The sequence below is a fragment of the Leptinotarsa decemlineata genome, unplaced genomic scaffold (assembly GCF_025532065.1).
Source record: "Leptinotarsa decemlineata unplaced genomic scaffold, Ldec_3_MD MMD2_P_RNA_scaffold_6, whole genome shotgun sequence".
Taxonomy (NCBI): Eukaryota; Metazoa; Arthropoda; class Insecta; order Coleoptera; family Chrysomelidae; genus Leptinotarsa; species Leptinotarsa decemlineata.
This window is the reverse complement of record NW_027412533.1, coordinates 17,379,691-17,451,779: the sequence shown is the minus strand read 5'-3', so window position 1 is coordinate 17,451,779 and position 72,089 is coordinate 17,379,691. Positions and strand designations below refer to the sequence as shown.

Below are 72,089 nucleotides of genomic sequence, written 5' to 3'. Positions count from 1 at the left end.
TATTCCTGGTTATGTTATAAATCTTCCTCTACAACCCTTGCATAGTCTAAACAAGCTCAAATAAATGCGGCTCGGTTGGATGCTAAGTTCGTGAAAAATTTCGCGGCTCGGCTCAATCTCCAGCCGACCTTGACAGAACCGGTTATTCACTCACAACTATGGCAACAACATCAGTCTCATTCTCTCCATTTATGATGGACCTGTGTTTTGCGTCTCAATTTTCTTCTTGTCTAAAACGATTTTCTTTATCCATAAAATACTGATTAGCTGTATGTGGCCGATTGGATGAAAGCTCATCATACAATTCTGCACCATTCCTTGAATTTCTACGACATCCTACAAATATTAATGCAATATCAACTTCTACAATAAGAATACTGCAAAATATTTTGCATAATGACACACTTGATAGCAGCAAATAAAATATTAGCTGGAAATTTGTGTTATTATTTTCAACCCAATCGCAAATGAATTCGTAACGTTAGAATCGACAAGAAATAATTTTTTGGAAAGTGCTCTCAAAAAATTGTTGCGTTTTGAAAATTTATTGTTAGACAACAAAATGTAATTTTGCCAACTCGTCATATTCCCATCTATGATACTAGTTACAAAACCTTCCGAGGTCCTTAGATTACTTCACATTCGAACATGGGTAACTAAAAGCAATATTGAATGTAACTCTAGAACAATGACATTTCTGGCGTGAAAACTTTCGGTCTCACCCGGTAAAACAGCAAGTCAGTGGAATATTCGTAAACCGTCCTCTTTATTGACCATAACAAATATTCTTTGATACATCTAACATTCTGGAAGTTACGACTTGTCTAATAGATTCGTTCACAGACTATAACTATAAACAGATTTTGATCTGCAATAAATGTTCTCAAAAACAATATGGTAGATCGAAATAATAAAAACTGCAGGAATACATCCCTAGATTTGCCAGTTAGCTATCCATGAGAAAGGCTTTGCAATAGATCAGTGACTCAGTTCATCTTTCGTTCTTTCGATGACTAGATTTGCTCCTTGCCCTTACAGAAGAGCATTTGTATTTTGAAAATATACAATACAATAGAACAATGGATGTGATACTAAAAAAGATGTGGAATTATCTGTGAAAATCGACAAAATTTTTATGTTTGCTGAAGAAAAAAAGTGGAATTGAATAATAAAAACACAATAATGAATAAAAAACAGTTTACAGAATAAAAATTTCAATAACAGGAATAACTTAAGAATAGAACTCACTAAATGAAGTGTTTCATTTCTAAATTATTATTTTCAGAAGTAGAAATATTTCAGATAAAATTAGTATCAAGTCAATCTTTCGCCTAATGAAAAAAATATACTTCAGCACATACATACCCATCTCCACGATTTTAATAGTGAAATAGTTTACCTGAAACAAAAATGGAACAATTAGAAAGTAATTCGTAACCTCAAGTTTTTACTTTCTTGGTATTATGGGACCAATGAGTGGACCAATGAAAACGAAACTTGGACGATAGTGGGCATTCAGAAAAAAAACGGCGAATTTTATTTTGAACGAGACGAGATATCGGGGTTTGAAAACGATTTACAAAAGAAGCATCATTTCATATATTTTTTAATTAGAAAAACAATAGTGTGGCATCAACTTCTTTCAAGTAGAGAGGGGGATCACGTGATCCCTTATTGAGTTTTCTATTCAACTCTGATTTATCTTCAATAATTGAATTAGTCGTAACTAGCAGTTTTTTAATAATCTGCAAACAAACGGTAGATATAGTTTCAATAAATAATTCATTCAGAACTCACTCCAGTTCATCCCAACGAATGTTTATTACCCTCTTCCTGACGAAAATGAAGTTAGTTCACAAATTTATTTATTATACTATGGAGTTTTTTAGGGTGATTTCATTGCAAGTCTATCCATGAGTTTGAGAATGAACTACGATTCTGTAACGTATACTTTTGATTTCACGTATCACTAAAAAACATAAGGGTGTCATGTCAGATATTCTAAGGAACTACATCTGTCTATATATCTATCAGTTTCGATAATGAGCAAGAATACAATCGCGTCAATTTAGTTCGAAGTACGAGTATAATAACGAAATAATAATTTTGTACAGTTTCTCCACGAATATATGATTTATTATGAACCTAAACGCCTTCAACAAACCCACAAATTTCATGAGATACATATACAATAGCGTTGTGCCGACAGTTCATGTCGTAATTAGTATCATGATCGTAATATGCCTCAGTTGCCAATTTTGTGAAATTGCAGAACTTTTTCTATGTTGTGGATACTTGTGATGCACTTTTGGTGTAGAAATGAGCACCAAATGATCATCTTCAAGATCACTTGGTGATCGAAACACGTGTCGAGGTGTTAAAATAACGGTTTCGTCAAGAGTAAGATCCAACTGACATTCGTCTTGAAGATGATCACTTGGTGAACGAAACACGTGTCGAGTTGTTAAAATAACGGTTTGGTGTTGGGAAAAAACTCCAGTAATATTCATGCTCTGAATAAATTAAAAACTGCTATTTTTATCGAGTTCTTTTTGGGTAAAACTACATGAATTGTATGATCATTTTTTCGGCAAAAAAATTAAAAATAAACGGCAATGCTGTGAACCACTCTGCGAGAGTTATCCTGAGCGACGCGGTCAGATTTACTGATTTCTTCGAGTCTCAAAAATCTCATGGAAAGGATGTATTATTGTTTACGTTCTCATTAGTAGGCACTGAAATGTTTTCACAAGAAACAATACAAAAAGGATTGTTTCTTTAAATTATTTACTCATTGAATATATGTAATATTGACTGTCAGACTGTGTATCGACATTATCACTTTTCTCAGTGTTTTGTACAGAAATCAGTGTTCTCCTTCATTGTCATCCAACCATTTTCGAAACAGACTGTCATAATGGGAAAACGTAACATCATTGATTCATTTCTCTTATTTTTCCTGCCATAATTCGTTAGTCACAATTCTTTGCGGCAAGTTAACGTTCGTCACAAATATCTAATTCCCAATAAGAACATATTTTTAATTCGTGAGTTTTGTGCCAGGATGATGAAACTCTGCGAGTGAAATTTGTACATTTCCGCATTATACATATCTTGAATCGCCAGGGTATGAACAACCGAAAACTGCTTCGTTAGTATGAAGTAACCATGAAAGAACCTCAATACTACCCATCCTAATTCGGATTTATATCACGTTTTCCCTCTTTAATCGCAAACACATCCAGCTAGAAATCATTTGTTGCGAAGTTCTCTAGCATGACGTCAAAATGTTCGTATATATCAAGCTAAAAGGTAATAACGCCATCCAATTAGGATGTTTATACGAAATTTTTCCCACCCCAACGAACATGATATCATCACACCGCCTGAGGATTCTGAACGACAGGACCGGACCAGAAAAGCTGGAAAGATTTTTACAGGCTTTTAACATCAACAACTATCAATTTGTATGTTTCCATTAAAGTAACACTCCATTGTGAGATTTTCACTGGACAATTGACAGAAAAACTCATGTGTTTCGCTAGAACAATAACCCATGAAAACGATTGAAAAACCTATTGTATAGCCGGTATAGCGGAACACGTGTTGCGGCCGAATTGATCATATCTGATTAAGTTTGGCATAAAATACAATAATTGACATATTTGTAAATTTCATGTTTTCCCGGGAGTAATACTGGATTGTAATTGTTTTTCCAAAATCTACCTGTTTTACCAGAATCAATCTTTTTAAATTGAAGGGGTTATATTTTTAGGAGTGATTAATTTTTTTTGGGAAAGAAAGTTTTTGGCTTTCTACTACTCCATCTGATACAAAAAAAGGGATGAATCTTCCAAAGAAAGGAAGTATCAGATGGAGTAGTAGAAAGCCAAAAACTTTCTTTCCCAATCTTTTTAAGTTTTGTAATCACCTACTGTATGTAAAAGGCATTGATGTACCAGAGCTACTAACGAAGCTATCGTGTAGTAAAACGCGTTTCCAATGAAATATATAGTGTGCAAATTGTATAATTAGTATAATTAGTTTTCAAGTACCTATATTACGCTACATGTAAAGCAATTCATAAAAGTAAAACGATCCTTCAATATAGAAATACCGTTAAGATTTCGAATATAATTATTGATGTTTGTTCGATTGATGACCTATTTATTTTGTGGAAATTCATATTGAATATAGGATAGAGAATATAACTTTTGTCTTATTTCTACTCTGGTTTATCTTCAGTGCGAATAAACCTTTCGCCTCTTACTAAAGATTTTTATTTGTTACGAACGGTTTCGGTTTATTAAACCATTATCAAGTAAACTCACTTACTTGAGAATGATTTGATAAATCAAAATCGGTCGTAACAAATGAAAATTTTAGTAGAAATTAGACAAAACTTATTTTCCATGGTATATTTAGTTATTGTTGTTTTTTCTCAATAACTGTTAAATACGATATTCAAATTAAGGCATTGTTATTCGTTTCACATCAATTGTGTCTATTGAAATAATCACTGTACGAAACATCTCTGTTCTTTTCAGAATCTCCACTTCCACAAAAAAAAATTATTTTCGTTCTTGTCAACCACCCGTATACAAATGTTTAAGTTTCCTATCACCTTTGAGATATTATCATTTTTGTAAATTTTTATAATGGACCCCCATTTCTTCAGCGATAATATTTTTTTCAATCATCATGTTTCCATTTCAAAGCAAATATTGAATTAATAATTTCTGTTAGCCGCTTTTGTCAATATTAGATTTTCAGCTCTAATTTTTCATATATTTGTTTATGAAAGTATATACGTCACGTTACTTATATAATATGTCTGTTGTACCGAGAATGGGTTTTTGAGCTACAAATTACAGTTGAGGTACATGATGATGGATATTATACACCACTACATACGAGTATCAGAACTAATAAACCTGAAATGCAAAGTTATTTCAGTCCGGTCCTGTTCATCTGTCGTAGTGAATAAGCTCACCTCGCACTGTTTATCAGCTTATTTTCTTATTCCCCTGTATGTGTACAGGTGTTCGAAGGGGGACGAAAATGCAGGAAAATTTCGTACGTGTCAGTTTAACGATACTTTATGACCGGCCGTGGATGCTGTCGGTAAATTTCCTAAACAAGAATTAGTAGGAAACCGCACCTTCAAAATATTCGACCAAAGGATAACCGCAGGGTACAATTCGGAAGGCAAAATGGCGGATTCTATGGAATTAGCAATGAGTTTTTGCTGTTAGGGTAATTGTGGATATCGACAAATGTTTGGTTGGGGAATTGACGAGACGAGAAGTTCGCAAAAACAGGCCTGCGCGATATTGCATCTGTTCGAATTGATGTAACCCTAATTTGCATTTCGTGTACCTACACGAAATGTTACAATTGGCGAAGAAGCAAGCCACACAGAAACTAATCGTGTGTGCCTAACTAGATCTGTTTATCTAAAATTACAGAGGTATGTTAACTATTTTTGAAAAAAGCGTTTGAAAGCATAAAACTCAAAATAATTTAAATATATTTTCATACAACTAATAACAATGATGTATTCTGAATTCAAACTCAAATTTAATTTCGAAACGAAAGTGATCTTTGCGACGTCACATGTTCAAATACTCTGGGTAAATTGCAAAGCAAAAGTTTCTGTTTGTTTGAACTATTTGTCTAAATATTCTTTCGTGACGGAAGCGCTCAGAATCGCTATCAAATGGGATAATAAGTGAATTCGAATGATAAATTAGTTACCCGAACATGGTAGCTTTTGAGAGCATGCCTTTGGATTGAAACTCATTGTAAGGTCATGTCATGTCATTGTGAATATGTGCTAGGTATAAGGATAGGTCGTAGAGCATATTTCATATAATTTGGATAGGGACACCCTACTCTATCTAATTTTTTTTCAGTACCTATAAAATTTTATACCCTATAGAAATTATTTATATGGTAGAACAACGTTTCTCGAGTCAGAATGTGATTCAATAAAAATACATTTTTTCGAAAATAAGATAAACTAGTATGTTTTAAAGAATTTTCTGAAGGGCGATAATCCTACAGGATGTTGAAATTTGACAAAAAAATAATTTCTTCCCAAATATATCTGAAATGGTTTTGGCTCTTTAAATTCTGGTGCATGCAAAGTTCCATTAAGTACCAAAGTACCATCAAGATACATTTTTCCATGGTGAAGATTTTCTTAATTTTCATCAGTTTCGTCCTTGTTAATATGGTTTGCCATATTTTTTATCAAATTCATGATACGCCACTGTTATTTTTCCAAATAAATATTATTTTTGTGATTGTACCTCAAAAACCGTTCGCCAAAACAGAAAAAAGGGAGATCATCTATATGAGAAGATAGAGGGCAATGACAAAAGTAATATTTATTTGGGAAAGGACAGTGGCGTATTATGATTTTGATAAAAAATATGGCACAGGGACGCCACAGACAAACATTAAGAAAATCTTAACCATGGAAAAATGTATTTTCATGCGTACTTTGCATGTTCCAAAATAAAAAAAGCCAAAGCGGTTTCAGAAATAAAGCGGTTTCGGACCGATGTTGACATGAAGAATTTTTCTTAAAATCATCCAATGATTATCGCGCTTCCGGATCAGCATTCAAATATGAATCACCCTGTACATGTATTAGATGTATTGGCAGATAGGGGTTGAAAGAGGTTTTCTAGAATTTGTAATGAAACTTTCTGAAAAGTTTAATGTGAACGTTGAAGATGCTGTAAAGATTTTTAGTGAAAACCTTCCTTATCAAAATATAAAGTACAACATTTTACTTTATCAGTAAATTCGAAAAATATTTCATCTAAAACCTGAAGTATTCAGGTGCTCAAAATAGTTTCTTCGATTGGTATTAAACGTCAATTTAAGTGACATTTGTTGATCATAGAAGTTTAATAAACTACACGTCACGATTTGATCTCCACAAACTTAATTTGAGAAATATATATCACAACATGTTTCGCTAACACAGTAGCTTTATCAAATGATTTGATAAAGCTACTGTGTTAGCGAAACATGTTGTGATATAAATTTTTCAAATAAAGTTTGTGGATATTAAATCGTGAGGTGTAGTTTATGAAATTACCATGGATCTTCATCAAGTAACGGCCAAATCATCAGGAAAAAGATCGTAGAAGTGACATTTATCGATCATAAAAGTAACATTTTTAATGCGTAGTAATTGACAATGATATTTTAATGCATCAAAAATGACTTTTTTTTTTGAAATCTTGCTCTACATAAGCAACCGCCCAAAAAATACTTCAATGCATTCACTACAAAACAAAGTTACTGTAAGTATATTCCTGTCTAAAATATAACTGAAGGCAGATACTCATAAAAAGATAGTCAAAATTCATAATTTTTTCATGGAAACAACTCTAATATTCATAAATTGAACCAAAACAGTAAGCACACAACAAAAATTTAAGTTGACGATTTATAATAATATTAATGTGCGAACAATTTTTCAACGTTACTCCACTGGATTGATTATCCGTTTTGCTCTTCATAATCATATTATAATTTTATTATTTCTATTTATTTGTGAAGTATACTGATACAACCAACGATATTTTGTTTTCTGGGATCCGTGAAAAGTCTTTCACCAACATTTGTTATTGCTATGAAGTCGTCAATATAACCTTCGCCTATTGTTGATAATCTACAACCCCCATTCTTTTTAACGTGGTTGTTATATCTGCCCCAAAGATCATTAACAAAGTAGCGGAACTTCTGTTGAAACAATGGAAAGTGAATTCTTGTGGGTTTGGCGATTTTAAAAATTCTGCAGCTTCTTATGACATTTTCCAAATTCAGGTATACCAAACTGTTGTTTATATGCCTTACTATTAGTGTAAACATTAGAAAACCAGCCTGAAATATTTCGATATATCTATAGTATTGTTAATATGTAATGTAGTCTTCAACATAGATTATTTGGACCATACGTCGAAGATTTCAATTTCATGACTAATTCTGCAAAGTATGTTAGTAACTGTTACTTCTTTGCCTGGCAATTTTTTAAAAATTCCAATGGTATTTTTTCAAATCAATTATCCAATTTCAGAAAGTGTAAATAAATCTATGGAACAATTTGTCACCAAATATTTATTCCTCTTACGGTTACTTCTTATTATTCAAAAAAGTTCAGGGCGTTTAAATGAGAAATAGATGCTCTTTCAAATGAATTATCACTTAATACCTAATCCCAATTAAAATTCAAAGGTTGGATCGCATCCCATACAGGAGGTAAAAGTGACAAAATTACTTGAAAGATTTCCCCCACTCAATGAAATTCAAGAACATTTTTTTAAAATGTCAAATGACAGCTTTCGGACGGTGCAGTGTGGATCCACGTCAGCACTGAATGGCTATTTTTACATTATAACATTTTAATATTTGTGGGCCCGCACCTGGGTCCAGACGCGGGTCCACCCCGCACCGTCTGAAAGCAGCCTATGAGAAATCGGTTTTGCATTGAGGTATTGTAATTGTAATTTATTAATGCATATATGTTTCACATCAATATCATCGACATTGTAATATAAATTTCAAGAGACCCAAACTCTATATAGTATGAATCAAAATGGCATTTTTGCTTTACATCCCTGGAATTTATTGAATAGCCTAGGAGAAATCGATTTCGACTTCCTTCGGATTACAACGCTGTAGAATTTTATGTTTCAGGATGTTGTTGGTTCCATCATAAAATATTGTTTTACTAGTGACTCGTGGAGTTGTTAAGACTTGCATTATTCATAAGACTATAATTGGAAGTTCCTGGAGACTCTCGGAATGGCAATGAATGATTCAGATCCTTGAAAATATATGTACTGACTTGACTAAAGTGTACCTTACTTAATATTTGGATAAGTAATGTAATAAGTAACAAACAAATTTATGTTGAACGGTTTTATTGAAAAGAAAAAGAATAATAATAATGTAGATGATGAACTGAAATCTAAAAAAAATCGAAAGGTCCTAGGTAGTAGTCATCACACCACTCTTCTCAGCAATCTACGGAATTGATTAGATAAAAACATTATGAAAACATTGGGAGTAGTATATAAATATTTACTCAGGTTACGCTACGCCCAACGATATTATTATTTTTTTATCTGATCAATACCGTAGACTGCTGAGGAGAGTAGTATGTTAGGACCTTCCGAATTATTTTTCACCCTAATGCCACACGTTTTAACCTTTTACCTTAACTAAGGTGGTGTATCGCAAACGACGTATCATTTTTAACTACCCTAACGCCAAACAGTCCTCGACACGATTGGAAAAATATGCAATCCGCCATTTTGAACTGTGGCCATCTTGAATTTTCATCTTTTTCAAAGTGTTCTACTATTCTACAACTCAAGCCATATTGAGGTAGTTGTGAAAAAATATGTAATCCGCCATTGTAGCTGCGGCCATTTCGGATTTACAATGATAAGGAATTTATTAAACTGTATTGTCATCAAAACTGAATGTGTGTACTAAATACAGGATCAATCTATCCAGAGGAAGGAGGTCAAACTTCAATTTCTTAATTTGACCTAAACAAACAAACAGACAGGGCAAGCTGAATAGACCCATTTTTAAATATGCAAGGGTTTAATATATACATAGTGAAATGTATCAACGTTCGCTGCCTTCATATTTACTGTAGCGTGATCTAATATTGAATGGAAGTTGAAATACTGTAACGTCTGTATGTGTCCAGTGTGTCCAGCTTTTAACTAGCTATCCATGAATACAAAATCCAATTTCAATTGACATCAATTAACTGGTACAAGGAATGCTGAAGTCGTTTCTTCAAACAGGTTTCTTATTCATTTCCATCTTATTTTTCATTATAAACTTAACTTTCCCATCCACCTCATCTCCCTATTGCTTTCGTCTTTTGATAGAGCTTCAGTCTGTCATTTTATGTACCCATCTATTTTCTGGTTACTCACCAGGTCCATTGGTACTGTTTGTATACATGTTGAAAGAGAGGTAGACATATTTTGTGAAAGAATTACTCTTTTTTGTTTGAAATAGAAAAGGAAAGTAACATATAATGTATAAATGCGTATAAATGCTTCAATATTGGCTTCCAGAGCGTCAGTCGTTGCTGATTTATCCCTGTAGACATGATCCCCAACATGACCCCACAAGAAATAATCCAAAGGCGTTTAATCACACGATCTAGGAGGCCAATTGACGGGTCCCTAACGTGAGGTAAACCCTTCACCGAAGGCGGCTCTTAATTGCGCCATTGTTTCGCGTGCTGTGTGAAATGTGGCACCGTCTTGTTGAAACCACGTGTCAGGCAAGTCCAATTCTTCCATTTTGGGCAAGAAAAAGTCGTCAATCATCAGACGGTAGCGCTCGCCATTCACAGTAACATTCCGGATTCCTGTCATTGTCGTCTTTGAAAAAGTACGGCCCGATGATGCCACCGACCCATAATCCACACCAAACAGAGACTTTTTCGGGATGCATCGGTAGCTCTAAGATCTTCACTCCAGATGCGGCAATTTTGCTTGTTAACATAACGTAACGTGGGAGGTCGTGTGGCTTTAATTCTTGCATCAGCTGTATCTTTTAAGGTTTTACACCCAAATCCTTTCGCTAAATTTTCCACATAGTAGAGTAACAGAGGCCCAATTGCTGCGAACGGCGGCGAATCGACATTTCACGGTCATCACGAACACTAGCGGATACAGCCGCAATATTTTCTTCGGTCCTCACTCTACCTATGCGTGTTCGTGGTTTAATGTCCAATATTGTAAACTGGGTTCGAAATTTAGTCACAAGCTTCCGAATAGCTCCATCAGTAGGCCGACGAAACTGCCTATGAATTGAAAGAAGTGCACGATGCACTTTCATTACCGAGCATGAATTTTTATAATAAAATTCAATAATTTGCAATAGTTGTTCATTTTTAGGTCGATTCATGGTTAAATTATAGACCAAACTGAACAAGTTTGACAATGATACAAGACACGATTCACGCGTGATCTGTCAAAAACAGTGTTGCCAAAAAGATACCAGGAAAAAAATCACTCATTATAACGAAAGATATATACGCTATATGCGGATACAATGATTTGAATTAGCTAATCCCAACTTTCCGAACGAGTTTTTCATTCAATATGGTTCTTCGAGAGAAGAGTGCCAAAATGTAATGAAATGAATACAATATCTAATTTTCATACAGGTCAATGTGGAAGTCAAAGTGTAGCTTTTCTGATTATTATTTAATTATTGTTTATAATCATCATCGAATTTTTACAACTCTCAAATATAGTGTCTGAACACTGTGATGTACTTTCAGAATGGAGTTCTTAAAAATTGAATTCCATAGATTGAACGCTTTTTGTCCCTTAATTTTATACTATACTCCCAAGACTCCCACAAATATCAACAATGTGAGAGAATATTGTTACTCTACGAACTGAAATATCGAAAAGCATTATCATATAGCCCTAGCATGTTTCCTACAAAATCCCTTCCTAACTTCGAAATATTAAATTCCTCTGAAATAATAACAATACAAGAAACTCCAAACTTCGTCCCTTACGTTGTTCATCATAGCCGCAGACACAACATGTACAGCAAAACGTAACAATCTGAGAACAACTTGTGAACATTTGGTGTTCCTTATAATTCCCAGTTCTTAATTTTATCGAATATGTTATGCGAATTCATGCGAAACTTCAAATGTGTTGTTGAGCGTTAAAATGTATGATGTAGGTATAATCCTTAATATTCGCCCAAGCGTGAACTCCACTTGATATTGCAATTCAATGGAAATAACTGGGTGAAATTGTCACATTCTGTAGCGTTTTCGGTAACTTTATTGTAGAACTTTCAACAATGAGAATGATTCAATCGGTAAAAACTAGAACTACATCAATAACAACTACGAGTATAGAGAATAACCCAATGGGATCTCAGCGTATCGATATACATAATTTTTTCTGATGAATTTGAATCGTACCAAGATATATCCGATAAAGTATTGTTTTACAGCTAACTACCACCCCTGTTTATAAAAATACCGAGCTGATACCTTGTTGATAAAAGTTAATACAGTTTAATGTATTTCATCAGTTCGGACTTCCATTGTATAATATAATATAAATTAATTTGAAATCCCTGAAAAAATAAAAATATTAACTGAAAATAACAATGTTATTAAATAAAAACTGAAATTACAAGGTAATAACATACAAGCTTCAACCAAAAAAATAAAAATTGAAATATTAATAAAAGCTGAAAATTAAAAAATATTATTAACAAAAAATGAAAACTAAAAATTATAGGATTCCAAACCAAGTTACGGCACGAGGCTTCGGTTGTTAGTATCCACAATCGTCTTCGGGTGATAACTGGACTTCCTCCGAGAGCTGACTATTTATAGGTCATTCGAGTACTTCCACCTATCCCCTCTTTCCTCTTTCCGCTTCATTGGTTTCAGCGGGAGATAACCGTTTGGCGGGAGTTGGTCGTTTTTCGCTTGATTAGAGGTTTCCATATGTTACGTATCTCTACGCTAGCTTGACTAAATGCGTTGTTGGACAACATATATGCGGCTTCCTTGAATTTTCTTCTAAACCATTGTTCCTCTTTGTGGATGATTTCAGCTTGAGCCCACTTGATATTATGTTGATGAGTCCAAACATGATCTGCTATTCCGAATTTGCTGGTTTCTCCTCGCTGTGTGTGTTTCTTGTGCTCAACAATGCGAACTTCCAATGGCCTCTTAGTTTCACCGATGTATGATTCTCCGCACTCGCAGGGTATCCGGTAAATGCAATTCTTGGAATCGCAGTCCGCGTTTGGTGGCCTGGTTTTTGTGAGGCTGCTACGGATAGTGTTCCCAGCTCTGAAGCAGGTCCAGATGTTATACTTGGACCCAATCCTTCTTATCCTTTCCGATAATCCTCTGATGTAAGGAAGTACAAGTACTGGTTGTGGCGGCTTCTCTTTCTTGTGGAGCTCTTGCTGTCTTCTAGCTAAAGCCTGTTCTACCATCACTCTGGAGTAACCATTCCGTTGAAGGTCATTTTTGATTATGTCTAGTTCCTTTTTCGCGACCTTCCTCTGTATTACAGAGCTCGAAAGCACGGTCTGGTAGAGTCTTGATGATTCCTCTCTTAGTCCTACATCAGAGGATTATCGGACAGGATAAGAAGGATTTGGTTCAAGTATAACATCAGGACCTGCTTCAGATCTGGGAATACTATCCGTAGCATCCTCACAAAAATTAGGCCACCAAACGCGGACTGCGATTCCAAGAATTGCATTTACAGGATACCCTGCGAGTGCGGAAAATCATACATCGGTGAAACTAAGAGACAATTGAAAGTTCGCATTGCTGAGCACAAAAAACACACACAGCGAGGAGAAACTAGCAAATCCGAAATAGCAGAGCATGTTTGGACTCGTCAACATAATATCAAGTGGGCTCAAGCTGAAATCATCCACAAAGAGGAACACTGCTTTATGAGAAAATTCAAGGAAGCCGCGTATATGTTGTCCAACAACCATTTAGTCAAGCTAGCTTAGAGATACGTAACATATGCAAACCTCTAATCAAGCGAAAAACGACCAACTCCCGCCAAACGGCCATCTCCCGCTAAAACCGCGGAAACAGGAAAGAGGGGATAGTTGAAAGTACTCAAATGACCTATAAATAGTCAGATCTCGGAGGAAGTCCAGTTATCACCCGACGACGATTGTGGATACTAACAATCGAAACGTCGTGACGTAACTTGGTTTGGTATCCTTTAATTTTTATTTTTCATTTTTTGTTAATAATATTTTTTTAATTTTCGTCTTTTGATAATATTTCAATTTTTATTTTTTGGTTGAAGCTTGTATGTTATTTCCTTGTAATTTCAGTTTTTGTTTAATAAAATTGTTATTTTCGGATAATATTTTTATTTTTTCAGGGATTTCAAATCAATTTATATTATATTAGACAATGGAAGTCCGAACTGATGATATACACCACGAAACATTGTCAACCACCTTCAAACAAACAATTTAATGTATTTTAACTTGCCCAGTTTGAATTTGGCAATAATTATTTCAAAAACAAATATATGTAATTATCATGAGAAATGAGAAATACAACTTTCCATGTTTTTTACCTACTGTATTTTTAACTGACGTTACTGCAGTTTCGTCTTATTAGGACATTTTCAAACTAATACAATACTAATACAAGTTTACTGTAGTAACTGTACTAACGTTAGTTACAAAAACAAGTGGTAAAGAAACACAAAGTTTTATATCTCATTTTTTATGATGATCTGCTACCACGTAGTTACATCCATCAATTTATATGTGATTATTATCATAAGTATCCTTATAATATAGTTGAAGTTATGTAACTTAGAATGAGTTTCATATTTTGCAATACTTGCACAGTATTTTTTTTTTGCTTATTAATCTCGTCAAAATAGACAACTTTCAGATTTTTGGTAGTTTCTTGTGTTTTTTCGAAAACGGCGAGTTTTATAAAAAATATAGCCCAAACAAAAAATGTAGATCATAGAATTATCTGCAAAAATAGTTCTCATACTTTTTTTTAATTATCGCCATTACCAAAATATCGGTAAAAAGTTGAAGGATTCACATAAATGCCACGTATGTACATATTCAGAGAATATATACTTCAAAGCAAATAAGTCCTTCAGCCAAGACGTTCGAGAGTGAAACATTTATAGAGTATGAATTAGTCCCTTACCCGTTATCACTCTTCGATGCACTTGGAATGAGCAAGCACCAAAGTCAGCCATTTACGATTGCTTTCAATCAGTCAATGCTGAAGTTGATTCTACAAACACTACTCTCTTCACCGATGGAGGATATCTGTTATATCATGTTGTATGGGATCGAGTAGGAACGTTCAACGTTATTTTCGAAAAGTATGCGTTCAGTATCTACGCGCATAAACTTTGGTCATAGAGTGACGGTAGTATTTGATGGCTACAGTGACTCGTCAAAAATTATTGAAAATGCAAATAAACGACGTCAAACTACGTTAATATCTTCGCTTTCCGAAATTATTTTTGATAAATTTATGAAAGTTCCAGCAAAGACGCAATAATTTCCCGTTAACAATAATGAATAATCTCGTTTCATTTCTACTTCAAATGACAAGCTGGCCACTGAAAATATTCCAGTTGAACAAGCTAAAAATAAAGCTGATGTCCTCATAACAGAAACAACACTTGTGAGGAAAACACGGAACAAGACACAATTACAAGTAACTTGTCTTCCTTCATGATTTCTGTTCATCAACATTTGTATAGAATCAAGATCAGAAATGACTAGGTAATCAACCGAACCCAGAAGACTCAGGTTGAAAATTAACAGATGATATATTGGAACCGTTTCAAAGTATACTCCCACCTGTTCCGTTAAAACTAATTCTTGAAATTACAAAAAAGATTATAGTGCCAAATGTGGCTGTAGAATAGTAGGATTGTTGTGTTCACCAGTATGAACTAATTGCCAAGGCAATTCTTGGTCATTCGTCTTCAGTCTTGGTCGATTGAACATTCGTTCAATCGACTCCAATAATCGATGATTGTTGAAGTCGTTGAAGATTATAAATCAGATTGACACTCATTATTACAGTTTATTATATGTATTAATTAGTTTTGATATGAAGTTTCATCAAGTATCGGCCAGTTGTATTTAATTATTGATTCAGATTGAAATATTAACAGAAATCAGAACTACAGTTTGAATCTATCACCTATATCAATATTAAAATAATCATCATGCAGTAAATACAGTATATTCCCTTAAAACCTCATCATAACAGATAGTGAAGAAGATATATCGGAAAAATCAAGTCACAAAAATGTGCCAAGTGTACTACCTCACAGGTGGTATGGAAATGTGTGCATATCATGTAGAACGTAACTTCTTCGACTTAAAGAATGGCGATATCTTAGGAATGACTACTACTAAGAACCTTTTTTGTAATAGATTCTATCATCCACAATTTTTGTTTGTTCATAACAAACTTACCGTTTTCGAAAAAAAAAATATCAAAAATCCTAAAATTTTGAGTTTTGACCTCATATAACTTTTTAAGCACAAATGGGATCTATCAGGATTTTATTTCCACTGATGCAGACAAGGTCCCTACCAAAATTCAACTATGTTGGATATTTTGTTATTCAAAATATCTATTAGGACCGGGGTAAATTGGCATTCAACAATAAGCAATATTACAGAATTTTTGAACTGACACACAAATCGAAACACAACTATATTGAATATTATTCCATTCTGAATACAGATATGACTCATATGTTCCATTCAAGGAATGCGCCAAATAGCTTCCAAATGATTGTCTTGGTTACATTCATTTTTTCCTATTCTTGTAATTTCTCTTAGATTTCCAATTTCAATCCTTTTCAGGTCTTCTTGTACCTTTTTTGATCAGCTAGATCTAGGTCTTCCTCTTCTTTTACTCCCCGTTGGTTCTCAATCCGTCATACTTCTCACTCATTATCTTCATTCATTCTTATGTGTCCCTGCCATCTGGCTCTTTGTTTATTGATTTCTAAGATTATCCTTTCCACATTTCCCCACAATTTCTGTTTGTTCTTCTGTATTTATTTATATTACCTCTAATTGGCCACATTATTGTTTGCAGTATTCATTTCATGCCACTCTTATGTCTTCTTCATCTTTCTTAGTCATTGACATTGTCTCTGCTGCGTATATTATTGACGATCTTATTATTGTTCCATAAATTTTCACTTTAGTTTTATTTGAGATTTCTTTACTTATTGGTAGTTTCCTATTTACCTGTAGATTTTTGTTGGTTTTCATTATTTTCTTGTCATCTCCATTTCCCTACTTCCAACATTTGCTATTGTGACCCCAAGATATTTATTTTTCTCCACCTCTTCGGAAGGGTGCTTACTAGTCCTAATTTTGTTTCTTGTCTGTCCTTTTCCAACAGCCACAAATTTTGTTTACTGTTTGTGTATCACAAGGCCCAATTTGCTTCCCTCTGTAATCATTTCTTCCAAAATGTTTCTCAATTGCAGGCAGAGCTTATGACACGTTGGAATCAATTTTGTTTATTCAGAATATTCAGACGGCTCACTCCATCTAAAATGACCGACCCGGCACTAACATGGAGCTAGTGCTCCAAAACCGGTCTATTGCTGGTCATCCCAACCAAATTGAATTAATTTCAGCTCCTTATATATAGAAAGTTACTTGCGACGAATCTTCCGAATGCACATGTGCCTGGTGATTTTACTTCAGCTTTCTGCGCGGCACTGACTGGGTAAGCTGCAGTTTTTTCCGTCGAATATTTGTCACACGTACCTACAAAATCGCAGTTCTAACATAAGAGGCAAAAGGTTTGGTATTTTTGCCAGAACATGGGCATATCATATACACCTCTCCAAAATATGTCTATTATTCTGACCCTGTGTTTGTGGAGTTTCATCTGGATTATGTCTGTCTGTGGCGCAGTACTTAATCCTACTGAATCAACTGTAGGCAGAACTTATGACAAGTTGGAATCAATTTTGTTTGTTCGGGATATTCAGACGGTTTACAACGTCGAAAATGACCCATCCGGCACTGACGAGGAACTAGTACTCCAAAATCAATTTGTCGGTGGTCATCCCTATCAAATGAAACTAAATTCAGCTTTTCATATATAGGAAGTTACTTGCGACGAATCTTCCGAATGGAAGACGTTGCACATCTGCCTGATTGTTTCACTTCAGTTTTCTGCGCAGCTTTAACTGGGTTAGCTGTTGTTTTTTCGTCAAGTATCTGCCACACGTACCTATGAAATCGTGGCTCTCACATGAGAAGCAAGGGTTTGGTACTTCTACCAAAACTTGAACATATATATTTGCCGTAATTGGGAAGCAATATTCTTCAAATAGAAAAATTTTATCGGGCTATTATCTTGAAAGTAATTCAAGCAACAGTTTTGGTATGTCAATGATTTTACCTTCAAGCGCAAGAACATCCACAGAAAAGTATTTGTGTATGGAAAATGAAAAAATGGAATATAACAATATGACTATAGTTTATAATAACAACAACAATCTCTTCAGAATTTGATGATGCTGTGAATCATCAATTTGAGACAAATACGGTACCACAATCATACATCAATCAAGTCATTGATGGATGAGTGTCTATACTTATACGAAATAGTTTCCTTCTCGCTAAACATTACTTAACAATTCACCTAACGGGTCATATCGCAACCGTCGAGAACTCCATCTGTAACATTAAATCTATTTTTTGTTCAGAAATACCCGAGAAATTTGCATACTCACCCCATGTCATGTTAATAACCATGTCAAAACGGTTCGAATCTGGGAGTATTATGTATGCGTGCACACAGAATCCTTCAGCAAAATTGCAGATTGTGATTAAGGTTGACACCGACGTCATGACAAGTAAATATGTACAGCTGGAAGACCCAAACAACGGACTAGATAGATGGGGAAGGCCTTCATGCACGTGTGGTTCGGCTTCTGAAGACTCGATGTAAATTGTTCGAATTAGATTTGGAAGTGTTTGATGATAATATGCAGATTAGGAATATACAGAGTATTTCTCTCTCGAAAGTAGTGAGTATAGATAGTATCAGACCAAATATTAACAAATCGACAAAAAAGATCACATACGTTAATATTTGAAAGAGTCGATGTATTAATTTGAGATTGGTAAAATTTGAAAACAAAGTTCAAGAATTTTCTTGGAAGCTCCAACATGATGGTGCCGAATTGCTTGATTTTTTGCTTCACTTTCTGAACGAGTGGAAATTGGGAGTGATCAGGTCATGATTTCGTGTTTACCGTAAACACAGCATGACTTTTAAGTGAAGACGATGTCGGTCTTGCGTTGCGTTGAAGGAGTGCTTTAAGCACCAGCTCTTGGACTTGTTTTTCACGAGCTTCTCAACGAATGCTAATACATTTTTTTGTCCGGAATGTTTCGAGTGGTGGAAATGATTGTGAAAAAGGTGGTGAACAGGTGGACTGCTATTTGCAAATTAGGTTTATTGATGTTCTAAAAGTTTTGATTTTTGATTTGAAATGTTTCAATGCATTCATAGAAATTAAATCACTTTTGACAAAACGTCAGACCACAGACAACAAATCCGAAAAATAGCTTTGATACCGACAGTTAACTCCGATCGTGAGAGTTTTCACTTTTTGTTCTAACAAAACAAGTTTCAACTCAATAAATCGTCTAAAGATAACGATTTTTTTTCTGCACTGTTTTGTTACTATATGTATTTGTTCGTAAAACATTACTGCACAAATATGATGCAATAAGAGAAATGCATATTTTGCAAGATTTATAATACCAAATTTCGGCCTAACAATGTTTTAAATATCAAAGGTTCACTAGATGATATTATACTCATTGAATCCATGACCAGATGGCGCTGTTTCACTGCTATATATCTACATAGTGCTACTCAGCTGTTACCCTACTTTCCAGACTACCATTATATGACTAGAAAATTCCTGAAGTTTTTCATTCATCATCCATTACCTATTCATAACTTTACGCTAGTCATTCCTTCACTTATCAGAGACCCTCAATGTCAAATGTATGTCACCAATTCAACTAATGCACTTTGTTGGTACTAGTTGAAACAATTACATTATCATTGTATCACTGCTAAATGATTTCATATTTCAGGAATATAATGATTCTAGAAACACATCTTTGAATACTTCAGTTCGAAGAAAAAAAAGAAAGCGTGTCCAATAAATAGTGCCACAGGCACTATATGTGGCGTCCCTTTGGGAATAATGTGCATAACAAATTTCACTGCAAATCAAGTTGTCACTTTCAACTGTCGAATAGTATTTCTATACAGATTTGCCACCCAAAAAAGATAAAATATTTTTAACCCGCATTAATAAACCTTCATCATACCCAATTCGAAAGCTTAAACATCTATAACAGAAATTCAGGACCTTTCAAAGAGTTGATTATCCTGCCAGAAAGTTTCATTACTCGGTAAAGTACATAAAGCTTTGAGGAAGCGTATTAATAGTTTTGAAAGAACTTCCTATTGAAGTTCCTTATTGGAATGTGCAATCTGTAACGGTAAGTAATCAAAGCCTCAAAAGATGGAGGAATAAAAAATGTGGAAATGTTTTGAAATAAAAAAACGGAAATACATTTTGTTATAATTAGTTATTAATGCTTTCATTTAAATGAAAATTGGAACAAAAATTAGACGCTCTTGATTCACTGAATTTCATTGAAATGTAAAAGCTAATAACCAGTGATTACTAAGAATCCTAATAGATTGTCAAATATATCATGATTTCGAATATATTGGAAGTACCAGCAATGTTTTCATGCTACAGTAGTTAACACATGACTTTTGGTTAATTTTTCTCCTTCGTGAATTTCTTGAAGGCTATTATTTTGTAAGAACTTTATTATTCAGATACGAACTGTGAATTACATTCTAGCAGATTGGAATTTTTTCTTATTTTATTGGAAATTTTTCTCATCGTTGCCAACCTTTTGATGATGGAAATAATTTCGACATAACTATTTTTAGTTACTTCAGTGATTAATTTGAATTTCACCTGATTTTCTTAATCCTAATAGATTGTCAAATATATTATGGATGTATTATGATTTTTAATATATTGAGAGTAGGTACTAGTAGTGTTTTGGTGCTACAGCAGTTGATGCATGACTTTTGATCAATTATTATTCATTCCTGGGTTTCTTGAAAGTTATTATTTTGTAATATTTATTCATTCAGATCAACTGTTAATTTACCATAAGTTAAAAAAATAAAACAATTATGCAGGCGATATACTATTAGCATACCGCTTTTCTTGTAAATATTCTGTTAGTCCAATCACTTAAAATTTGAAAACGGCCTTTTCCGGAGAGAAATATCATCTAATCTAAATGGTTATTATGAATCAGAATTTCAAATTTCCGCCCAAGCCAAACGTTGGCTCCATATGAAAAATCGCAAAAAGCCTTGAAATGTTAGCACTATTTTTAGTTTTTCACCTCAATGCGAAAACCTTTTTATGTTAAATTGAAATGGATAATATTTTCATCAAAATACATTTATCAACTTTGAGAATTGAATATTTGTCTCCCTGGAGAAAAGGCTACTTTTCAACACCACATACCACCTTTCTTCTCTTTTTTTCAACATACTCTCTTTTTCAAACAACGTAACTGCTGTTATCTTTCTTTTTTTCTTTTTTGACAACAGCTCAGTTTCCTTTCTTTCAGGTGGTTCATAATTTCAGTTGAAGTTTGGCAATATATTGATATTGAGGTGAATAATAGTGTACGTAAATTGTGCGCATATTTCTGAGGCTTGTAAATAAAATATTATTTCTGTCCTTCATCGTAATATTTTCCCAATGAATTATCCATGAGAAATTGGGAATTATTGATGTGAATGAATATTTTTTGTAATGGTACCTAACTCACTGACTGACAAAAAATATATTGATATTGTGGTGAATAATAGTGTACGTACATTGTGCGCATGTTTCTAAGACTTGTAAATAAAATATTATTCCTGTCCTTTACCGTAACATTTTCCCAATAATTTATCCATGAGAAATTGGAAATTATTGATGTCACTGAATGTTTTTTGTAATGATACCTAACTCACTGACTGACAAAAACTTATTACGAAAATTTATTATTCTAAATCACCATTTCATCAAAAACTTTTAGTTACAAGTAGATAGTTTAGAAATGTCCTTCAACCTAGCGAATATTTCAACAATTCTTCAAAAGTGACATTGACATACGAGGTAATATTAAAAAATATTTCACGTATATAAACCTGATGTTTGGGGAATAAAATTATGAAAACTATAAACAATTGTCAAACATTTTTTTTCATGAAAACTAATCTCTCTTGAAAATATACCCCTCTCAATTTATAAAATTGATATTGAAACACCAGTACAGAGTTAGATGTGCCCCTCATTTCTTGCTAAATATCAAGAAGTGGTCTTTTTCAGCGCGCTCTTTAGATATCAAATATGGGTATGAAATTGGTTCCTTCGAAAAATTTTGGAGGTATGGTTTAAAAACTGAATGAAGAGCCAACATTTTGAGGGCAAACTTTGAATTCGGATTGAGCACTTTTCATTCGACGAGAAATCTATTAGAGTCACTTTGGATGATTGGTCTGCTTATAGGTTTGAAAGACGGTCCAGTGACATTTAAAAATGAATGAATGAATTGTGTGATTTTTCTTATAATGTGATCCAGATTGGTACTGAAGAGGCTAAGGCAAGTGTCTATCGGCGAAACATCGATGTCTACCAATGAAGATGACAGTGTTCCCTGTAAGTTAAATTTTTACCCATCATTTAGTATATTGCGTACAGATCCTGTGAATAATATCTGATTTAATTCCATATCGAATGTTTGGAATACAAACTGAGTATAGAAAAGGGTTTTTTTGTATAATTCAGTGTTCATATGAAAGTATTTGTTCCGAAATGATTTTTCTTTCGTGTAATTCAATGTTTATATGACATATGTTTATATGAGGTTACTTCTTTGTATGATTTACACATCTATGTATATAGAGTTACTTCTTTTAAAATTGATTCCTTCCTTCCTTTCTTTGGGAGATTCCCACATTTTTCTGTATCAAGATGGAGTAGTAGTAGCCAAAAACTTTCTTTACCAAAAATGAGTCACTCCTGAAACTTTAACCCCTTCAATAAAAAAAAGTTATTTAAATTTTTGTTAAAAATTACTTGTTTCTATAAAGTTATAAAAATGAATGCTAAATGACCCAAATAATCTCTAATTGATAAAAGTGAAAGATTTTATTCAATGAATATTATAAAGATGTATTCAAGTCAGCCAAATTTTTCTATCGATAAAATAGTTTTTATAACTAGATACATTCTTAACATTTGGATAAAAAAGTAGAAATTAAAAAACACTATTCAGAACCATCTATTGAAAGCGGTAAATATCAACAAATTCTTTATATTAACAATTCATACAAAAAATTGAGTCCACTGATCCTCTACTATTCTGCATTGCTATCATCACTCCCGTAGAATAACCGTTAACTTCATTTACAGTTCGTATAAGTTCAAAACAGATATTTTCCAGCTGCGTCGCAACTTTTTGTTTCTGCAATTTTCTGTACTTCTAGGAGCTAACACGTAACATACGAACAAAACTTCAAATGAAAGTAGACGCGTACATCTGTTGAAAAACAACTTCTCCCGCTTTCAGCCCACAGTTTTATAAGCAACATGTGGTAAATGAACTCCAAAGAATTAGAAGAATTGAGAGCCTTCAGTGTGAAAGTTTCGGGAAAATTGTTGTTTATATCGACTTTTAAAATATGATGAAAACGGAGGTCAAGAAATGGGATGTTTGAACATTACAGTGGAAAACAGAATAGTTGTTACAGGGCGCTCTAGGACAAGTTAGGAGAACTTTTTCTTCTCGCTCCAAGTAAGATCAAGTTGGGTAAGTAATTGTTGTGTTTGTGCCTGAATCCACCTGAGGTGTTGACAAAAATCTCTATACACTGAGGTATAAGATTTAATCTCAACATAAGAGTCTAGCCAAACAAAATTTACATCTCAAGAAATGATAAAAATAATAATAATTAAAAATTTATTTTTCAAAACCCACTTAAACATTAATTAATATATGAAGGGCAAAACACAAGCACTACAGGAAAATCCTCAAGGCGCTCTCAGAGCGGTGTCTGTGTGAAAGTAGCGATTCACATTGAATTTGAACATTTGAAAAAACGTTCACAGGAAGTTTATTGCACATAAACTCAGTTCTCCAGATGAAAGAGTTTTTATATAGTGAAGTTTGAGGTGTACTGAGTTGAACCTCAAAACGATGAGCAGCCACAGTCCGTCGCGTATTTCTGATATGTACCGCTCTTGGTTGAATCAAATGTCATTTAAACATCTCCCGTGATAGTATCTAGAGAAGAATGACAAATCTCCAATCTTTCTTCAATGTTCCAGGCTATCAAGGTTGCAAGTAATGTTCTCGTCTCCAATCAGGCGGATGGCTCAATCAATCAATCAATCAAAATGTACTGAAGAAATCTCATTGAAGATGATGATGAAATCTCATTGACAAATTGTTACTATTCTAAGAAATATAAGATACACAACTTAATAGATATTGTCGAAGATAAAATACCATAGTCAAAGTTTTATTATTTGAAAAAAATATAAGTTATACAAATTAAAAGTAGTATTTGAAATTTGAACATTTGGTGATTTCAGAATTTTGGGGTGAAAAAGTAGTCAAAAAGTAATGATATATATGCTACATATTGAAATAAATAATAATAGTAATGAATATTCTCATGCAACACATAAATGTAAGTATAAGAATATAAAAACTATAAAGCATAAAAATATAAAAGTGAATGCATAGAAAATAAAAGTGAACATTGTCAACTATACAGTTCGGAGCTATATATATAATATATATAGAGATATTTTTTTTCTTTGGTTTCGTGGGTTCAGCAGTCAAATAATGTGAAAAAACTTTCGAAAAAACGGTTTTTATTTACAATATTTGCCAAGCTTTCGCTTTATTTTAAAGCTTTTTCTGAACCCACGAAACCAAAGAAAAACAACTACTCACAGTCGCTAGAGAAAAGCTAATTTTTTTGAGAGAAAGCTTTTGGCTTTCTACTTCTCCATCTGTATACAAAAAAATATGGAAATCTTCCAAAGAAAGGAAGAGAGTAATCTATTTCAAAAAGCCACCTCTAAATAACTACTTTTATATAAACATCGAAGACACGAAAGAAAAATTGCTTTGGAAACAACTTCTTTTATATGAACATTGAATTATACAAAAAACTTTTTCCTATTCGGTTTGTACTCCAATATTCGTTATGGAATTGAATCAGATATCATTCACAGGATTGCTACACGATATAGTATAGTATGAAGATGGAAAAGTAGAAATCCACAACCCTTATTTCCCAAAAACAGATTCCTGAAGATGAAATTGTACAGCAAAAAACGTGTCGCAGTTTTGTAAACTGTCAAATGGAAATCTCACATTGAAGTATTTTTTCGAATACGTTATAATGGATTTTCATTAAGTATCGGTCATTCTTTCATATCCATGAACGAGCTTTCTAGATCATTTGATTTTCATTTATTTCGATGGAAGTTTGACTAAAAAAGTGAATGTGAAATAAGTTATTTCGTCAGTCACAAAAGTCGGAAATTTTGCGCCCAAGAATTTACGAGGCCTTGCTTTTTTCAACGTGTGATTCCTAGCACGAGTAGGGAATGAATGGCACATGTGCAAACCAAATGATCTAAACATTTTATTACCTGCCTGCTTTTGTTTTCGAATAATAATCGTCGTTAAAATGATTTGTTGAACGGTTTATATGAAATATGAAATCAATCTGACAATAAAAACAGATATTTAATTCAACAACTGTTTACCTTGTTTTTTTAATGACCGTATTTGAGTTGTGATTGTTATAATATCTCTGTTATCGAAAGAATTGTCCTGAAATATCGGGAATAAAATGGAAATCTTATAATACCGACAAGAATACCCCTTCTTTTGATGATTTCGTTTCGATTAGTTTTATGCTGGAATATTTTTGAAGTTAATCAAACATCTGGAATCTCTCAAAATCTATTTTACGGAATTGGATTTCCGACGAAGGCCGAATGCTACGGACAATCTAATTATCCCGAAAGAATTATTGGAAATTACTGGAAGGAAATGGTAAAACACTGGGAGAAAAATTCCAGGAATAATTGTTCCTGATGCTATTTTATCTGGAATTCGAATTGATTTTTCGCTTAACCACTTCACATGAAGGAAAACGATAATGATACAAATAATGCAACTTTTCAGTATGAAAAATGATTTGAATTGAGCATAAAATCCCAGAAGACCTAGAAATGGCATTAGTTAACAATTTTACAGAAATTTTACCAAACTATCTATCTATAATAATAATAATAATAATACGATGTACCTACCTCTACAATATCCAAAACCTAGTTTGGACGGACGAAGCACTCAAAAAGCGAACCATAAGCACGAGTTCAAGACTAGTTGGCATCATTCATTACTAGTTTAACTAAGTACAGAATGAGCAATACTTGGTTGTAGGAAGAAGCAGAAATTAACACCTTATTGTGTGATTTTCACTAAACAGTTTACAAAACCGCTTTGGTATGACGATATCATGTATTTCCTCGAGTATCAACCAATTTCAGCACAAACTGAAAAGTATATAAAACATAATTCTTCATCTCTGATGAGTTCTAAATATCTAGTTTCATATTTCATTATCTTTTATAGGACAGTTATTTTAGAAAAGTTCAAAACATGGAATTTCAGCAGTCAATTCTCAACATTTATGGTTTTTTGCTCCCTTAAAAAATAATATTTACGGTGGTGCCAACTGGCGCAAACGTTTCCAGAACTTTCAGGATAGGAAAATTTTAATAAAATTATAAACAGAAAACCGACATATAGGAATATTAAAATTGAACAGAACACATTTTAAAACAAGATGGCACACATATAGTGAATTTGAATGCCTGAATTGAACGAAACTGCAAAGTGTTGAATGGAAGTGACAATATGGCAACAACATTGAAACTGGGAAAAAACTTTTTGATTTTCTACGTATCCATATTGGAAGTGAGGAACCTTCAAAAAAGGAAAAAACATTTTGCAACCGTGGATCATGCACATGAGTTTCTTATACAAACTGAACAACATATATCTGAAATATTCATGAATTTTAAGTTCAACAGAAATCACTTTCATCAGATGGTTCATACATCAAACATTCATAATAGTATTGGAACAGCTATATCATTAATAGGAGTAATATATAAAAGAGTATTGATATTTATATTTCACTCTTAAAAAAAACTTTTGTTCATAATGATTCGCAACAAATCCAGCAAAGACTTCATTGGCAGGAATAAAAAACATATGTTGTACAGCAAAAAACACCTTCTGATGTATAGAAGATGAAGACTATCATGTTTCACTAATTTATCTAGTGTCATTGAAAGTCATCAAAATTTTTTTTCTTAAAACTCCAACTCCTTATCGTTTAAAAAGGGAAAACCTTCACTACTTTTGTTTATATGAACTGAACTACAATTTTTGTAAGTTTTCACTATTACTTAGGCGAAAACTTTTGCAATGAATTTCAGTACGTCTTATCTTACGACTTGATCTAATGACAAACGCTTGAAAGAATTTTAGAAGGAAATTTAAACGAAATCGTAGCAACATTTCATTAAATAAATTAGCAAACGCTCCAATGAAACCATCCGATTCTGTTTTCAACGCAAACACACGCTCCGATTTACAGAGCACTTGATTACGTTCTCTTATGGAAGGAACCACCCCCTCATGCAACAATTCCAATATAATAATTTCAAGTTTGCTGACAACTCTTCATTTCCATGGGTGCTTCATCATGGTGAATGCACTCATTAAAATGTCATTGCAGGCTCGGTCGTCATTAAGAGGATAGGGAACAGTGGGAGATTAGGTAATTTGGTTTCTAATCAGTTCCTAATTGGTTTGTTATGGTTTCGAAGATGTGAGTTTCGTTGATTTGCGTGAAAACTGTACGTTTCATATTGGAAATGTTTTCATTGAATGATTTTACTATGACGGTTTTCATAGTGATAGTTTGGCAGTTTTAACCTCGACTATAGATTTTGTATATTATTATATAGTGATAATTCAACCATTTCACAAAAACTTTTTTCAACAGTACCCTTGAAATTGAACATAAAAGTAGCTTTAAAAATTTTGTGTATGCTTCAACATCAGGTGAGCCTTGTAGATCAAACAGAATTTGAGGATGAAGACAATGAAGTGTTACATGAAGTGTTACATAGATTCTCATGTCGTATTCTTCTGGGCATAATTTGAGTTTTCCATAAATTGTTTGATTTCTGTGATCAAATGCCTCAACATTCGCATAAACTATGATGACCTGTCTTTCCCGTTGTTGGACTGCCTGTAGTTGAAGTCTTCGTTGTACAGCGATATTTTGTTAAGATGTGATTCTCATGGACAGTGTTCAGTGAGAAGCCCTGTGTCTTCGGGTGATAACTTGAAGACGATTGTGATACTAACAATCGAAACGTCGTGACGTAACTTGGTGAAATCTTTTAATTTCTAGTTTCATTTTTTGTTAATAATATTTTTTAATTTTTTAATTTTCAGCTTGTATTAACTTTTCAATATTTTTGGTTGTTGCTTGTATGTTATTTCTTTGTAATTTCAGTTTTTTGTTTAATAAAATTGTCATTTCTCGGTTAATCTTTTTAATTTGTTTCAGGGATTTCAAATCAATTTATATTATATTAGTATTAGACAATGGAAGTTCGAACTGATGAAACACAAAAAATATATATTTTTAATGAGTCAGCATTTTTAGTTTCAGTGCCATTTGAGATTATCAAAAAATTTCTAGGTGCCATTGTGAAGCAAATGATATCTCGATCATAATTTTCGATGTAGATAAAAGTTCCACAAGAAATGTGGAAACAACTAAATTTGATTAACTCTTCAAAAAGATGTGTAGATAAATCAATCAGGTATCATTGAAAATAAACCAAATCCAGTGCGAAAACATTTTTCTAGCAATTTTTCAATAGACCAATTTTAACAGATCACTCAATCATTATCATAGATCACCTCTCTCTCTCTCTCTCTTGAGATTATCTTGGTTTTTGCTTCCGTACGGCGCATTCAGCCAAGCATAGATCATTAAACACACGAGGTTTTTTCTGAAAACAGATGATTGTGAATTATGGCGAATGCGCCAGTACTTCGCCAAATACTCTATATATAAAGATATTTGCCCAAATTGTTTCCATTTATTATTACAAAGAAACTAAAATGAATACTTTCACATAAATTCAATACAATAAAAGGGAAATGTAAACATGTTTGGAATTATCCAAAATAAATGATACAAAAAAAATCAGAGTTTGCATTTTTGGTATTAGGAAAAAATTTAGTCATTCATAAAACCCATAAGTTGAAAAAAATACGTTTCATTAACACCCCCCTGCCAAGATAATTAAAATTTTACAATCCGACCATCCATTCCCTAACCTCTTTTGCAGACATTCTTCATTGCCATAATGAAAAATCTCCATTTTCTGCTATGAAAATTTTTGTTTAATACTCAATTCATTAAATCAACTCGTGAATTTTCATCACTCCAGCGCATGGAAGCGATTGTTTTCGGGCGAAACTTCACCCGAGAGCCTACTTAGCGTAATACAAAAATAATTAGATTTCGGTAGTGAAGAGGCCGTAGTAGTCAGCATTTCACGAGAGAGGGTGCTATAGGCGGTGACAGTTCCGCGGGGGACTAAAAAGCTGTCCCATTTAAGAGGGAGCTTTTGGATGGTTATGTATATGAGCCGGAAGCATGTTTGGTGACATGAGGGCGTATGACGAGCCTGAGAGAAATTGAATTGTCTTGCTTTCATTTTGTATATGAAGGAGGTGTGACGATTATTGTTGGACGATTGCTGGTTTACGAGAACTCTGAACAGGAAGTAGCACCGTTTTATTAATTTCAGTCCATATACTTTAACATATCAGATACTGAATTTTTATTTTCTTATTTTCACAAATTTGGAATTCCACTGAGGAGTCTGCAGTAATTTGCCAACGTTCTGACGATATCAACTGAGTTCATTATTCATTGATTACACGGACATATATAAGAATCGCATCATAAAAGATAAGTACACTACTAACTAAACAGAACATCAACATAGCATAGCACTTTAGGTAGACATATATAAAAAAACAAATTCAACATCGACAAGAACAACGAATCGTGTGTATACAAGTTGAAATGTGGTTGATGTCCAAAAGTTTATATTGGAAGAACATCTAGAAATTTCAAAATCAGAATTTCCCAACACAAAAGAAATTAGGAGTAAAAGAAATGAATTCAACCTATACATACCATATGTTAGAAACCAATTACTACTTTGACATAAAAAGGACGTACTATACTAAAATTCCATAATAATAGGCACCAAATTCTCAGAAATATTATTGCATTAAAACGAAAACAATGTTCTCAGGTTGTGATTCTATATATTTTATCACCTGATAAAGTATTTAGTTCAATGTTTTCTGAGAATTTACTGCCTACTTTTATGGAATTTCAGTATAAATACAGAAAAAAGGACAAAAATCACACCTACTGGAATCATTGGAAATAAACAATCACATTTCTTATTGAACGACTAATAAGAAAGTATTCTGGAATCATCGGTAACAATATTTTTTACTTGATATGTACCTGATGGTGGCCAATTGTTCTTATAACAACTGCCTGTTCACCAATTAGTAATCTATATTAAGGTCGAAAATTTGTGTATATTGCATTGTTAAATAGTGTAGAATACCAGTCCGACTGAGGAAACAACTGTTGTAATGAAACGCGTTTTGGAAATAATGTCTATATTGTGAAAATTGGTGATTATTATCAATCTTACATTATATATTTTATATCAATACCCTTTCGAATGTTGGGAAGCTTATCTATTACATTATGAATACATATTTGTTGTACAAACTAATAGAGAAAATTGTACTATTTTCAAATATATACAGCGACTGATTGAAAGTTATGGCGAGTTACTAAAATAGAGTTTTTGCTATGGACAATTATGAATTTATCATAATCATACAGAGATGCAGCAATCGAACTGCAATATAATGATGAAACACATTTTCTTTTCCACACGAGGTACAAATGTTATGTTATTTAGAAAAATTGAATGACTGGTAATAATTTCATGAATACATTGCATTCAGTTTTGCTCTTGCTCATAGAGGGCACTACCTACATGTAAATTTCTCCTTTGAATAGTTACTACCACTTTTCACCGTTGATCCGGTTCTTTAACATAGAGATGATGATCTATCTCGAAAGTTACTGTTTCTTTCAATGTTTTCCTACCGTAATGTTTTGAACACGTTTTTGAAGTAGGAGTTATGTGCTTCGTATAAAGCTCCTGATCAAACCGATTACTTGAAGAATGCTTGTAGTTTATAGGGTAAAGATTAGAGAGCATCCTGCTGAAAATTATTTCATTCAGACAATCAAAATGTCAATTCGATACAGAAAAAATTAATATGAAAAGAAACAACTTTCTACAATAGTAATGAAGGAGATAATAATCGTGAAATGATAAGTTGATAATGGAATTCACCATAAGGATGTTAGTTGAGACAAAAAGGGCGTGAAATCTGAAAAAAATACTGTTAATGTAATCAAATATTGAGTTGATGACAAAAATTCAAAGAAATGTGTGGCTTATTTGATGTTTATTCGAAGTGTTTCATACGAAACATGATGATATAATATATCATATCATATATATCATATTATGTGAAATATAAAGATTGATATGCTGACTAGCGATTCATGTTCATTTCAATCGGTAACAAATCAAAATACATTCTTAACTTCGGCAATTATCTTTTAGAGAAGTATCATTTGTACTTAATATTTGAAATCTGAACTATTAATATATAAAATATTGATAACAATGAAACTTATTCTAAATTATGCGAAAAGCTATCTTTTTTCGTTCGCTACACATTTACTTAGCGCAGACGATTCATGAACCCAATTATCACTCCCCCCACCGTGAGGTGAGTGGTCAGTGGTAAATGCGCCCTCGGGATGTGTCATAGCTTCGTATAATGGGTGACCTGTCCAGCAAACTCTTTTCTAGAAAATAATAATTGCAATAACTTCAGGAGCGAACAAAACGATCACTTACTCCATCAGATAGGTGATCAGTGGGTCCGAGAGAGTGGGTGACCTGACCAATGAATCAATGATAGTCTTTTGCATTTGTTCGGTCAACCTCTGGTAACTTAGTTTTCACAATTTCGAAATGTTGCTTCCTCTTGAACCCTAGTGTATTATAAGAGAACATACGAGTTTTTTATTGATTAACATATGCTACAATGAAATCAGAATTTCAAGTTATCCTAACCAACCCCCCTACAAGGCACCTCACTTCCTAACGACAATGACAGAAGATTAATTGTAGCAAGCAAGTTTTTAATAATTCAAATTACGTTTGCAAAACAAAAAAACTATAAAAATTTTCAAAGTTGCGACCTCAATACGTATGACATATATATCTTGGTATTTTGATCACGAGCTGTGTTGCTGAGCCTTCAACGCCATCCGTTGAAACACTTTTTTACTACTTGAAATACATATTATATCCTATTTATTACAAATATATTAATAATTGCGAGAACAGATCTCGCCATACCATATTTTGATATTATAAATATCGCCAATTTATTGTTTTCAAATGAATTTGTATCTTTTTTTATTATATGGGTCTTAAAACAACTCTTTATAGAAAATACCTGTCGAACATTGAAAGACTTGAAAAAAAATCCGTGGATGAAACTTTGAAATAAAATAAAAAATAAATCAAATATGTACATCAAACAGTATAATCAATGATGGAAGGTGGAACTAGAATTTCTGGCGTAGAATACATCCAAAATGAGGTACTATGTGAAATAAGGTAAATAGGTACAGGTTAAATAAGGTAAATAAGGTACAGAAATTCTAGTATACCCTAATCAGCCGAACTGCAATACTTTTCTTGACGAGCGTTTCACCAACCGAGTTGGCTGAAGACGCCAACTTGATTGGTGAAAAGCGCGTCGAGAAGAGTATTACAGTTCTGGTGATTGGGAAAAGCACTTTTGGAGTGATCAATAATGCCAAATTTTTGCAAAAGTAATTTCCAAATATGGTTCCGAATCATTTTCAGGCGAACACTCAAAACTCGTGTACACAACACTTTTCGATCTGAAATTTATTCATTCTTCTTCGCAGAGAACGCAAAGAGACGTTCATTGCAATTCGAGCTAGTGATTAATATGTTCTTCTGTAACGCTAAATGGAATTTTACAGTCCCAACCAGCATGCCATCCATAAAATCAATAATTAATTCACTTAGAGGAAAGGAAGAAGTGCACAAATCGAATTCTCTTGTTTTGTTAGGAAACCGTTCAGACTTCAAACAATACTCGGAGTGTTCTGTATCAAAAGAGGCGCTCGTAATAAAATTTTAACTTCAAATTTCACCCGGCACGACCTTAACTAACTCTGGCAACCGGAATGGAGCGCACCCCAACATAATACCTATACATGACCAGATCTGGATGCAGGACACGTTTCTGCATACTTTCTCAGATCCCCGGTTTCTAACAGAAGGAAAAAAATAAGCGGGATTACCGTTTTTTATCCCGGCGATATTTCGATGGCATATGAAAAAAGGTTGAGGAGGATGTGATTGGTTTTACGAAAACAAACTTGATTTGGTGATATCGTACGACAATGATATCGCAGCTGAAGTATTCACAATAAAAAGTTACCAAATTCTCCTTAACCTTTATTAGGAAGAGAGAAGGTTCAGAATCCAATGTGTTTTTTTTCATGTTCTTACAAACCCGAATTCCAAATAGAACATTTCAGAAAATCTACTGATTTGGAAGAATCATTATTCAGGTATAATTATGACTGGCCTCACATTGGTTCCTGAAGTTTGGAAATATTCCATTCTTTTCCAATTTGGCAAGTTCGAAAAAAATTAAACAAGTTAGAAATCAGAATTGTTATGTTACATTTTAGTTGAGTATATTTGTAGAGTGTTGAATTTGAAAATATTCAATAATTTTTGTTGGTATTCCCAAAATGTTATGAAATAATAAATAGAATAATGGGAGAATACACACAGAAAAACATTTATATAACGAAATCATAGAAGAACTGAGGAATTTTTACAACATATCAGCGTTGGGCTCGGACTATTTCAATCAGAATATGCAATAATGTCCAAGATGAGGAGGGATAGCATCGCAAAATTGGAAATCGTGAAATACATAAAATCGGTTTTATTAAGAAACCTTGGGAATTCCTATTAGTTCCTGAGATATTCGTTGACATTAAGGCCATGGTGAAGAACAAATAATACGTGCATTTCATTGGTTCAGACTTCCATTGTCTAATATGATATAAATTGATTTGAAATTTCTGAAAGAATCTGTAAAAAATTGAAAAGGTTAGCTGAAAAATAACAATTATATTAAGCAAAAAAAAACTGAAATTACGATGAAATAATATACAAGCAACAACCAGAAAATAAAAAATTGAACTATTAACAAAAAATAAAAATTAAAAAATTCTAAACTAAGTTACTTCACGACGTTTCGATTGTTAGTATCCACAATTGTCTTCGGGTGATAACAAGTATAACATCAGAACCTGTTTCAGACCTGGGAACACTATCCGTAGCAGCCTCACGAAAACCAGGTCACCAAACGCTGACTGTGATTCCAAGAATTGCAGTTACCGGATACCCTGCGAGTGCGGAGAATCATACATCAGTGAAACTAAGAGGCCATTGAAAGTTCGTATTGCCGAACACAAGAAACACACACAGCGAGGAGAAACCAGCACTATCAGGAATATCAGAACATGTTTGGGCCCATCAACATAACATCAAGTGGTCTCAAGCTGAAATCATCCACAAAGAGGAACACTGGTTTAGGAGAAATGTTGTCCAACAACGCATTCAGTCAAGCTAGCGTAGAGATACGCAACATATGGAACCCTCTAATCAAACGGAAAACGACCAACTTCAGCCAAACGATCAGCTTTCGCTAAAACCGATGAACCGAAGAGAGGGAAGAGGGGATAGGTGAATGCACTCGAATGACCTATAAATAGCCAGATCTCTGAGGAATAAGTCCAGTTATCACCCGAAGACGATTGTGGCTACTAACAATCGGAACGTCATGAAGTAACTTGGTTTGTTATTTTTCAGCTAACGTCATTATTTTTTTTATTTTTCACAGATTCTTTCAGAAATTTCAAATCAATTTATATCATATTAGACAATGGAAGTCCGAACTAACGAAATGCACAATGAAACATTGTCAACCACCTTCAAACAAACAAATAATACACTTCACAAGCCACTTTTCATAATATCAATAAATAAATCAATACAAGACGCCAAGTTTGCGTATTTTCTTTGCGCAAACTACCACATATTATAGACGTTTTTAACATAAAACTGCCAGTGTGACACTGGTTCACAAAAGGCAAGACATTCATGGACATTTGAAATTATGTCCAGAGAATATAACAACAAAAACCAAAGAATAGTATGATTTCAGCTAATCACTTAAAAAGTGATTTTGTCATACTCTTCGAAATTAGTACTGGATTCAAATTATGTACGTTTTGGAGTTCATATTCCGTTGTTCGAACCATAGTTCATTTGAACAAAAGATATTTAAAAAAAATATGAACATTTGCTCAACTTGGTTTCATATACTTTCATAGACTATGCTAAAATTTAAATATGAAATATGGAGAAAAAAAATGAAAAAATCAATTCAAAAATTTCAATTATAACAAAACATGGGAATATCACGAAACCTAGAAAAATCGGGCACGACCCGGCGAAGCCCTTCAACCAATGGAATTTACATTGAAGAATTTAAAAAAAATTAGTTACTTGACAGGAATATTAGAGACATAGCACTGGCTCCAGACCACTGAATCAATATCAAAATGTAGTAAAGAAAAACTGCTTTGTGCCAGTCACGTTGAAAGCGGAATATGCTCACAAGAACAGTCAATTACTTGGAGCTTCTTTCTTGAAGATTCAATCACTCAGATGGATAGACTGCATGCTTAGAAGAAGATTGAGAAAAACAGTAATGGAACGGGTGGCACGCAGGTTCCACTAATGTGGAATCTTGTACTGGACGACTTAATCATCCTAATAGGGTAAATATGGTAACGAATTTTGATTTTGTTTCATCTTCGATCCGGATGTCACGCAGGTTGCTATAGTTGCACCCGTGATTGTGTTGGGGATTGCCTTGTAACCATAAGGTCTTTTGACGATGACACGTATCCGCAGATGGCTCCTGATGATTAATTTGTTTGTTTTGACCCTTTTTTCGCAAGGAAGTGTTGCCCATCCTTCACAGTTGGCTGTACCTAATTGACGAAAGCTAATAATTAGACACAAACACTTGTTTGCGATTTGTCCACCTTCCTCAAAGTGATAGTCCAATACTTTTTTCCAATACGATTTGATCATTCAACAGGTTGCACCCACAATGTTTATGCTTCTGAATTTCCAAGGATTCTAAATAATTGAGTTTGCAACCCTGCAACATTGAATTTGAGTTCAATGTTATCAGAAAACCTAGCTATACAGACATCACCATCCCAAGCGATTCTTTCCATCCAGACAGTCATAAATTAGCAGCCTACAATTCAATGTTGCACAGTGCACACTGCCTTTGTTTGCAGACAATCTAGCTAGGGAAATTGATATAATTACACAGATAGGTCAAAATAATGGTTTCAACGCAGATATACTATCCAGAAATTAGTTAGGAAACAAAGCCGGAAATTCACTTACAGATTAATATACCCTCAGATCAAACAACCAGAAATCAAGAAATGGGTAACGCTAACATATTTTGGAAAAAAAACAGAAATAATCGCAAGTTTCTTCAGAAAAAACAATGTGGAAGAAGCATTCAGACCACATGCCAGGTTATCTCATTTCCTTTTCAATGCCAAAGATAAGGTCGATAAGTTGGAAAAATCAGGAGTTCATAAGCTCAAGTGTCCGGAGTGTAATAGTGTTTATGTGGGACAATGTGGCCGAAATTTCCAAAAACGGTATGCTGAACATGAAAGGTCCTTCAGACTAGAGAAAAATGATTCGACGTTTTCAAACCATTTCTTAGCATGCAACCACAAGTTTCCGAATCTAAACCATACGGAAATTCTGCCCTATGCAAGGAAGGGTTGCAAACTCAATTATTTAGAATTCTTGGAAATTCACAAGCATACACATTGCGGGTGCAACCTGTTGAATGATCATGAATCGATTTAATTTACGCTCTGGTTTTTAAATTGGCACATTCGCGTTGTGAACTGTAAATTCAGGTACTCAATCTATTCAGGTGCCTCTACTTCTATTAGTACTTACAGGGATGGTATATAATGACGAATAAAATGAATAATTGTTAGTTTATTGTATAAGTTTGAAAATGTCCGTATAGGACGAAATTGCAGTAACGTTAGTTACAATTAAAAGTGGTAAAAACATAGATATTTTCATTTCTCTTTTCATTTTACGTTCATTGCGAGCACATTTGCAAGTCATTTTATATAACGTCCGAAACTTCTAGTGACTATTTACCTAAAACCTGATGAAAAATAATAATATTTAATTTTCAGCTTCAACAAAAAGGTTAGCTGCGTTTTCTAGCTTGTTATTGGCTATCAATAAAATAATTTTAACCTGAAATCGGCATAATATAAAATTTCGAGTAACTCAGAAATAACCAAATTTCACATAATCGAAATACCTGAGAAAATCACTCTACTTTATCTCCTGCAAGGAATTTAACGTATTTCTGTAGAGCAAGGGGTTTTATATAATAAAACATATTAAAGATTTTTTTAAACTATCCATTTCTTTTTTAACTACAACAGATATGATTGAATATGGTTATATCAAATCATTAATAATTAATTTATCATTAAGGTAAAGGACCCATTGGTTGACACTACAGTGTAGGATTTTCAGTTCTTCTCACATATTGCCAAGGAGCTATTTTTTTTCCCAAAATAACTTGAGACAATGGAACAAATAGGGTTTTTGCTAACTACAGCAGAAATTTCAAAGATATTGTTAATATTAGTATAAAAAAAAAAATTATTTCTTTGCAGTTTCACCAGAGGTTGACTTTCGAGAATCACAAAATTCCAAAGATTGACACTCTTTTACACCAATAGTCGACAAAACAATTATTTTGAAAACATGCTACAATAATTTCAATTCAAACGTACATTCCCATTAATATTCAATCATGGTCACTGACTCTGTACAGAATGAATCAGGACTCAGAAATACTTTTAAACAATATTCAACTTTCGGTATTTATTCACCTGTTTTTTTAACCAAGTGTTGACACTTTTGGAACCAGTGCTTGACAATATTTGACGAATTTGTCGGTAGCTTTTTTTTTGTTAGAATGACTTTTATGTACAATAAAAAACAAATAAATGATAACATAACATTAACACAAAATTATATTGGCTTTCACAGTTCGAACAAAAATAAACTGAACAATTCCATTCTTCATCTAAAATATGATATGGTTATGTCATCCATCGACATTTAACTTTTTGTTAAATTCATATCTGAGCCTATCACCAGAAATAGTTATTTTTGGAAAGTCTAACTTTTCTACAATTTGTTGAAAATTGATCACACTAACATCTGTGTCATTAAGTTTGAAAGTTTTCTCATCCTCATATTTTTTCATCCCTATAACTTCAGCCTCATTTTCAGATAAAATCTCTTGAATAACACAAACATAAATGTGCCTTCGCTTCATACCAGGAAATTCAACTAATATGTAATCATTTTCTTTGTAATTATATCTCAAATTATTTTTAGATTCCTGGTCAATGAGCGGCATCACTGGAAATGCTGCATTTTCTTTGTCGAGAATGGACAAGTTGAATAAAGTTATGTCGTCATCAGTGTTACCGGAATTTTCCCATTCCTCTGATGCTTCAGTATCAGATGATGAACTCTCTTTCTTCCTGTTTTTAATTTTCTTTGCTTTATTCTTTTTTTTCCATTGTAATCTATGTTGAAGTTCTTTTCTTTTTTGTCTTTCTTCAGCTCTCTGTTTTTTTATTTCTTCATCTTTCTTTTTATCTTCTTTCTTTTGGTAATATTCTTGCCATTGTTTTGATGTCACAACTGATGTCTCTGGTTGCTCTCTTTTTCTTTGGTTTAATTGGATCTGGCCACATTAATACTCTTTTGAATGGGGAAGGAATGGTCGGATTATTGATCTTAAGAGGGGAAGAATTATAAGCAGGTTTAATAATAATATCTCTAATTACTTTGAGTGGAGTTTTATGTGATGTCGATGAGATATGTATCAATTAATCAGTATGTGCGCCATTTTCTGAATTATTTTCCTTATTTTCCACATTATCTTTTGAAGTTTCTTAAATATTTCGGAATAATTGCACCACACTCCTTAACTGATGTCTTTAAAAACACAATAAATTTCACAAGAGTTTTACACATGGAACTCAAATGGCGACCATATTAACAAAATCAGTTCTTTTCTACTACACCTCCGATACACAATCCTAGATGGGACCACAAGAAATTCCCTTTTTAAAAAAGTGGGACAGTCATATTATTTACCTTATTCCATGGGATTTTCGAAGGAAGTGTCAATCTTTGGTGCAGTGTCAAAAATTTGGTGTTTTACCTTAATTGGGTAATCATTTTGGTAAGTGAGTGACACTTGAAAATTGAAATGTGCCTTCAATTAGAATTTACGAATCGAAATCTCACTGAATGGAAACATGCCATTCTATTTCAATTTTCTATGCAAACTTCAATAAGAATGAAAACATATCAACCTGCAATAAGTAAACATTCACGACAGACATTCGATTATCACAATTCAGAAAGTGTATTGGTTTCACATAATTTCCAGAGACATCGAGTCTGCTATGAATTTAATGACGATGACAAAGCAGCTAGCAAATGCTTCAATTGGTAGGGCTTCCTAATACGAATGCAAGAGCCTTTGGGTCAATTTTTCAGAGGAGGAGAGAAGCGACTTTCCACACATTTTCACAAGAGTGATATTCAGAAAATGTTCATGACTTCAAAGTGACAAAATTTGAAAACAAATTCCTTACATTTATCTGCAAATTTCAAAAATATATTTTCATAATCAATTTCCATTATACAAGTGTAATGTGTTATGTTTACATAATTGATTTTTTTAAAAACAAGCAATTTTCCCAATTAGCAGGAAAAGAAGACACCAACTTGGTTGGTGAAATGCACGTCGAGAAGAGTACTGCATTTCTAGTAATTAGAATTCTACGCCAGAGGTTCCATTTTACCTTCTTTTGAATTATTTCATTCGGATATAAGGGATTTACTTTTATTATTTGGGTGTCTCTGGTTCTGGGACTTTTTTTAATCAAATATCGTTAACGAAGTTTATGAAACACTTCATGCTATCTTTTCCCTATTGATTGACTGATATGCTCTATTATGTATTGAGCATAACAAGATGAACTCAATTCTAGAGTTATATCGCTCCTAATTAAGGTATCTCAACAAATCCAAAACAGATTATTCGTTAATCTTTTCCTTGAATTAACATCTCAATTATTTCACAGCAAATCAATTCAATCATGAAATAATTAATCTTCGATTAGTATGTACGTGATAAGTAAAACCAGTCAAATTGTTTCACGTCAATTGATCCCTTTGAAGTTTGAAAGGAAGAAAAATACAAAAGATACTTACAACTTACTTGGGGATACCATTATTATGTAGTGACACGAGGATAAAGAAGTGTTGGTGAGGGATCGATAAAAAATTGTTTACAATCAATCTACCCAGTTTAAGCAGTTTGTGACAGCTTATATCTTAAGCGAATAAAGATTTCGTTACTTTGCAGTTACGTTTCAGGAGATGCATTATTCTATTTTGTAAATGTTATCCTTGTGATACCAAATCGAGAGATTTGGTATCACAAGGTAGTGTTTATCGTGTAAGGTAGTATTTGGTAAAGACCATCTGACCAACCAAGCATGAATCTATGTGAAAATGCATCGGACGAGGCGGCGAAGATGGTTTAGAGAAAGCGCAAAATAACAAATTGATAGTAGAAGGGAAAATACTAAATGTAAGTAACAAGTGTGAAGTTATCCACATTCACAAAGTACACTGAGAAAAAAATATCGCATTATTATTTTTTCATTTACCGACTCTGCACACCTACCATTTTTCAATATGATACGCTAATTGACTGAATTAGTAAAAAAACAGAGCCGTCCTAGTTTATTAAACTGTCTGAAGGGGTGAAAATAGGGTGGAAATATTTAAAAAAATCGTAACATGAAAAATCGACTTTGTACACCTACAGAATTGAGATATGTTATTCCTGATAATCTATTCAACAGAAAAAACTTCACGTCATAGTTTTCCAGGCCGTCTGAGGGGGTGAACATGGGGTGTAAATATCAAAAAATTTCTCAACATGAAAAATCGAATTTGTACACCTACAAAATTGAGTTATGTTATTCCTGATGATCTATTCGACTGAAAAAACTTCACGTTATAGCTTTCCAGGCCGTCTGAGAGGGTGAAAATAGGGAGGAAATTTGAAAAAATCATGTATTCAAAAATTGAGTTTGTACACCTACAAGTTTGAAAGATGTTATTACTGACACCCAATTTGACGAGAAAAACTTCACGTTATAGTTTTTCAGGCAGTCTGAGGGGGTGAAAATGGGGTGGAAACTTGAAAAAATCATATTCAAAAATTGACTTTGTACACCTACAAGATTAAGAGATGTTATTCCTGATACCCGATTTGACGAGAAAAACTTCTCGTTATAGTTTTCCAGGCCGTCTGAGGGGGTGAAAATGGGGTGGAAATTTGAAAAAATCAGATATTCAAAAATTGAGTTTGTACACCTACAAAATTGAGATATGTTATTCCGAATGATGTATTTGACTGAAAAAACTTCACGTTATAGTTTTCCAGGCCGTCTGAGCGGGTGAAAATGTGGTGGAAAATTGAAAAAATCATATATTCAAAAATTGAGTTTGTACACCTATAATATTAAGAGATGTTATTCCTGATACCCGATTTGACGAGAAAAACTTCTCGTTATAGTTTTCCAGGCCGTCTGAGGGGGTGAAAATGGGTTGGAAATTTGAGAAAATCATATATTCAAAAATTGAGTTTGTACACCTACAAGATTAAGAGATGTTATTCCTGATACCCGATTTGACGAGAAAAACTTCTCGTTATAGTTTTCCAGGCCGTCTGAGGAGTTGAAAATGGGGTGGAAATTTGAAAAAAATCATGTATTTAAAAATTGAGTTTGTACGCACCCTGTATAGCCAATGTATCATATTGGATAAATTTGGTTTTTGAGTTATTTTTCAACCTTCTTCTGTTTACAGGTTCTTCGACTTGACTATCATGGTGATTTTTTTCTCAATAACTCAACTGATAATGAAGAAGTTACCGAAATGAAATCGATACTAATGGAAACTTGGATCCTCAAATCATTCCAAAATTTTTGCTAGCATCATATTATGGATCTGCCTGCAGGTGAAATAAAAAAAAATTGCCTTCAGCACTTCACATCTCTGGTGAAGATTGATTATTATAAAATATATTTTTGTATATCTCCAAGAGATAATTTTCTAACAGATGATGAATTGGTTAAGGCTTTCGTGGCCGAGATTTTCAGTGTTACTACCTTCATTCGGGTTTGAAGGTCGTCGTACTTTTACCGATGACTGAATCATTGGTGGATCAACAAGATGAATAAACCTCTGAAGAAGCCAAGCCACTCGTGCTCGCGAAACATTAGGATGCAGTTCCAAATTACGACGGCCTTCAAACCCGAGTGAAGATAGTAACTCTCCAAGAGATAATTTCATCAGACAAAGCGCTCAAACAAAGGCAAACCATAGAGACGTATTTGCGTATTTTGGGCTTTTGGCCCATAATCAGTATGGTGCAGCCAAGTGCAAGGATGGAAACACTTGGTTGCCAAAAAAAGTTCAAATGCATAGAGCCATCAGCAGAAGCCAGCCGCACGTTCGTGGTTCCCCTTAATAGATCTTAATAGATCTTGTGTTTTCAAGAATACTACCCAGCTAATAGTTACCTGCTTGACATCCGGTCCCAGGAAATTAAATAGACATGAAGTCGAGTGTCTTGATATAAATCGAGGAGATAGTTTTATCGGATTTAGCACTCAAAAAAGGCTTACCATAGACACGTGTTTCGGTGTTCAGGTGAGAACACCATGCCCTTGCCTCTCGTGTGAACCTACGAAGTGTGGCAGATACCCGATAGTATCGTATGAAATGCATGTTTACTAAACATTTCAGCCGCTCACAATTTAATTAGCAGATGTAAATAGATAGATCCATCCATTTGAATATCGGTTACCCCCCCTATAGGAATATATAGGTGAATAGTCGACGATTGAAATAGGGATGCCGTAACCGTCATATTTTAAATTGTGGTTTGCTTGGGTGTAACATTATTTGAGAGCACCAAACATTTTTTCATATTCAGTTTACTTGAATATCATTTGATTTTTAATCTCTATCGTTACAATTTGAATTCCTGGTAACCAACTTTGTGATGAGGGCAAACAATTTATAACAAATAAACATTTAAACGTCTGAATCATATTTTACAGGATGAAGAAAATTTCTGAAAAAAAAATTTTGAACAGCTATCTCTGAAACAAGCAAAAATATGAAAACAAAGAGATTTCCAACTTGAATTGTGTAATACATTCGTTCAGGAATATGTACCTATGCAAGTACAGTATTCGAAAATGCACTAGTTTGAGTATTCTTTAGGTTAATAACTTTCCGTTTTTTCATTATGTTCTCATTACTCTTCCACGTTCTTTCTCTGTCATCCGTTGTTCTTGCTGGGAATATAAGAAGTGGTTTGGGTCACGGAGGATTTGATGGAGGCCATGGAGGGATCGGTGGAGGTCATGAAGGAATCGGTGGTGGCCATGGAGGACTCGGAGGTGGTTATGAAGGAAGTGCATTAGGAGGGTGTAGTATTTTGGGAGGAGCTGGAGAATTGGGAGCGGGTGGAACATTGGGAGGAGGTGGTACCTCGGAAGGAGGTGGTGCCTTGGGAGGAGGTGGAGCCTTGAGGGGATGTGGAACCCAGATACAAACCATAACTCAACAGATTCCGGTACCTGTACCCCAGCCCTATCCTGTAACAGTTAATCGACCTGTAACAGTTAATCGACCAGTACCAGTGCGAGTGCCACAACCGTATCCTGTTGTCGTTAACAGACCGGTGCAGGTACCAGAATCACAAACTCATCCAGTAGAAGTACCCAGGCCTGTTCCAGTTCCTGTTACAAGACCTGTCCCGTATCCTGTACCACAGCCAGTGCAAGTACCAGTTCAAGTGCCCGTATAGGTAATAACTTTACATATAAAAATATGCGGATGACAAAATGAGATAATCTAACCTGAAGAAATGCTAGGCATTGAATTCAGATAAAATCGATAACAAGATCCATAAGTTGGCATTATTTGAGGAATAAGTATCCACTAGGCAGTGCTTTCTTCTCGAATTCACTTTTTAGTTCTTTCGTTCACTCATTTTGAAATTATAGTTGGTTTTTCATCACAAAATTTTGTATATTTCAAAAACGACGACAATTACAAAAAAATTTTGGACACTTCGGAAATGCCTTAATTGAACTGCAACCAAAGCTGACTCAATTAATTTCTTGCATCAAACGCGAATCTCCGTGAGCCGGCTCTTCACCAAACACCAATTTTCTTATTTATTACTGTTTTTTGGGTTCATAACCTTCCATAATCTCAGAAATGAATGAAGAATACAAATTTTCTTGTTGCTTCCATCGCAAATCTAATCCCGCCATGACTAAAGCCTTGACTATCTGTATTTCATCAGTTCAATAAAAAAACCTGATAGAAGTAAAATTTACACATTGTTAGACACAGTGCAAAATAGCCCATCACAAATACTTCCTTTAATCGTTAATCCAACTTTCAGATGCCTGGGAAAGGTACTTCTTTGGAAATCTCCCATATTTTTTGTATAATAATGGAGGAGTAGAAAGCCAAACAGCTTCTTTTTCAGAAATGCATCAATAGTAATATCACAATACCTCGAAATATCATCAATTAATTTCAATTTTTTTAACGAAAACTTCATTGTTCAGCAATATCATGAGAACAAACAGCATAATAAAACCACTCGTTTCACTATTACTGGTTGCTCGTTTGATATTGCTCAAAAATGGACATACATCTGACAAAGTTTCAAGTTCGAGTGGTATTCGTAAAGATGAATTTCTGAAAAATTCTCGGATGAAAGCATCGATATGATAAAAAAATATGAATTCTCAGAATTAACTAGTTTTCATTAAATGAATAACAAGAAACTTCAACAAAAATATTTGCTTGAAAGTATAACTAATATATGAGTGACAACACCTACCTGTATGTATCATTAATACATCGCGTATTCTTTTCGGTTTCATTAAAATTCAGTATAACATTTCCATTCGAAATAAAAATGATCTTGAGATTTAATTTCGGTCTCCTGGTTCTGTTCTTTGTATTGGTGAGTTTTATTTGATTTACATTCATTTCAGTTGTCATAATAGAGTTAGGGTCTAGTTACTATATACCAAATTAAACCTGTATATTTCTGTGCAAGCATTCAAGCATTAGCCACAATCACGTGTTAATATATGATTTCATTGGTTCAATTTGATTAAGACAGTGACAATGATTGCCATTGTGAGAATGATGCATAACTAGGCCCCGAGAGTCGAGTATGATTCAATAATAGTTACTCCTAAATGTTAATTTCATAGCTGTCAGTATTCGGAAGAAGTGTTTTATCGCTGTAAAACTGTTTTTGTGGCCTAGCCTTCAATTTTTTCATCATTTTTTCATCGTCACAGGGTAAAGTTGTTCCACAACTTTACCCTGTGACGATTCCACAACCCTATGCGGTTAGAGTACCCCAAACCGTTATAGTACCAGTACCACAACCTATAAACGTTGGCGGTGGAGGAACTGGGACCGGAGCCGGAATTGGAGGTGGAGTAGGAATTGGAGGAGGAGCTGGTTTTGGAGGCGACTTCGGTGGTATCGGAGGAGGTTTTGGAGGCAGCCAAGGGGGATCTATAATTTTGCAGGAAGACATGGAGGTAGCACCGGGGGTGCGGTTTGGGAGGCGGTCAAGGGGGCAGTTACGGAGTAAGTGGTAAAGGCACCACCAAATTGCCCTCCAAATTGCACACCAACGTGCAATTTGGAGGGCACCATTAGGGGATTTATTCGTATCAATTACGAATCAATGGGAATTATGAATTTGATTCCAGAATGAACTATTCAGAAAATAATGTCAAATAATGTCATTCATTTTCAAATATCTTTGATGTGCTTTTACCCAGTATTTCAACACCTTATCGACTTTTCTGAAAATTTTCACAATCTGAAAAATAAAAATTGTTACGGAATACTTCACGAAGGTTTGAAAGGAGGAAAACTTTTTATTTCACCCCAATAAGTTATTGTGTAAATCCAAAGTATTTTTCACAAGAAATTTCATTGTATATCAGTAACTTGTCTAATTTATCATTTTGCCTACCAAAAAAAGATTTAAAAAATTGAGAACAGATATGCATCATAACGTTTCGGAAGCTGACATCTGCCTCCGTCCTCAGAGTTGAAAAATTCATCTTGCAGGTTTTCCTGAAAGATTGTATTATTATTTTCGTTTTTATTATATATGTATTACTATTTTTTCCTGCTCACTATAGAAACCCAAAAACTAACAGGAAACTCGTTCGACAAAAATTCAGGGAATTTATTACCTCTATCGCTAAGCATTCACGATAACCGCTATATCCCACTGAATTTCACCGTAAGAATAGGAATCATATTTCGGATGCAATAAAACCCAAGTAAAGGGGAAAATTGATGCCCTTTTCAACCCTCCAGGGGATTGAATTGCTTCTATATTGATCAGCGGGAGCATTGTTAATGCAGTTAGTTGAATTTTATAGGTTTCCGGTTCCTTTGCGAAAAAAAAGCGAATTTATTGCGAGTTCGGTTATTCGTGTCTACTTCGAGGATGAGAATAACAGTAAAAAGTGAAGATGTACAAAATCTGTAAATTACAAGCTTTGAAATCACATTTGAAGCGCAGTTCGAAACATTAAACCGTTCAACACTATTTATTCAAAGCAATATTCGACAAAATTGATATACAATAAAATAATTAAAAAAAAACAAAATGAATCAATTAATCATTCTTCAATATAGGTTATGTAATTTTGAGATAGGTTAATTATTATGATGATTTGTAATTTACCGTTTATTATAACTGATACGAACTGGATCAAACCCCCCTGATTGAGGGATGTTAAACTCAAAGAAGTATTAATGTGTCGTTAACTAAATGGAAACAAGAATATTTCAAAATAGTTTATTTATAGTATCCCTAACAATATATCACAACGCTCATTCTAGAGAAAAAAAATGTTTATACATTATTAACTGCAAAATAAAGGACTTGAAATAATCAAATCAAAAAGCTTGAATGTTGCATAATATGGACATAACTATTTAACATGCAATAAAAGTGTGACAATCATGAAAAGTACTAAACAGTAAAGTTACTAAACACTCAATTCACATTAAAAAAATCGAATTGATTTGAAAACAGTTTTACAAAATAATAAATATCCATTTGTACTCATCAAAAGTAAAGGGAGATTCTATTTTGTCTGTTGCCAATTATTTTTGTCAAAATCATAATACAAAAAAAAATAAAAATTTGAGGCATAATACGATATCTCTCAAACCCACTGGGGTGCCAGTACCTCCTTCAAAATTTTTAAATGGAACGAGAGTAGTTTTCTATGTACCGATAGAAATTGAACATGAAAATTTGAAATCGAGTGTTCACACTGTCCGTTTTGTTTATTGAAGGCTTGGTTGATATTTCGATTGAACAATATACACCATATGAACTACATGTTTATTGGCAGGTTCCATTTGAATTTTGATCAATTACGATGCCTAAACATTTAATTTATTGAGCTTTAGATATCAGAGAGTTTGGTGAGATCACCAAAGTTCCATTCGAGTCTGAATTTTTGTTTTTTTTTCTGAATGAATTGGCAGAGAATTATATCTGAACTATATTTCTCTATGAACCTAAATCATTTTATACTTCTAATTTCAAGGTTTTCCATGATCTTGGTTTAACAAAATAGTGGTATCAATTGCGAAACTCACAATTCTGCCTTCAGCAAAACTAAACTAAACTAAAACTAGATTCACATTGTGAACCAGATACGGTTCATTACCGTTCCTTGTAATCCATGTGTAAGAATGATAGGTTCATACGTATGTTGGAAGTTGGTGGATTTCATCATCCGTTTATTTTGCCTCTCTAAATTCATTTATAATCGGAGATTGAGTATTATCTTCTTCAAATCTAGATATTCTGATTTTGAAAATGTTTTCAAAAATTTTCACGATGCTAGAAATGTGTGACATTGGTAATGATTTTCTTTCACTTCAATAACCGTTAAGAACAGAATCGAAAGACAATCAATATAATGATTATCTAATGTTGAAAGGTGAGAAATAGAACTTTCTATGTTTTTTTTACCACTTGTATTTGTACTAGCGTTACTACAGTTTCGTCCTATCAGAACATTTTTAAACGTTGTTTTTTTCTATTCATTTGGAGAGATGTGTGTATATATAAAATGTATTCGAAACTTGAAAATTAGATACTAACATGTAGTTATCCCGTATTAAAAAAGCAAACGAGGAATGAAAAGAAAAGAAAATGTATGCTTTAATACCGTATACATCGAGCCTTTAATAATGAAAAATGAGTGCCTTCGCATAACTCATTTTGCCGTAGTCTATATTTCTGGAAAAATCTAACATTTCATATCAAAGGATGCACCAATCAAACGAATCCCTGCGTTCTGCAATCAAAAATTGATCGCCTCGTTACGAGTCCATTTATGCGAGGAGCGCAGTTGGAGACTCGCGTAGATTTCAAATTGTATGTCACATTATTAGAGGACATCTCCCCTCATGGAATTTGATTGGTGCAAAGTGATTATCGGGTTGAATAAGACATTATTACTGAGACAGATACAGTGACAACAAGGGTCATATTTGATGGGGAGATAGAGGTCGAATTTCAACCCTTATAATAAAAATATTATTCGAAATAATCTAAATGAATTATTTCCACTCAGTGGCATGATTGAAATAATATATGCAACGGAAAATATTCTGCGAATTTACATTCCATCCATCCACTGAGGGAAATTTTGAGAAAGTAACATTTTCCATAGGTGCTTCTCAAAAAATATAACGCAGTCGTTAGTAAAATAATTTTGAAAGTTTAAAGATGACCACATTATCACGATTAAAGATGTTAATCGAAGTAGATGAGATTATTTCATTGTGAGTCTTTGGACAGGAAAATCACAGATCGTAGTATCTCAAGACATGAATTACTTGCAGTTTCTACCAGAAACATTTTCAGGAAAGATCTTTTAACACACGCACGAACGCAGCCGTACACACACAAGCACGCACGCACAACCTAATTTTAACAATAGTTTATGTTTTCAATATGTCAAGTCACTTGACAAAGCTATTGTGCTAGCGAAACATGTGATATATTTTTCAAATAAAGTTTGTGGAGATCAAATCGTGAGGTGTAGGTTTTGAAATTACTATGGATCTTCATCAAGTAACGGCCGAATTAATCAGAAAAAAAAAATAGTTTATGTGTTATCGTTTCTTCTTTTTTCATTTGTAGGTTGGTCAAGCTTTGCGTTGATATTATGTAGATATTTTTTCTGACTGCAGACTATTTTAGATGTTTCAAACTATCGTGTTGTCCAATATTTTTGACTCATTTTTATTGTAAATGACTTGCTACAAACATATATAAGTAAGTAACGTAGTCAATAAACTTACTCTTCTTACTTTACTTAGTTTACTTTATGTACTTCAAAGAAAGATTCGTTAGGTCGTTCTGAAAAAAAGTTCCTATAACATACTCCGGAGTCGCTTCGTTTTTGAGATTCAGGACGGTATTTATAAAATATCATAAATATCCTTACACCGATTTGGTTTAAATTTGCTACAGTTATAAGGCGCTTATTTAGCCCAAACTAGATTGAAATTATTAGTTCCAGTGGCGTCTCAGTGGGCACCACAGCCAACAACATTGAGAAAACAAAGAACGCCACTGACTATTTTGTAATTTTTATTTTTTAGATTGAGCCACCGAAAATACAACTTTTTCGTCGTTTGTTTTTTCTTCATATCAAGCAGCCATGATTAGGATAGATGTACACGTCACATACTGTTCCACTGAACAAAATATAATAGAATGTCACAAACGCTAATAGTACCAGAGAACTGACAAACATGTGTGACTCACAGATAAAGAGTAAATCAAAAGTCATCATTCAAGAATTCATTAATGGAGTAATAGGCTTTTGAACACAGAAATGTCTTTAATTCTTTTTTGAACTTTTTAAGTTCCAGTTTTTTGATATGTTGTATAAGTTGATTGAATATCTTTAGTATATAAAAAATGAGACGGATAATTCGCTTTTGACATGAAATCTTTTTCAGAATTCACACAATCCTCCCATGAAATAACATGAAATGCAAATGGGAGGGAATCAATACAGAGCCGATAAGAGCCATCTAATTCATCGTAGACTTCAGTTTTAAAATTGCATAAAATCTAGAGCTTAATTTCTTGCAAACATGCTGCAGTTGATCACTAGATGATCTAGGTGGGCCCCTAAAAATTTTGTATTGGTGCTAATTGATAAGTTGATACATTATTAATACTTATGTTATTGTAAATTTGTTAGCATTTGAAATTGATACATACGATTATATTCAAATTTAAGATGAGTTTATTTCTATTACACCAAATTCCAAATAAACATATAATGTCTGAATAGCATTTTGAAGTGCCTCTGATGTCTGCGCTGTAACCACTTGAGGAGTCGTCTGCAAACATCGTGACAGATCCTATTGTTGAAAAATCGAGCATATCATTTATATTCATATTCATGATGAACATAAGTGGCCCCAGTACAGACCCCTAAGACACCCCAGTGTCATTCTTCATATGTTCAGAACGAACGTTTTCAATTCTAACATATATTTGTGAACAGTTTTTGTAAAATAAAATCTATTTGTATACTATCGAAGGCACATGAAATCTCACACTCATTCTCGGTCGAAATTCTCACATGAAAACCATATTGGGCAAAAGAAAGACGTGCGCTCAAAATTGTTCGAAGCAACATTTAAGTTGCTGCGATCTGATTTTTTGTGTATGGGTATTATTCTTCCTATTTTAAGACATTGCGGAAAAGTTTCATAATTCAGATCAATGAGATGAGCTGAAACGAAAAAGATATATTCTTTAACAGCATTCAAAAATTTTACACTTATGCTGTTGTCACCAACACTTTCATTTTTTGAATCTGATATGACCTTACCAACCTCTTCTAAAGTTACATAGGTGAAGTAGTAGCTATGATCGACAGTAGTAGTTGAGGTAGGTATATTTTACTGACTTGTCATTACCGCATTTATCATTCAATTTCTTGTGTGTTACAGTGCTAAAGTGAGCAGCAAAATAGTCCGCAATTTCTTTAGGCTGATCAATTTTTCGTCTCCTACTTCAAATGATACCCTTTTGAAATGTTTATTTTTTCCCAGTTCTACATTAACAATTTGCCAGAGGGTTTTCTGTTTGTTTTCAATTTTCTTTATGATTTCATAGTTATAGTTTTTTGCTCCACTTATAATTTCTTTCAGTTTATTTTGTTTTTACTTCAATTTTGCCATTTGTCATAATCATTTACTTAAATCTATTTTGCTGCCTCTCTTTTGGCATTCAATTTGAATAAACTGCAAAATTGAAATTGATAAGAAAATGTTCCATCTCGGTATCAATATCATATCCGAATGTATAGGCTTCATCAAAGCCCATATTAAAATTGTGTGTGAATTCTAATCTGGTGAAACTGTTTTGAATTCCCAGCTTCTACTTACCTTGTCAGAAATATAAATTGACCCTGAATTTTTATCACATACAGCTGTCAGATGACCACCCATATTTGGTTGCATTATATGAGCCTTGGTTATTGAATTTATGCAGTTGGTGAATATGTCATCAATTTTTGATTTTGAAATCTTGCCATTTTTGTTGCAAGCGATTCTAGTTGTTGTAGTCTAGCGACTTGTAAGAATTACTGTTAAGCCAGAACAGGTAATTAATTCATCTGCTTTTCTACAGAGTTCGTTATATAATCGACATTTAGGTAACCATCATCTCTATATTTAATAATGTATTCGTCAGAGATTTAACATTCACGGTTAATAATTTTATTATTGATCTATACTTTAGGCTGTTACGATTTTATAGGGGGCTGGCTTTCTGAAAATTTTTCTTAAATTTGAGGAGGTGTATTCCAGCTATATATCTGGCCATATCGCCGGGATGTATACCTTGTCCACAAATGTCATTGAGAAAGAGATCTTGAGAGATCTATATCTGGTGCTATTGCCTTTAGTATACTTTCCAAATCAGATGCACTGGTACTTGGCTGAAATTCAAATGCGCCAACCATTTACGCTTGCTATAGGTACTCATGTCATGTCTCTCAGTAGACAAAGGGCAGGCAGGCATTTGTTATTAAATTTGATGACGTCGCGTTAAGATAAATTAGCATGCCTGTCTTGTAGGCATTCAGTTTTGTACACAAACTGTTTTACACTCATTCTGGCTGATGATATCTTGATTATTCGGCGTTTCTGATCGTTCCAAAACCTTTCGTGTGGCATTTCTGAATTTTAACTTATCACTGATATTTCCGTTTTATCAGTTAAACTTTTGTTGGTTTGATTTTCTGACGAAATGATGATTTGTTCTAGACTGATATGATTATTATTGATTGATTCGTTTGTTTACTATTATGATGAAAGGTGAAACTGGAACTTCTGGCATGAGAGTGAATCCAAACCAAGCTCTCTTTTCAATCAACAGAAATTCAATATTCTCTATTCATATCTAACAGGATACTCTTTCACTTTCCGATATACATCAATGATTTCGGGTAGAAACGTGCGGAAAATTATCTCGTGAAAATTCTCGTGAATTTTAAAGAGTGATGCATAAAAAAGAATACAATGGACAGTTTGGAATGAGACTTTTGTCACTGTTCATGGTTTTAATGCCACACTTTGCTCTTTCCAGACTTTTGCAAGCATCCAAATATCTAGTATATACCGATCTCAACAATTTCAGACAGTTTTCATTCATTCTATGGCCGTTCTTCAAAGCGTGTTGAGCGTCACCATGTTTTCTTGTCTTCGGAATCAGCTGTGCTGCATGTTCTTTGAAACGAGTTTTAATGGCTCGCTCATTCTGACCCGATATATTTTTTGTCACAGTCCTATTTCATGTATCAACGACCTTTTATTCTCCAATAACTTGTATTTAGAGTAACCTTACATTTGTTGAAATGAGAAAGAAGTTTTGAAGGTTACTTCCATGTTCAACTTTTTGAAAATACAATCTTATCCTTTAATGTATCTTAGTTCATACGGATGAACAATACAAATCAAATATATTTCTTTTCGAAAAGTCGAAGATTCGCGAAAATTCTTCTTAAATTTACGTTTCCTAATAAACATATTTCACAATGTAGTACCTTTCTTTACCCAGGGCAAACGCAACGACACCATGGACAAGTAAGTTTAGACCTGCATTTTGTGTTGTGTACAATGGTATGAGCTATCAAGAATATATGTGAAAGTACTAGTATTCTTCCGGTAGACAACAAATTCTAGACTCTGGTTACTTCTTATCTGTCACTGGTCTGGATTCCTGGCCATACTGGCCTGGAAGGCAATGACTGACTCTCTTGCAAAGGAGAGTGCTGCAAGCGGCTTCATTGGACCAGAACATGTCATTGGCATCGCTTTGGGCTAGATGGAAAGAAGAGATTGGCTCACTCCAAGGCGTTTATTCACCCTTCGAAGCTTGATTCCAAACAGTGTGTGTCGCCTACGTCTGGAAAATGATGAAACTGCAGAGCATATACTTTGTGCCTGCCCCGTTGGGGACCGAATCAGGTTGAGTTCGGCAGATCCGTACTCTCACCATCTGACCTGGAAGACCACTCACCATACAAACTTATCGGCTTCGTTAAGAAGCTGGGTTTATTTGGCCGAGTGTGAATAGGTGTGAGCCACAATACACCCTTATGGGTTGCGGTGGAGGGTCGTATAGACCCACTCACTTCAGACCTACCTACCTACTTCTTATCATTAAGACATCCAAGAACGGTAACTCCTTTTGTTTATATCAAATCGCAAATAGATCGGATACAAGTCCGTGGAAAGTAATCTGATTCATGTTTTGTTTCCAATTCAAATCTGCTCATGAACAGATTAGTTATGGAGGTGAAGAGCGGGTTTCGCATTGCCGTGCCTTCATGCTTTCTGTAGAAACAGTTGTTGAACTGGAAGCAATTATGTTTTATGTTTATTTTTGTTATTTGTATGTCGCCTTTTCGATCACTTCCCCACTGAGATTATTGATCCTCAGAAGATACCCCAAATATTCAAGAGTGTTTGGTATAGAGACACTTAGAAACAACAAAAATACATCAAATTATACTTGTTTTGGTACTATTATGATGATGTGCTTCATGAAGTTGTAATTTATAAAACTATATGTTCTAATGGAATCGTTATGAAATTGTAGTAATTAAATACTTAGATTTTTTTTTAATTTGCTCAGTTTTTGCGAATTCTATGTTGTAAATTATGGAAATATATATGTTGACCTTATCGAAAGCTTTAAAAAAATTGGTATAATAAACCCGCATCATATGCCACAAATTGACTGAATATCAATAAAAAAATCATAACTGAAGATTTCCACAACTAAAACGAAATATGAGAAATGCCTGAGACCAGTAACCAAAGATCTTCAGGGAGACGAATTTTTACACCCAAGCGACAAATTAAAATCCATCCTAAATTATTATTTATTGATTATACGGAAAAATAATTTTTGAGGGCCATAATTTGATCATCAAATCAAAAAGAAGTACCTGTGTATATCTTCGGATAATTTAAGTAACTTATAAAAGACAAATAAACCAGTATGGGATAACGGTTTTGTGACAGTTCAGAAAACGTTCGTGAATGTAATAATATCAGATACCATTTCCAGAATTAATTTTGCTTCAAGTATCCACAGAGGTGAAATAACCAGCTATCGAATTGCAGACATTCTCAGAATTTGAATAATTCCATTGTCTGCCAAAAGTCGAAATATTGAATATTTACAGTGGAATAAATCTAATTAAACCGAAAGATGGTGAGTTTTAGGTGAAGTAAATTACGAGAAAGTATTCGGGGTTGAAGCTTCGTAATACGATTCTCCAAACTTTATGAAATTCCGACGTGAACGAAACGAAGGGTGGATCACAGAGACATGGAATAGGGAAAAGCCATAAGAAGTATGCGCGAGAGTTGACAAAACGTCATTATTCTAAACAACAGAACTGACGAATATAACAGGCTCAAGTTGACGACGGTATTTGAAAACTCAAACGGAACAAATAAGGAATATTCGAAATGAACAAAAACAACTCACACGAATGGAAGTTAAGGAAAATCAACTGTGATGATTATGAAAGTTAGTTCAAATCTCTTGTATCTGTATGGAAAAAATCTGTTTAGATCTTTGATTGAATTAACCAACACTTGATGAAAATCCATAACGTATTGAAGTAAACTTTTAATGTAAGATTTTCACTAAACTAACTAGCTTTTGATGAAAGGTAAAACTAACGAAGAATAAATCCAAAATAAGCACCTTTCCCAAACACCAGAACTGCAATACTATTATCGAAGCTCGTTTCACTAACCAGGATGGCGTCTTCAGGAGGAGAAGAAGACTAATTTCCAACTCTAAAATTGGTCTCTTTCATATCAAACTGGGTATAATTTCACATTCCAACACACAACAATGATTTCGAATAGAAGTTTGCCTGAAATAATCTCGTGAAAGTTCTCGCAAATTTCATTGTTGTGAGACGGAAAGTGAAAGTGTACCTTGTCAGATATGAATAGAGACCAATTTATCTTCAGAAGATGCCAACTTGGTTGATGAAATGTGCGTCGAAAATAAAGCATTACTTGAATTCTCCTTAGAACTGTTTTTTCGTTAATCAGCTGTCTCCCCCTTACGAACGGCAACCCGTAGAAGTTAACACATGTGAGAGTTAGGGATAAACTAGTCAGTAAGAGAAAAAATACAAAAAAGCGTATACCGGAGAAATTATATTTTCATTGTGTACAAGAAGGGAGTTTCAGTACGTATTATTAAACGAAAATGTCTTATATGATGTTATTATGTTTAAAATAGTAATATATTGTAATTATGCAAATGGTGACTTTTTTACATGGAAGTGGTAACAAAAATAGAACTGAACTCTTTTTTTCTCAAAGATGCTACTTAACAGAACCGAGTTTTGGTACAAATCGATAAAGTCCATCTTGATAAACATGTTGATTGGGATACGGTGTCGACAGAATTGAATTCCGATGACGAACGCAAAGTTCACGAAATAGATGGGCTGATTAAGATTCTGACTGTTCGGTGAAGGACAGTGATTATAATCCGGTTATGGATGGAAAAAAGTGACCCTAGTAAGTGGAAGATGATGAGTATGCTAGAACTCTTGTGCCCCTGTTGACTGCTCAAAATGTCGCTTTAAGTGTAACGAAGATATCTGAAGAGAACAGAAGTATTGAAAATGTTACTTTTACCTTCGGAAGGATTCAATTTTACATAAAGTGGAAAGCTGTGTTCTAGAGAGACGAAGACTAACAGCTGACAGCGGCAGAAAACCACGATTAGATTCTAAATGTTATTTCCAGGATTCTAATGAAAGTAGAACCAGAGTCTGTAATTTTTTTTATTGAAACACTAGCGATCAGCAAAGAGGTCATTGAACATGCCTTTAAATTTAAAGGTGAGGCTGGAATGTTTACTGGCAAAGACAGTCGGGGTAAAAAGGAACCGCACAATGAAACGAATGTTCTGGATATTGAAAAAGGTAAAGAATATACTGACACCTTTCCTGACACAGACTCTTATTATATTGCAAAGTCTACAAAACGCAAATATTTGTACTCCAAATTACCAACTGCCAAATTTTCAATTACCAAATTTTCAATTACAATTACTATTCTGTTTCAAATTGAAAGAAGATCAATGCCAAATGTATTCCCAATATAACAGTGCCGATGTAAGAAAAAAGGACGAGGTAAAAGATAAATTTTACCGTCATATTCCTCGAAAAGAAGCTTGCTCTCTCGGTAAAATGAAACAGAAAGAACGTGCAGTAGCAAAGGGAGCCTTATATATTACGGTCGAAAAATTTGTAACTACAATCTGACAGCACCACCAAATAATGCGTATTGTCTTGCATGGACATAATTGAACGGTAAACGGGGAAGTATGAAAATCGAAACTTGCTTTCTCAGGCTTCCTGATCCTGATTATACGACGAAACTATCATTTATCTCCGATACATGCGGTGGCCAGAACAGAAATAATTACGTAGGCGCATTGTAATTATATGTCGTTTGAACATATCCTGATACACAAATGAACAAAACTATCTCGATCCTGGCCATACATACATGGAAGTAAGTTCCCGTGTTGGTGGTTGAGTTGTTGAATAGCGTAAGTTCCGCCAAGATAAAATAAAGACCATTAATTATTATTATTATTACACCATGTATGATTGGCTCACTATTTTTCGAACGGCAAGAACGTGCAGATCAAAGAAAACACTTTATACACTAGAGGAACTTGAATATAATGATTTTATAGTCTTGAAACACTAGTATTACGGGGACCTACCTGTTTCCGAAACAGTTATGAACGCAATGATATAAACTTTGAGTGTCTACATGAATGTAGACAGCAAGAATAAGTGATGTTTTTTATCTTTTTTTATATGATTCCTTAGGTTTCTAAGATTTTCTTTTATGTAAATACTACTTAATGTTTTGAATAACTATTTTATTAGAGTTTTTGTGCAATACAGAGTTTAGAGTTTTTATTGATTTTTAACTCAATTTCAAATTTCCAAACTGCTTTTCCTCAAAACTCTAAAAATGTAAGTTATATTGTTATTGCAGCAATCCAACAATGGTAAATTACGATAGTATTGCAAGATATTGTCCGTAGAATATAATAGGATGTGGATACTCTGTCTATTATTCACTATTCGCATGCATCATTAACAGCGCTCTTCGTGAGCAAAATTGTTTGTTTATTGATGCAGTGTCAGAAATTCAAAAGCCTGTTATCAAGACGAGAACTCAAGAAAAGAATCCTTGTTATCTGTAAAAAGTATTCGCTTTGGATTCGCTGAAGAGTGTAGGTACTTCAGGTACACGAATTCACCTATGACAGTTGTAATATTTTTTCACATTTGTAATTTGAAGTTAAATATTCATATTTAAAAAAAATACAACATTCATAACTCTAAAATACAAAAAATTAGTCTACATACATGGAGTAAGTATACTTGGATACCCGTGGATGCGACAAATCAATTATTTTACGTCATGGTAAGGTGATCCATTTTTGTATAGGGATTGTGTCATAATAGTTCTTTGTGTACCAAATGATACTCACGGTACATTTGATTTTTTTTTATAGTGAAATGTAATATTGATGGCAACGGATCATATATTCACAATTTTCTGCTCCATTTCACTTCCTGTTGAATATTCAGTTGACTCAAAGTTTAATAGATGAGAAAATGAATATTACGAATGAAATTTAAGGCATGCATGTCTCCCAGCTCCCACACTGTAAAATTTTTCAATGCTCGCTATCTATTTCTCTGGTTAATACCACTGACGGAAAATTAAAATGAAAAATACTAGTAATATCGTAATACACACCTTCATCCACGCCAATGAAAAATTTGATAGGAGTCTCCTACATACCTGGAACAAAAAATGTATTATAATCTGATCATTACTTACAGTTAGGATTTTCCAATTCAATTAAGTCAATTATAACTACTGATTTTTTTTTGTTGGAGTCCTTCAGAAAATTCATAAATTGATTTTTTTTTCTATTCTGTGTGGGTTCTCAATAATGATAAAAAGTGGCACTTTCAACCAGATTCAACAACTTCATTTAATTATTCGAAATACAACTCAACACATTATTTTACAATTATTATTACACCTATTTCACTTGTTACCATCGCTTCTAGTGTCACCGCTTGTGTCGTCTTCAATTGGTGAAGTTGTCCCTCGATAATATAGGTGTACTCCGCTCAAAAAAGGTGACTTAATGATATGATGAATAATACACCATTATTACAAGAATACTGATGGAACGGAATGGTTTTGAAAATGAATTCCTTTTTGAGATAACGAATTCGTTTCTTTAACTTCCAAAAATTCTTCGAACTACTCACAGAAGTAAACATTTTTTTTTCAAATATAGCTCAATTCTGAATATAGCTCAATTCAGTTATTTTGAATATTGAATTGATATGATATTAATGCAATGATTTAATTTATTTTAATATTCCAATTGAATAATTATTATTAAATTTGAAACATCACGAAATTACTTTTACAGATTTACTCAACTACAAAGATCGTATTCAATAGGTACTTACATACAGTAAAAATCATTCAATATTCGTAGTTGGATGTCAAATTGAATTATTTTTGGATTAAATGGTACATATCACATTGATTGAATTGAATGTCTGTATGTGAATATTGAATGAGAACGAATTTCAGTACCAGTTGTACAAAAAATTATTCATTCAGTGTAATCCAATGGTGTACGTAGGGCTTCCTCCCCGAAATGTTGAGAGACCTAACAATATATCCTAGATGCATTATGGAACAGAATAATAAATACGTCTTTAGATTGTTCGGAATATCATTGAACCAATTAGTGTGTGACTGGCCAAACGATTTTTTCTGTTTAGGATTGCAGAGGAACATTTGGATTTCAGGAAATTTCTAACCGAAGAAATGATCCAACTCTACTTGTTTAAAAAAATCAGTGGCAGTTCTAATGTGTCCCAAAAAAGAAAAACACAACAATAACTCATGAAATATTGAAAAATATCCGAAGATGGAATTGAAAAGTTGGAAAAAGGATAAGTTTGAAAAAATGTCCAATGAAGTTAAAATATAAAAGGGGTTGGAGTAAACTCAGTTGCATTCAATGGATGCAGGCTTTGCAGATAGGGAAGATGCCAGATGAAACCTGACTTATGCTCCTTTATAAAAAAAAATACAAATATGGTGGGTATATTATGCAATGATTTTTAGTTCAATGTAACATTTTCAATACTCATTAATAGAATACTCTGATTTTGAATATCAAGCATGCTAGATGCTCGTAGGGATGGATGCTGTTGAAACTCTAGATATGCATGAAGCTCATGTGATCTTTACGAACATAAATAGTTTGACATGAGAAAACGATTTCGCAAGTACATATACAATTAATTTTTATGAGGTTCATAATTAGAAACGGAATCGAGTTGTGACTCACCATATATATTATTAGTAAAGGCTCTCCATTTTTGAGGTTGCATTAATTATGTATATTATAGGAGCGTGTTCTTCAAAGAATGAAAATCCCAAATCGGCTATATTAGTCACTATACCGATCACCAAGGGATCATCTTCAAGAGTAAGTTTGATTTTTCTCTTGAAGATGATCACTTGGTGATCGAAACACATATCGAGATGTTGAAATAACGGTTTGGTGTTGGGATTAAACTCCAGTAATATCCATTACTACACCAAATATTCCAAACAGTGCATCGCAAGTACTATGCGGAAAACAAAAAGGAAAATAGTTCGGAAGTTTACGATAACAGAGCATTCTTATCATATTTGTATTGAATATATCAAGCTGCGTACAAGTAACGTAATTAAAAATTTTCTGAATTTTCAGAAAGGAAAATGCATCAATCAAAGAATTGGAATCAATAAATTTGGTGCTATGGGTTAACAGATTTCAACATTTTTAATTTAAAACTTCCAAATCCAGATTTTTTTGCAATGAGGAAAATGAGCAGTATGTCTATATTCTGAACAATTGAGTAAATAACATTCAAAATTTATTTTTGAAAAATCTCATTCATAAAAAAAAATAACAAATCGACTACGATAAATGTAAAAATATGTCCAATAGTAACCAAGACATTTTTCATCAAATAAGTATTAAGTTGAAGGGGATTGAAAAAAACATTGTTTTTTTGAAGGTTGTATGAATAGATGATTTTTTTGAATTATACCGATTGTACCCATAAATAGGAACGACTTGGCTTTTTCCATAGGAAGAAAATATAACATTATTTTTCTGTGAGGAGTTCAACAGCCATGGTAGAGGGGTTAGTCGTGATATTCTTAAGTTCACTTCGAGAGCGCGTTGAAGCCATACAATATGGAAACTAGTTGTTCGGAAACCGTGAAGTGTCCGTGAAAAACATATGTTAATAATGTTTATAATTCTTCGAGAATAAAAAATCCGCCCGAAGAGTACAGTACACTGCTTTTATATGAAAAACGAAATACCTACATCAAATAAAAATTTGTCAGTTATTCGTGAAGACATTTTTTGTATTAGAAGAACTAAATTATGGAAGACATTACAAGAGCTGAAATTCACTTTTGGATAACAAGATAGAAAGAGCATGTTAATAAAAAAATCAGAGATTGTATATCTGTTTTTTATTTGGATGAAACATGGGTCAATGAGGGTCATACCGTCTCGAAGGTTTGGCAAGACCAGAACATCCAAAGTGGAAGACAAGCCTTCATGGAAGGTTGGTCTACTGGTTTGAAAATTCCAGTAGGAAAAAGTTGTCGTCTAATCATCACCCACAGCAGTAGTGAGATATTAGTGAAAGATTGATTGATGCTATTTGAATCGAAGAAAAATGGGGATTATCATTATCATCATCCATTCCTGGCATCCAGTAATGGATAACGTAAATTACCACAGTAGGAGAGTCGAGAAACTGCCGACATCGTATTGGAGGAAGGCAGATATTACTGAGTGGTTACAAATGAAAGCTATTCCTTTCGAATCAACCATGTTAAAAGCGGAGCTCCTCAACTTGGCTAAACGTCATAAGTCAAAATTCGTCAGGTATGTCACCGATGCGATAGGGAAGTCTAAAGAAATGTCGGTTCTTTCGTTGCCACTTCATCACTGTTATTAGAATGCAATAGAGTTGCTTTGGGATCAAGTTTAACGGTTCATCGCAAGGAATAACAAGAACTTCAAACTGTGTGAAGTGAAGAAATGCCTATACAATATAGGAATGTAGGCTTTCACGGCTGGCGTTAATGTTTTGATTGGCTTCCGGGTTTTGCCGTGGGATTCTTTGGTTAGAATCTCCAAACGTTTCAACTGCAACAGTCATCTTCAGTGGCGTGGTCAAAGTACTCTTTTTGACGTATCAACTGAAACATTCAGTTGACACTTCGTGTCAAGCAGTGCCTCTTGCTTGAGACGACTATGTTGCTTTCTTTGATGTACCGCTATGTTGAAATTCTTTCACCCTCAGACAATACCGAATGTACTATAGTAACATGTTTCGAAAATCATCTGGCACCGTGCTAGAGAGTACAGGTGGAGACATCACTGCTTTGAAAAGGTATGGATGGTGGAAGTTAACATGTGTAGCGAAAGGATATATACATGGTGTTTATTAAACATGCGGCAAAAAATTAGGGCATTATTCCTTGGATATTTTGTCCTTTGATAATTTTTGATAGGACGCTTTATTTTGAAGATACGGGGAAAGAATTTCGACAATAACAATTTCAAAATTACTAACGTAGCCAAAATAAAAGTATAATGTTCTACACTGGATCCACCAAATAACAAAAAATCTAACAATTTCGTTGGTATCAATAACATTCCAATTACAGTGGAAGATGTGGAAGATTTGAGAAATCCGAAAATTGCTGGGTGCAACGAAATCAGAAACGATCCTGGTGTTTTTGAAAGAGTTCGGGAGTCGAGGAGGAGAAGATTGGATTCTTGCATAAGAGCGGGGGGTAGTCACTTTGATACCATTTGTTATGATATCCAATTGCTCGAGTTTCATCATTAATTTCATGAACAAAAAATGATCCTGTGAAAAAACTCTTTGTTGGGCACTTTAATGATATTATCAGCAATCGCACGTTAAAAAGTAAGTCGCCGTTCATCCTTAACTCGCACAAGTTTCGACATCTGAGGGAGCGATAGGTGGTTAACAGAAAACACATTTTCAACAAACTTTCATGCGGGACATCCTTTACAACTGAATTTTATTTTAAAATAATCCTTAATGAGTCATACAAAAGTATAGCATACTACTCGCTCGGATAGCCATTTTTCTCGCTCGTTGAATAATCAGCCGTTTGATGCGAGATTTCAAAAATTACAATTTTTGTATCGTGTTCATTTGCGGGTTTTGGTTTATAACTGGATCAAATGAAAACTAACCAAAAATCGAAAAAACATTTCAAAAATTATCGAATACGTCTGGAAAGTCATTGAATTTGCAAAGACATGTTTGCGTTTGAGTAAAATTATCAGTAACACTTCTTGATACAAATTTTGCCTATTTACTGAGTATTTCTTTACGGTGTTAAACTATTCATAAATTAATTTTTCAACTGGAATTTTTTTTCGGCATGTGCATTGGAAAAAATTCTTGTAGTATGCTATCATAATGATGCATAGAATATCCCTGGTGTGATCATCCGGAAGCACTTTCCCATGTAAAATGTTTTATTAAAATTTCTCAACCTATGGCACTCTTGACGAAGAGTGACGAAGAGATTCAATAAATTTCAGCATACCATTCACAGAGGTGTTGAGTACACCTCAAGTACCATTACTTGGCAATGACAAGCTGGCACTTCAACTCTTGATTCTGTTTACATTTGGGAATGCATTGATATTAGGTGACACATATTTTCCATATCGTGGTCCATAGATTGAAGATCTGAACGGGCGACAGATTCTGATTCTTGAACCATCTATCACATGTATACAAAGTTGAGCCAGTCTCGCATTGGAAGTTTTTGACAAAACAAAAACGAATCGATAAAAACACCAAAATTTGTATGCATTTTGGCTATGTTTTTTAATAATTAGACAGTACAATACAAATTTTTATTTTCGAAGTAAAACTTTGCTCAGGCTAATCGGGTGGGGTTTTTTCCTTTATTAAAATATTCACAGGTAGGGTAAATTTCACAATTCAAAATAAAACACTAAAAAGCCTACATGATTTTGGTCGTCGCGATATTCATTTATTGCGAACAGTTAAATGAATATTGATGAAAACCAGTACTTAGTCCCCCGAAATTACAATTTGTCAGTTGAGTAAAGGAGAATGAATGTGTTGGCCAAACTGATCTGAGATCAAAGAATGAGTGGGTTGAAGGAGAAAGACGAGAACTTAGAGTTTGACAAAGGTCGAAAAATAGATGAAATATGGAGAATGCACGAATGCAAAAACTATGGAAGAAGCCAATTATACAAGTAAGCCAAAAGCTAACAACATATCCCTCAACCTTTCTAACTATATTTTGAATGAATTTTTCTGTCGGCATTAGTTGAAATGTGCAACTGAATACAAAAATGCACTTAAGGTGGCAACAAGGTATAAGGTTGAAAAATATTTTCGTCATAATGCCGGCGTGACTCCCCTACCTGGAGTGTCATAAACCATATCCTTCATTTTCATTCCTTGTCTGGAATGCCTGAGGTTTTTCCACTTATTCGAAAGTGTGAGGAGGGAGGTCAGAGGGCTTCAGTTTACGTTTGCTTTTTGAACAGTTAACATTACTGAACAAAGTTATTTGAGTGAGTTCTTTGTGAGGTTTGGGGGACTATGTCTTCTACAGTATCAACGTTCGGGTTCGATTTCAAGGCAGAAATAAATGGTGTATTTATTTGGTCACATGTCTCATCAAATCACTGGCAGTGAATCACCATCGAATTGTCAAGTTTAACATAGTTTATTTTATAATATACGGCAAGTGAAATTGAACACCATAGGAGCTGCAAGACTTACAACACAGGAAGTTGTATGTTTTTGAGAGGAAGCTAAGATACCAACCAGACACTTTAAATATTGTGTTGAATAGCTTGAAAAACTGTACGGAGAGAAGATAAAATTACAAAAAACGCTAACAGCTCAAAACAAAAAAGTAGAAGCTCTCAAGTCAGCCATTGATGGCTTTTTTGTTATTGCTCATCAGAATGCATTTAAAAACATTGTTGAAGAAGACAAGTAATTTTTGTTACTCCGGAGAAAAAAGGACGTCCCGGCTACATGAGGCGTTGACATCTATTTTGTAGATGCAGAACAAGAAAAATGAGACCAGTAACTAAAATAGAGAGATTGGAAGAATCAAAAAACAAAGTAGGTTAGCAGAGTATTTCTCTTTTCTTTTTTCACGTTTTTCCTATTTTTTCCCCTTTCGAGATTGACTTGAAGCCTATTCCGTGAATGCTTTGCTTACCTGTTACCGCCCAATCGGTTTTTTCCTTTTTTTTTTTTAGAAGATGTAAATTTAACTTCACAACTAAAATCTTCAACGAGCAGCACATCAGGAGACGAGGAACAAGAAGAGATGGATGTGCATTTTTCCGACACAGAGGATGGAGGACCAGAAATAAAGGAAAAGACGTATGCTAGAGAAAGCGAAGAGATTATTACCGAAAAATTGTCTTCATTATTTAAAAGATGTAGTATTTCAGATAGAGACACAGTTCGAATAATATCAGCTAATGCAGAGGCGAAAACAAAGGACTAAGCTTATCAAACATGGATTCGAAAATTTTTATTTAGAAGGAGCTATTGAGTACTGAGACGAAAAATTACTTCCAGATATTTTGAGTAAAGAAAAAGTAGAAAGGGTAGCTGTTTTGATTAGGTGTGGGGATGAAGAACAGTTGATAGGAATTCCTTATCTTGAAAATGATACGGGAATTACTCAGGCAAAAGCAATATTTTCAGCAGTTGAACAGTGGAGGACAGACGATAAATTCATGGCAATGTGTTTTGATACCACTGCGGTATTTTCTAGTCGCAATACTGTTGAAGCAATTATTAGAGTGGCATATCGCCACCATATTCTAGAAATTATTCTCAAATCAGTTTTTGATTTGAAAATGTCCACAACTTCTGGCCCCCACTGAATTATTTTAAAAACGTATCAGTCTGGATGGACGAAGCTAGACAAGATAAAATAGAAAACTGTTATTGAAGATAAAAATATTAGACATTGAATAGAGAATTCAGATGAAATACCACTTTTTCTTATTAAACAATTGAAAATTCAACAGCCAAGGGATGATTACAAAAAAATTATTGATATTTGGTTAATTGTTTTAGGTTAAATGATGAATCATCTGTGCTACCTCCATTCTGAGCAAGTCGCATTTTCTTTCTTCTTGATAAAAGTGTAAAATCAAGCATGGCTCAATCAAGTGGATAATTCATAAGAAAATCAAACTCTAAATTGTTTCAAAAGATTTGAAATTGATACAGAATTTTTTTAAGACGGGTCCTGATATATGGTGTAAACATGCACATTATTCAAATGAAAAAAACATGTGGAACGGTTTCAAGGTTGTCAATGACAAAGCTTTGTCATTGATAAATTGATCCAAGACTTTGGTTCCTGTTTGACAAAAGACGAAGAACAACGACAGTTTCTGTTACAAGTTGCATCTGAATGTCGAAAACAAATTCTTGACTCTTCAAAAGCCACGTTATCTGAGTCATTACCACCTTAATCTGATGATTAGGTGTGAATGTAAATGATAATAATACAGTATTTCTTTTATATTTGCTTTCCTTTTATATTTTGAATAATGAAATATTATTTCTTCTTGTTTTAATAAAACAATCTTTCATTTTCTCCTGAATCCATCATTTTCAAGTTGGATTATGCTGTATTTACTTTGAAAACAGTTTTAACTTACACCCTTTTTTATGAACCAATTGAAAAAATGAATGAAGCATAATCTTGACAGCAGATATAATTGAATCTTCAAATATTGTTAGGTATTTTATAAAAAAAAATATAAAAAGTTAAAACTTCAACCTTAATGAGGCACGGGTTAACCTTATCCAATCAAGCTAAAACTTCACCAATCTCATTTTTTACGAATTAGCAGCTTTTAGGGGGAGGGTCTCCTCAAAAAAATTCCAAAATTTATTTTTCATGACCACCCTAAGTGATTGCATGAATATAATAAGTTACCATATGAACGAAATGGTATATTGAATAAAAATACAGGAAACAAAATATTGCTGATTTGTTTCATGATATGTTCCTGATGTCCGACTCAAATTTGTGGCAGAAACAGAAGATGTAGAGACACATACAATTCATACAATGGGTTAACTGAAGCAAACGAAAGATAAGTAGCCTATATGTAATACATATGTATATGTAATACAACATTGCAAAGCTATAAACAAGCTAGTTAGTTAGGTTTTAAAACACAAGAATTATACTAGGTTCAAGATATGTCCAGTGATCAATCTATAATTATGTAAAAAAGGAGGCATCAAACGTTGGGAGGCCTCAACGTGGAAAGGTTGAAAATGAAGAAATATTCAAAATCTCAAGACGATTGAAACCGTTGAAAATAATTAAATTAACCCAATATTATGAGGAATCTTGAGAATTAAATCTGCCAAAACTTAAATATTCAAACCAATTAACCAAAATGAAGTAGTATTTTCAGTCTTATTTTTTTCTTATTTCAGTCAAACAGAATTGGATGAAATGTCATACTCATACTTCAACCATGGAAAGTAGAATTGTAAATAGAATCCAAATATATGAACCCTCAAGAATGACACATATGAGTTATATTTTGAAATTTGCACTTTAATGATTCTCATCATTATTTTATTTTTCAAACACTTTTAGAAAAAAATTAAGTGAAGGGACTAAAAGAAGTAGATAGAAATTGGCGATGGTTGGATTTTTTTCATCTGGAGAACTGCGTTTATATGGAATAAACTTCCCGAGAACGTTTTTTCAAATGGATTTAATCTCTTATTCTCCAGCGATTCAAATCCAATGTGAATCACTACTTTCGCACAGGCACCAGCCTGAGAGCGCCTTGAGAATTTGTCTGTAGCGCTTGTGTTTTGTCCTTGAGAAAAAAAATGTCAAAATAAAAACATAACAAGTGAAAATATACGTTAAAATGTTAAATACGATCATATTTCTGATCTCAGAAAATAAAGTGATTTTGAAAGTTAAACCAAACCACAATTATCATTGCTAGTTTCCCTTCGCTTACTCCTTGAAATAATTACAGGGGAAAGAGTCGAATTCCTTCAAACCCCATTCCAGCCATGAGAAAAAAGCTCTAAGCACCCTTCCAAGGCGGCAGGCGATCCGTTCAGGGCTAGGAACGGCATCAACTTTCAGACGCAATTAGTCGGCAATGATGCGGGTCTTAATTTATATTTAAGTCTGTTATAGCATGTGTTGCTATAAAATTACATCTTGGGTAGAAAATTTATAGTCTGAAGTTTACGAATATTTATCGTTTCGGTCCCCCCAGCCGCAAAAATTACCGAGCAAATACAAATTGCCCACATCTTTAGTGATGAATGCCAGAAAGGATGTAGAAGACAATGGGGCAATATTTAACACTGCAGCTTGAACTATGAGACCAGACTGAAAACTAGAAATATAAACCATATTTTAAATCCAATTTCTCAATCAACTTTTGAGAACATGCCCAATTTAAAAAATCCCGGAGAGTACATACTCCAAACTGAAATACCAAACAAAAAGATTGTCGATTCCAAAACACAAATACGATCTGGGAAACGTAATGCAATCATGCATTCAATATTGCCAGGAAATTGTGTCAATCCAAACTATGTGATTTGAACCCGGCCTAGGCAAAAGCAAACATGTATAATAAAAAAAGTGATACGAAATTAATGACAAAGCTTTGAAAAAAAATAGAGGATAGACGTTGGGAAAGAATAGGAAAGTTGAATTCTGTGTTCCTTGTTCTTTAACACATGGGCTGAAAAGTACCAGGCCTAACAAAGAAAATGCTTTTTTTATTGAGTTCATCCATCAAAGTCCTCAATTTCATTGATAACCTCTTCATTCGAGCAAAATTTTTAACCAGTCAGCATTTTTTGAGGTCTGCGAACAGCCAGTAGCCGCTGGGGAGCATTTCGAAGTTCAATTCATGTAGTTTTGTCTTTGTTTTGATTTACTTATGCCACGGTGCATTGTCTTAATGAAACATTTTTTCCTTTGCCATATGCTGTCGTTTCTTTGCAACTTTGGCCTTCCAACGCTCCAATAACGCTATATAATATTCACTATTGATTGTATTGCCCTTTTCAAGATAATCGATGAATATTACACAACGCACATATCAAAATAACCTTTCCAGCCGATTGTTGTGCTTTCGGATGCTTTGGACAAGGTTTTGATTCCGGAGGGAAGCGATGGATCCATGTATTTCATCAGTTCGGACTTCCATTGTCTGATATAATATAAATTGATTAGAAATCCCTGAAAAAAATTAAAAAGATTAACCGAAAATAACAATTTCATCAAACAAAAAAACTGAAATTACAAAGAATAACATACAAGCAACAACAAAAAAAAATTGAAATACTAATAAAAGCTGAAAATTGAAAAATATCATCAACAAAAAATGAAAAATAAAAATTAAAAGATTCCAAACCAAGTTACGTCTCGACGTTTCGATTGTTAGTATCCACGAGAAGTTCAAGTTGCTAGGTGTGCGGGATGGCGGAAAAACTTGATGTCGGCTCATGGTTCAAAACGCATTAGAAAGGTCAAAGAGATCGAACAGTGGATGCCCATAATATGAAAGATGGACATAAATCATTACGTTCCGAGGTCGGTTTTTTTTGCTATTGCGCAACCAAAATGATCCTTTTATGAATCGGATGGTCGCGTGCGATGAAAAGTGGATTCTCTACAACAGGAGACTTTCATGACAGTGGTTAGACACCGGTGAGCCACCCAGGCACTTCTCAAAGACGAAAACCCACCAAAAAAGAATATGATTAGTGTATTATGATGATTGGCTGTGATCATTGCGATGCATTAAAACTTCCTGCAACCGGGTAAAATTATCACAGCAATGTCCTATCGTGAGGAAATAATCATCAGCAGCCGGCACTGGTCAACAGAAGAGATCCAATCTTTATCCACGACAATGCCCGTCCGCATGTTTCACAAATAACCGTGCGAAAATTGAACGCAAACCGACCACCATCTCTTCGAACAATTCGATAACTTTCTCACCTTTAGAACCTTCGCCCATTAGGACCAGACAAAAACGGTCTTCATCGATTTCATCCAATCCCAAGTACAAATTTTTAATGCTTACGGAATTTATCGTGTTACGTTGGCAAAAGTGCACTGATTCAAATGGCGCTTATTTCGATTAAATTGAATAAGTATTACAGTTCAAGGAAGACTCACGAAAACGGACAAAATTTTTGAAATAACCTTATATATTACAGAATCACGTAACTGGAATATCAGGATCCAAGATGACTCACACTCATAACATCATAACCCAGTTTCAGAATAACTCTGCTATAAAGATTATCAATAAAATTCCATCACACAGAATCATAGATATTTCAATGCATATGAGATTCCATCAATTCGGAACGATTGTACTGTGAACCAGCTACATACAATTCCATATTATACGAGTATTATTGGGACATAACCATTTCTGAATAAAACATTTCGTAATACTGGACACTTTCCATTTGTGGATACAACAATTCAGTTCAGCGCTATATTACGTTCGATCAAATCTAGTTCTCAACAGTTTCTATTATAGTCCATGAGCTCCTTAATTTTACCCAGAATAACTGTCAGTTAATATGATCTACTTCATTATATAGAATAACCCCCATTTTTTATGATTCAACACTTGATTTTTTGATAAAATACAATTGGAATTCGATTGTCAGTATAAATATAAATTACACCCCATGCAACTCTTCATATTATTTAGATTGATAAAATCAGCTACTGAAAAAATCGAGCTGCTGTGGATATTTTTACATCGAACAATAGTATTCAACTCCTTCTATAGCACCTTCATGTTACAAGATTTTCTCTTAAAAAATTGCGAACCCTAAATCCCTATTTACCATTTTGTAATATAGCGCTGTGGGGAATATTTCCAAATAAAACAGTATTCGACACGTTGTCGCGGAAAATTATCAGCTATAATATCCCAAGGACATTGATAACTAACGAAATAATTTTATCACAGTTTTCGAAAGCACGTTATTTGGTAACATCCCGACGCCGAAGGCGGAGGGATGTTACCTAAAATAACGTGCTTGAGGAAGTTGTGATAAAATTATGAGTTATTTATCAATGTTCGAGGGATATTCGGTGAGAAAATTTTTTGCAATTCGAACAAAATTATTTATTGAACACACAGTTATTAAAAGAACAATTCGTATAATGATATTCCGTTGATCTTGCTGTATTTGCCTCGGTTACTGCATAGGTGTTTCCACGCATACTATTGATTATTTGGTTATGATGTTCCTGATCAATATTCAAATAAGGTTTTATGGAATTTCCATTATTGTGCCCAGTAATTTTCAACAATTGCTGTTCTTGAACTTACACTCTTAGCTAGTTGACTGACTGCAGTTGCTCTATTAGAGTGATTGGTTATTTTCCTCTGTTTCGTATCCAAGTCAATTGCTTCAGCAGAAGATTTCGTCCATCCGTTGATTATATTTCTACCCAGAGGCATATTGTCATACCAGTTATCGCTTCCCGTCTTCCAGTGACGATTCGGCCTTAAAAATAGTCTATTTGTCTTGATATTTGTGCCTCGTTTTGATAATAATTTAATGAATAATCTGACAGGACAAGCATTGTTATCACTATTTTGAACTAACCATTTGCTAGAGGCGCAGTTCTTTGAACCCCCTTGGCAGGTTTTACTGAAAATTGGATTATATTCTATCCTGTTAGTTGGAGATCCATTGTTGTCCTTTT

At 33.8% G+C, this 72,089-nt stretch overlaps 1 protein-coding gene across 1 annotated transcript; it reads left to right on the top strand.

Annotated features, from left to right (window-relative positions):
* Positions 1-43,689: 43,689 nt before the first annotated feature.
* On the top strand, positions 43,690-65,825 carry LOC111505251 (uncharacterized). Its single transcript, XM_074169734.1, has 3 exons — positions 43,690-44,247; positions 45,779-46,076; positions 65,572-65,825. The coding sequence occupies exons 1-3, from the start codon at positions 43,690-43,692 to the stop codon at positions 65,823-65,825; spliced, it is 1,110 nt and encodes a 369-aa protein (XP_074025835.1).
* The last annotated feature ends 6,264 nt before the right edge of the window (positions 65,826-72,089 follow it).

What these genes read in the sequence shown, in the direction of transcription:
- LOC111505251 (XM_074169734.1), top strand. Translation starts at nt 43,690, where the DNA reads ATGTTCTCATTACTCTTCCACGTTCTTTCTCTGTCATCCGTTGTTCTT. An exon ending in AAGTACCAGTTCAAGTGCCC is followed by an intron (nt 44,248 to 45,778) that starts GTATAGGTAATA and finishes TCATCGTCACAG; the next exon opens with GGTAAAGTTGTTCCACAACT. An exon ending in GTCAAGGGGGCAGTTACGGA is followed by an intron (nt 46,077 to 65,571) that starts GTAAGTGGTAAA and finishes TTTTTTTTTTAG; the next exon opens with AAGATGTAAATTTAACTTCA.